Below are 70,501 nucleotides of genomic sequence, written 5' to 3' on the forward strand. Positions count from 1 at the left end.
GCTCGCTCGTTTACATTCTTTCGTTATAAAATTAATCCACACAAAAGATATCATTAAGCTCCAGATAATTTATATTATTAAGCAGTTGACAACAACCATCGTTTACCACTTCTCTTTAAAAAAAAAAAAAGAAAAGAAAAGAAAAGAAAAAATCCCAACGTTTGTTGGGGACTATCTTTTGTGCGGTGAGATTTTGAAGAAAAGGTTGTTTGTCTCTATCTACACGTATAAAATGTAACCAAGAAGAAAAAGAAAACACAGTGGCACGCACGTAATCAAAGGGGTGGAATTGTTAAATGTGGGGTGTCATTTTTGTAGTGGATAGAAATAGAGAGAGAGAGAGAGGACTAGGAGCCGGGCTTGCTTGAAGAAAATGGAGCATCTATACCCCCGCAATAGCAACATGTGAATAAAATAATAATTAAAGAATAATTAACAATTAGTTGTTCAAAGCCATTATGATTACATGATGTGCGGGTTTGAAACATTTTGGGTGGTGGTGAAAGCAGTCGTGCGGAATCATCGAACAACATTATTCTAAGACAATATTATGTGTTTGCCCTTTGTTCGGATTGGGATCTTCTTCTCTCTCTGTTTTTTTTTTTTCTCTGAGTGTGAATGGTGCCTGTGGCGATCGCCATGGCCTTCATTCTTCGTCTGTTTTGGAGATGCAGAACCAAGGCCATACATCGTTTTCATTGTTTAACAATATTTAGATCTCTTTCACAGATTTCTCCGCCGCCATGCCTATAAGCTGAATCTGAAAAGGGTGCAAGGCTGGGGGAATCTTTCTCGATTGTCGCTCTTTTGTTATGATATACTAGTAATGCCGATCATCAATACTTTAATTCATGCTTGGCTGTGATGGCACCAGGAGGCACAATAAACCTTTCTTATACCCACGGCTATCATTCTATTGAAAGTCAGCTGCTAACTAAATACTCCTTCAGTCTTTAATATAGGACCTAATTGTTGAGTTGGTTTTGGTCCTAAATATAAGACCCATTATTATATTTATTAATTTTCTCTAAATTATCCCTATGGATACTCCTTCAACCATAATCAAGTAAAAAAGGGAGAATGGGTATTAAGAAAGATAATTATAGTGTTTTAGGAAAATTGTGTCAAATTTTTTATAATCAACTAACTTACCTAACTTCCTTAATCTAATCAAATTAGTTAAATGGGTCTTGTATCAAGGATTAAAGGAATATAAATACTCCTCCGGTCCTAATTATAAGACCCAATTGACTTATTTGAGGAAATTAAGGAAGTAAGTTAAGTTGGTTATTTATAATAAATAAGTGTTGTCATTCCTAAAATATCCTTACTAATTAAGTATATTGGCTAAAACTATCATTATTAGAAGGATTATCTTGGAAAAAAATGCATAAATATAAGAGACAAAATGGATTGGGTCTTATAATTAGAACCAAATAAAAAGTCAAATTGGGTCTTATAATAAGGACCGGAGGAGTATTTCTTTCAGTCAGTATTGAAATCTTGTCTTGACGCGTTATGGGATTCACCCATTCGGCTAGTCATTGGAATTATTAACAAGAAATTCACTTTAAAAAAAAGGAGTAATACTTTCGGTCTGTGTTGGTTGTCTTCATAGACCTAATGAATAAGTAAAGCAGGAAAGAAACAACTAGGAACCTCATAATTGTACCCAAAAAAACCCCGAGGAACCTCATAAAAATTAACATCAAATGAAGAGTGCCGAACGGGGTTAGCCCAACAATGTACTTCCCCTGAACAGTGCCGAACGCCTCTGGGTTTTTTGAGCCCAATGTGATAGTTAGTGGCCCAATATAGGCTGGGCTTTCAAACCTCCGGTGATCCGTTGAAACCCTAACCTCATATTTGATCTCGCGGGGCCGATGTGCCCCCCCGTATCGACTATAAATTCCACCCCCGAACCCTAATCAGCCATCTTGCATCCCCAGCTCCCAGTTTTATGGCTGTATCGCGTCTGGAGCGGCCGAGTCGTAGCTGTGGCGGTGTGCTACACGTTGAGGAGTCTTCTCTCCCCATTTATTTGTTTGTTATATTCAGTCATTCGCGGTAGTCGTTTAGCGAGTTAGGTTTTCTGATGAACAAAAGAATGAATCCCCATGAGGAAGATCACCCAAATTGATAGGAAGTGCCGTATGACACTCCAAACAGCAGCGATTGCATCCCGATTCCCAATTTTCTCATCCGCCGATTTCATTCCCCATCCTGACTCCTTCCCCTCCGGGAACGGCGTCTTTTTGGGGTTTTTGAACGGCCGGGATCATTGTGACTTCGGTGACTCGCTGTGTGTGTGATTTGAAGCGGGACTCTGAGGGTTTTCTCGGTTAATTTTTTAGACATTTGATTTTATCTAAGTTAGGTCCAATGCCACGTCTCCGATAGCCATCTGAGCTGTGACCGGCGATGCTATGATTGGACCAAGAACAAGATTTTCGTTTCGCATGTTGATAGGAACCTGTGGATCCCCTTTTCAATGGATCCATGGAGCCGGTTTCTGCGATTACATATATTCCTTCGGGTTCTTTTTAATTTAATGGTCATTTTGGATATGAATGTCTTGAAGCCGATGAGGACCAAGTCAAATTTGGAATTACCGTCTGAACAATTTACCCTGATGTGAAATTTCTGGCTGACTGAGGCTTCGCACTGCAATCGTATTTTTCTGCTGGTCAAACATGTATTTTGATGGCGTCTCTCTCTCTCTCTCTATCTCGTATCATTTGCTGTCATCTTGGTTCGCTCCTCACCCCTATAATTATCATTTCTTCTTTTTCGAACATCGACGTTCCAATGTTTGCAATAGACTCTCCTTCCTGGCTCAGGGATCATCATACTCGGGGCATCTCATCTGCCTCTTCGGCCTTGCGTGGGTTCGGGAGCAGGCAGCAACTAAAATCTCAAAATCCAAAGAACAAAAAGCGATTGCAGAGGATTTATATGGTATCTATTTTTATGACCTTGAAAATAAAAAAAATAAAAAAACGCAGAACAAAACGGTACATACATAGAGTAATATACTAAAAACCTATCAATTAATTCACAAGTACCTATAAAACTGAAGTAATAAATGTGCCATAAATTTTAATATCATTTTAATTTGTATCCTCTTGTTATCCTCATTAAATGGACATGTACAGAAAAATATTTAATTTAATATATGCCATGATTTTATAAAAAGGACTAAATTTGTTCTTTAGAAGGACTTCTATCAAAAGGACTATAGGGAGTACATAACTACAGTGTAGATAATAAGCTGATTAATAGTTCTAATACTGGTCAGAATTTTTTTCTTTTAAAAAGAAGAAAAGTGAAATTGTGATGATAGGAGAACAATCGAAATATTTGTAATATAAAGTAACGAAATAGATTTTTCGCCCACTCAGGCATGTTAATTGGTATTGTTAATAGCTTATCATAAATCGATTATTATGAGACTTGTTAAACTAAAGAACATTCTTACGTTGTCGCATAATGCTATTCATCACTTTTATGATGAAAAATGTTAATTTCCCAATCGTTGCATCCATTTCTTTGAGATGGCAAAAGGTTAAAAGACACTTGGGGAATCAGTTTTGGTACTTATCACTTTGATAAACATAATAAATTTATCAGATATGTATATGGTTCATATTTTATTTAGATAGTCTGGATCTTCAAAATAATTATTTTAATATATATAGATCTAAAATAAGAACAATATCTTAATTATCATTCTTTCAAAAAATAATTTTTTTATTTAAAAATAATTAATTAAAAATTTTAAATATGAATTATTTAAATCAGATATAAACAGTTCAGACGTGATAAACTGCTAATTAAATCAAATAATCAAACCATGTTCATTTTCATAGCAATAGATCTGGGAAATGATTATTTAATATTCCAAAAGACACAGGGCGGTCGCGTCCGCAGAAGCGGAACACTTGACTCACTATTCTTCGGTATTTCAACTCTGTCGAAACTCGAACGTGCCTGCCAGTCTTTTCCTTCCCTTTCTATCTCGAGGCCTCATTTGACTGGTGAAATGAAACACGGGGGAACAAAATAGAAAGAAATTGAATGAAAAGAAAATGAGGGGTTAAACTGCAAAAAGTTAGATAAAAAAGATTAATAATACGAAGTAGTTATTATTAAGTACTCATTCGATTCTTAATATATGACCTAATTATTGAGTTGATTTTGATCTTAAATATAATACCCATTTTTCTTATTTATTAATTTTCTCTAAATTATCCCTATAAATACTTCCTTACCCATAATCAAGTAGAAGAAGGAGAGCAAGACCTAACTTACCTAATTTTCTTAATTTAATCAAATTAGTTAAATGAGTCTTATATTAAGTAATGATTATAACAGCATAATGAACATTTCACGTTTCAATTGTTGTATGCTGGGAAGGAATTCCGCTGAGTTGTATCTAAACGGGTTGTTAATCTTTCCCTTGATGCTGTACTCAGCGCACATCAGTAGCTAGGAAAAATGAAATTTACTAAAGTTATGGATTTGGACAAGCAAAAAAGATAAAAAAGATTATATAATAATATTTCAATTATTTGAATTTGATTAAGTAATGACATAAAATGATTAAAAAAACTGAAGATATTACCAACAATTGACAAATAAAATAAACAAATTTATAACATGTTATATTATCTATAAAATATCATTACTATGATTTTTTAAAAATTCACATAATATAATTTTGAAATTAAAAAAACGTTACTGTAAATAAATGAGATTGGTTGTTGGCAAAAAAGAAAAAAAGACGATTGTTTTTGGGTTTTGGAGTAGAGCTGCAAGCAAATACTACCTCCGGTCCTTAATATAAGACTCCGTTTGACTTTTTGTTTGGTCCTAATTATAAGACCCCAATCCATTTTGTCTTTCAAATTTATGCATTTTTTTCCAAGATAGTCCTTCTAATAATGATAGTTCTAGCCAATACACTTAATTAGCAAGGATATTTTAGGAATGAAAATACTTATTTATTACAAATAACTAACTTAACTTACTTCCTTAATCTCCTCAAATAAGTCAACTGGGTCTTATAATTAGGACTGGAGGTAGTATTAGGTAAAATGACTTTGGTTTCGAACATATGCTGCGGAAGCCCAATAGTGTTGGATCTCTATATAAGTTTTATTGCCCTCGTTGGCCCAAAAAAGAAAACAGAGAGAGGTTTTATTGCGCGCTCCTGGAACCTCCTAAACTGTTCAGCGTCCTATTATATCTCTATTCTGCAGATTTTTTTTGGACCTGACCTTTCCAGGTTCAGGCTTCTCTACTTTAATTGTTTTGGGTACGGATATGATAATAGATGAAACTCGAGACGTTGGCCCAAAAAAGGGGTGTGACTACTGACTACAGACAAAGGCCCGATGACGAGGCCCAAATATATAGTGGTTGTCGCTCTCGCGGGACTCGTCGACCCGGTGCCGCCAAACTCGTTATTCGGCCTGGAGATTGTAGTTGGAGCTGCGTAACCGGTGTACTAACTTGCTGTAGAGTACGGCTATTTTCGAGATCCGATATTGTCTTCTTCACTGGCAAACGTACTCGCAGTGCAGCAGTTCTAGCTCGGTTTTCCCTTTTGATTTCTAGGGTTCTTTTTTTCTTGAAGTTCTTGCCATGTCTTCCCCTGCGCATTTCGATGATGTAAGTTCTTGATTTTTCTAGCCATTACTCTTTCTTGACCTTATTCGCTGTAGAACCTAAATTGTGTTTTTGCCAACACTAGGAATTTGATTTTGAAGGCGGATTATCTGGAAGGCATTCGGGTTAACTTTCTTTCTCTATCAATTGCTACTGTATTGCATGTTATTGAATAGCCTGAGTTTATCACTGTTCGGAAATATAGGTAATAAGAGGTCTTCGCCAGACTATGACGATGAAGATTATGACGGTGATCCTTTTTCATCGAAGAAGGTATTCCTTGGTCCTTCCTCCTCTATCCGAGTTTACTAATTTATGTAGTGTTGAATCTGTAATGCATTGCTTGGAGGTTGCTACTGTGTGTGTGTGTGTTTTTTTTAATTCGAATTTGAGCCATTTTTATTTCACATTTAGGCATGTGTAGTGGTGATATCGGTTCAATTTGGGAGTCATACTTACTCCTTTTTTGCACACACATGTGCGTTCATATGTGATATATATATATATATATATATATATATATGTATATATAACCAACTCGTAGATGCGCTATCTAGATGGTTGGGTTTCTTTATTTGCTTATGTATGGGTGAGGTGCATCGATAACATGTATATGATGAGCACAGCTTTTTATTTTTGTCCAGTTTAAGCTTAAAGGTTTGTTGTTCCCTATGCAGATTAAATCTAAAGCTGAAGAAGCTGCTCCTGGTGTAACAACAGGAATGATTTTGTCCCTTCGTGAGAGGTATTTCACATTATAATTGGTGTGAAATTCATGTTTCACTAACATTTCAGTGGTTAAGTTTATTCTGGGACTTATTTTTTGGCAGTCTTCAGAACTGTAAGGATACGCTTGCAACATGCCAAGTACGTTTTCCTTTTAAGAAGTGAGGCAATATGTTTTTCATTTTCTTGTTTTCTTGATTACCCCCTTTCATTTCCCCGCTTTTGTACGATTTAGTTTTTGTTGTTAAGAGAAGTGAACTTTAGTCATTTGATCTTTTTGTTGGATTTATGATCACTATTTGATACTCAATGTCTGTAGTCTTTGAATGGTAACACTAACCTTCCTTTAATAGGCTTGACTGACTTGCATTGCTGGTTCTCACCTTGGTTGAAGTTTGATGCATCATAATCATTTCTTAGGTTTCATTGTATCTTTTCCTTCTAACTTTTTCCCGACCTTTGTGATGTTTTACAGAATGATCTTGAGGCTGCAAAAGCTGAGATTCAAAAGTGGCGTTCTTCTTTTGAAAATGAACCTTTTATACCTGGTGGGACCACTCCTGGTGAGTTTGTATTGGGTGCTTACTAAATGAGACGTGATTGCATTTCACATGCCCTTCAAAGCTTTGGCATACGGGACAATCTCTTTTTGGTATTTGTTTACTCCTTTTAATTGTGAACCTGAACAATCATTTCATCTTTTTTTCCTGCTTTAGAACCCAAATTGGTGATTAATTATCTTCAAACCTTAAAATCGTCTGAAGAGTCATTTAGAGAGCAGGTTAGGAGTCCAATCTTCCGATTTTTGCTTTGAAGAGATCTTCATTCATTGACATGGTTTCATCGAGACCCCTTACGTTTTGTTATCAGCTTGAGAAAGCAAAGAAAAAGGAAGCTGCATTCATCGTAACATTTGCAAAACGTGAACAAGAGATAGCAGAGTTGAAGGTAAAGTTTAGAAAAGGATTCGATTCTGCATGCTATTGACATTAGTCTTATCTAGATATTAATGCTCTTTTCTGCTTGCATTTGACCTATGTTGATAATTCATGTTCCTAATTTGTTTTTTTTCCTCCTTCTTGTTATACCTATCTAAACTTTGAACTTTTACAGTCTGCTGTCCGGGATCTAAAAGCTCAACTCAAGCCACCATCAATGCAGGTTGTATATGATTTGTACAGACACATTTACGTATATCTATGTCAATTTGTCTGCTGATTAGTCATCTTTGTGAATTGATATGAGGAGTAAATTGTTATTGCTCTTTTCATGGATAATTTCGTGAGTGAAGTTAATCCTCAAACTTTTATTTCTTTTATAGTGGTTTTATTTTGCCTGGTATTTAACTTGCAGGCGAGAAGGTTGTTGCTAGATCCTGCTGTTCATGAAGAGTTCACACGTTTAAAGGTTTGTGATTTTAGTTGATACTACGTTGCCTCAAATTATGTCTGCTATCTCTCTGTCTCTGGAAAGGGGCAGAGGAAGTTTGAAGAGAACAATTTGTTCAAATATTTGATTGTTGATATAGCATAATGGTGCTGAGCACTCCATATAGCTGACCTCACTTAGTGAAATAAGTCTTTTTATTGTTGTTGTTGATGTTGTTGTTGTTTGTCTCTGTCTCTCCTCCCTTGGATGTGGACACGCCTAAAAATGCCTAAAATTTAAATCTCAAAAAACATTTTGTCCTTGAAACATATTTTTCAAGTTCTACTACACAATTATCTCGTTGGCGTGCGGTGTTCTTCTGTTTACATGGTAGCATTTGTTAATCCCTTGCTATTAATGGTAAATTGTCAAGCTTCGTGGGCGTTATTATAAGAATACAATGTTTTGAACTTTTATTACATGTTCAATTGTTTCAAAAGATAAACTGTTTTCACTTCTTACATATTTGAACAATTTTTTGCTTTTGATGACAGAATTTAGTTGAGGAGAAGGACAAAAAGGTGAAGGAATTGCAAGATAACATAGCCGCTGTAAATTTTACTCCCCAGAGCAAGATGGGGAAGATGCTGATGGCTAAATGTAGAACGCTGCAGGAGGAAAATGAGGAAATTGGGAATCAGGCTTCTGAAGGAAAGGTGATGCTTCTTCTTGTCTCTATGTTTTTTTTTTGGCCAATTATATTTGAATCTTGGACTTCCTTTTCCTGTTTCTTCCCATTCATTTATGTGTTCATTCGGTTCCAAAGATTTGGCTTTGGATAGGGCTCAATAGCGTCGTGGGATCCATGTAGCCGACTCCACTTAGTGGGATAAGGCTTTGTTATTGTAGTTGTTTTCTTTTCATTCGGTTGTTAGATGTGGTGGGAATAAAATACACCGTAGGTTATTTTCTGAAATGAGATATATCTGAACTGCCTGGGTGCTATCACCAGTGCACGTTCAGCTTATTAGAATGTTGAGCGCATAATATTCTATTCCTAGAAGTAATGTGGCACAGAAGCTATGGGGACGCCATTATGCTATGTTGATTGTCTAATGCATCTTACTGTATTGATAAATTGACTGATATGATATCTTTTTCTCTCTTTGGGTCTCCAGATGCATGAATTAGCTCTGAAACTCGCATTGCAGAAATCCCAGAATGCTGAGCTCAGAAGTCAATTTGAAGGTGGGTTTGAACAAAATCTTGAACGACCATCTCAATGACAACTAATTTGCTGCCTCACTCACCTCATGTTTATGCATTTAATGCTTGAGTGCTTTTATAATCACTTGATTCTTTCCCTGTATAATGCATGGAATAAATATCATAGATATTTTTTTTTACTAAAAAAATATTGATTTGAACAAATTTTGGGTGAAAAATTCGAATAGTAAAAAGTGGGGATAGGATATGGCGATGACAATGGAATAGAGGTACAACATCCATTATGAGATACATTTTTACGGCTTATGAATAGTGTAGTTTGTTATACTTTTATATTTCAAGTTGACCATGTGATTATATTTATTTTGCGACTTGGATGTATATAATCAATTCTATCATTGTGTGCGCATAATCAAGCATTTGATGTTGTCATGCCTAAGAAAAAAGCATTTGATGCAGTACCATACTCGATGACTTTCAGGTTGGAAGTTTTCCTATATATTGTTTTCCCATATGTTGACAGTTTTAAATAACAATGATGCTTTTAACGTGATTACAGGGTTGCAGAAGCATATGGAGGTGCTGACAAACGATGTAGAAAGATCCAATGAAATGGTGCTCACTGATCCTATTCCTCTCCATCAAGCTTTATGTTATTCTTACGAATTAGGTCTAGGCATAGTTTCTTATATTTTTAACATAAAGTATTCTAATAAAATTATGACTGTGTAAATATTATTTTAAATCTAATTATACGGTGTTGGGTTGAAAAATTATGAACTCACCTATACAAATTATATATATCATATTACTCTACTATTAAAAAGATTCTATGTCTAATATCTTAATTGTGAAACTTGATAGTAAAATACGAGGAAACACTGTTATATTCTATGCCTATACTGGTAATAGTGTTCTTGTTCTTTGAAAATACAGCGGGATGGGAAAGATTTATCTCGACTCTTGATCCAGGAAAAAAAAATTGGAATGGTTCTCAAAGGTCTTTTTATAATATTTATATTACATTACTCTCCTGAGGGAGCATTTGGGAGTGGCTTAATTACTCTCATTGTAATATGGGTTAAATAAAGTATTGCTAAATCTAGTCATATTTTTGGAAAATTATTGTGAATATATCCTTTACTTTTTAAAATTTTTTTTATTAAATTAAAATATCATTTTTCAAAATTGATGGTATGTTTTTTGGCTCAAATAACTTAATTATATTTCTATAAGGAAACGCGGTTACATTATTGGAGTTATGTAAGTGAGGAGGGGAACTCACCCGAATAATCTATGTTCTGGGGTTTTGGTTTGCTGATGAATGCGTTGAAATGCAGGTGCATATGTTGCAAGATAAAATGGAGGAGAAGGATGCGGAAATTCGGAGGATGGAACAAGAGCTACAAGAGAAGAGCTTAACGGTAGAAGAGGATCATAGAAGAGATGCCCCACCTCAAGAGGTGAACGTATCTGGAGAAGCTATTGTCAATTAATCAGCTGTCAAACTTTGAGTACTCTGTAAAAACTTGTATTTTTAAATGAAAACATTCATTTATCTCTAATCATTAACATAACTCGTTATTAACATAATATATACAATTTACTACTAATAAAAAAAATCTATAATAAGTTGTGATCTTTACACGTGAATAATATGATTTCTTTAAGGCCTCATCTTGTGGGGAAAAATATATATAATTATGATTATAAACAAGTCGATTAATGGTCCACATGGGTGCATAATATGAGATTTTGGAAACTGACGATGGATTGAAGGCCTCAAAGATTGGAATTTTTTTTTTTTTTGGGTGCGGTGATTTTCAAAGTTTGCATGCTCTAGCTTCTTGTGAAATCTCTTGCAAATTATCGTGGGTATTGATGATTACTATATGATATAGGGTCTATTTAGATAGTTCATAAATAGTTTTTTAATTAGTGAAAAGAATTTTATCTCAATTTATTTTTAAACGTTTTTACAAACAGATCCATGATTTGGTTAGTAGGGAATGGGCTTACTTGGGTGCGATGCCCTGCACCGGGGGTGTATGCAGAGAGTGACACAAGTGGAAGTGGGAGGAAGTCACACGTAGGGTGGGGCCGATGTTTCCAGAGTCCTTTTTTTTTTTTTTTGACCAGCGATGTTTCCAGAGTCCTTTGGAACTTGGACTCCTCTCTCTCTTCCCTCTGACATAATTAATGGCCACCGCACCCTATTCGGACTTGGTCGTGTTGGGTTTATCCTCCCCCACGCCACGCACACCTGATACCACCGCGTTTAACGTCATTATAATTCACTTCATATATTTATTATACATGTGACTCAAACAAACATTTATTATTATCCATGCTCGTACACCTTTGCTTCTCTGGCTCTCTCACCTTTTCCCCCTTTAATTTGCTCATTATTTTACTATTCTCCCTCTCTTATTCGACAACAAGTTTGGAAAAAAAATAGTAATATAGTAAACCAAAAAAAAAAGTAATATTTTTGTTCCGAAATTATCTGAGCAAATTAAATATGTTGCGGGAATTATATATAAACGTTTTATTTGCCATTTATCATGAGCATGGTATTTTTGTAAACCCCAATTAAAGTACACGTAACTACTCATTCGGGAATTTTATTTTTTCATCTACAAAATATTCGGCCCGGAGTTTGAACCATTCAATTACTGGATCGCTTTTGATATTCATAAATTAATTAACGAATCCATCCCCTAGCACGTGATGAATAAATATTTGATCCTATAATATAAGATATTCATGTCTTTCTAATCAGCGATCAGGCTGATCTCCGTTTTCTTTCCTCTAAAGACAGACAGACAAACAAACACAAGTGTTATAAAAAAAATAATTGAAATTATTTATAATTCTAAACTACGATTCATTTTTTATCATACAAATATACCTTCATAAAATAATTGATGCCAGACATTAATACGAATAATTCATAATTAATTCAGGTTATTACCGGCTAATGCGGAATACGTAATTAAGTACAGAATACTGTAGCTCTCTCTCTCTCTCTCTCTCTCTCTCTCTCTGAAGCTAGTAGTTTCTCTAATCGCCTGGCCTACTTATTCATGTAAACTCTCCCTTTACCCATCCTTAAATCCAGAGCTACAGGGAGCTTCCCAAGACTCTCTCCATGGCGCCTATCATCCGCAAGAACGGTGGCCTACAAGAAAAGGGCCTCTTCCATGAAAGTTCATCATCCTCCATAAAGCTCGAAGCATCAACCTTCCTCGCCAATGGCCACCCTATTCTTAACCAAGTCCCGCCAAACATCACAGCAACCCCGGCCAACGACGTTGCCAACGTCGGTTGCTTTGTTGGCTTCGACGCCGACCAGCCCACCCACCGCCACGTGGTTCCCATCGGAAAACTCAGTGGGATCAGGTTCATGAGCATTTTCAAATTCAAGTTATGGTGGAGCACCCATTGGGCCGGAACTAAGGGGAGCGATGTGGAAAACGAAACCCAAATGATGATGCTGGAGAATTGTAATCACTTGGGTCGTCCCTATGTCCTCCTCCTTCCCCTCATCGAAGGGCCCTTCAGAGCTTCTCTGCAACCTGGTCTCGACGATTACGTGGACATTTGCCTGGAGAGTGGCTCCACGCGGGTCTCTGGTTCTACCTTCAGAAGCTGTCTGTACATCCACGCGGGAGATGATCCTTATAACTTAATGAAGGAAGCCATGAAAGTGATAAGAGACCATCTGGGAACATTCAAGCTTCTGGAAGAGAAAAGCCCTCCAGGAATAGTGGAGAAGTTCGGATGGTGCACTTGGGACGCGTTTTATCTGAAGGTGGATCCAAAAGGAGTCCGGGAAGGTGTGAGAGGCCTGGCGGACGGTGGGTGCCCTCCAGGTTTCGTCATAATCGACGACGGCTGGCAAAGCTTCTGCCACGACAACGAAGCCGTCGGCGATAGCGGAAGCTTGGATTGTTCAATACCAGGAGAGCAAATGCTTAATAGGCTTACGAGTTTCGAAGAGAATAGCAAGTTTAAGGAGTACCGTAGCAGGAAGGGTCCTTCGGAGAGAGGGCTGGGGGCCCTTGTGAGAGACCTGAAGGAGGAGTTTAAGAGCTTGGGGGACGTGTATGTTTGGCACGCGTTTTGTGGATATTGGGGTGGGCTTAGGCCCAATGTGCCAGGGCTGCCGGAGGCCCGGGTGGTGGTGCCGAAGCTGTCGGAGGGAGCGGAGAAGCTGATGAGGGATCTGGCGGTGGACAAGATATTGGAAGTCGGGGTAGGATTGGTGCCGCCGGAAGATGCTCACAAATTGTATGACGGACTCCATTCTCACCTGCAGTCTGTGGGTATTGACGGCGTCAAGATTGATGTCACCCAGGTAAGTTTTCTCCAAAATTCCTCCTCCGGTTAGATTTATTATTATTTTTATTTTTATTTATTAATATATGAAAATGCATTACTGTTTAATTTTAGTTGAAAGTCAAATCTATAGTTATAGCTAGTTCTAAACTTACAAGTAATCAATCAACAGTCAATTACGTAACCGGGGCGGAATAGTACTCCCGGGCCAGTTTTGAAGTTTATGATGGAAGTTAATGGCTAATTACGAAATTATTAGATAATTCAAAATAATCGAGTTGTATTCTCCCCCCCCCCTTTATCTCTCGATTTTTGTTAAAATAAATGTTGTTGGCGGTGGAAGATGGATAATTTTATTTCTGACGTACATTTTAAGGAGGCTTTTGGATTGTGCCTGTGGAATGAGTATGCAGAGAGCCAGAGACCAAGGACGCCGTCAGATTGAGGGGGTGAAGAGTGAGCTAAATAAATCATAATTAGCGTGTAAGGGAATTTTTTTCCACAAGGATAACAATATTAAACAATTGAAGATCTAAGGATAAACACTAGGTTTAACAATGCACAGTGACGTGAGATAGAGCGAGAGGGGAGGGTAAAAATATACCCTGCACACAGCGGTCAATCATTCTTTATTATAACTTTAACTTCCAACGAATACCCTGGCAGTATAACTATACTGCAATTCCAAGTAATTTGATTTTGATCCAAAGCTGGTTTCTTGTCACTTGTCATTCTCAAGTGCCTCGTCGAGAGTGATTAAAAATAAAAATTCGGCTACTTCATATCGGGTAGATCATAGATGAAATGGGATTATATATGAGTGTTTTATTTTTCCTTAAATGTAGTAACGAAGCAGAAACCACAAATTAAAGTATTCAAACAGTAACCATCCTTGCAAGGGAATTGAAGAATGATTCAGTAGTTCACTTATGGACATAAGTGAACAAGAATCGAGGAAAAAAAAGTTTAGAAAAACGGAAGCATAATGATTCTTCTGATCCTTGTTGGTCATATGCCAATCTCATCGATGTATCATAGCTCTGCTAATTTAGCTTTGATTGTTGATGATGCGGCAGATTCTGGAGATGCTATCAGAGGAATATGGGGGTCGCGTAGAACTCTCCAAAGCTTATTACAAAGCCCTCTCTGATTCAGTGAAGAAGCACTTCAAAGGCAACGGCGTCATCTCCAGCATGCAGCAATGCAACGACTTCATGTTCCTTGGCACCCAAACCATCTCTCTCGGCCGAGTCGGTACGTCCTTCCCAACGACCTCAACTCGCCATTCCCTATCTCTTTTCAACCCAACATTAAAATCGAGCTACCCCATTGTGTTTGCAGGTGATGATTTTTGGTGCACCGACCCTGCGGGAGATCCAAACGGCACGTTCTGGCTTCAAGGATGTCACATGGTGCACTGTGCCTATAACAGCTTGTGGATGGGAAATTTCATCCACCCTGATTGGGACATGTTCCAGTCCGATCACCCTTGTGCTGAATTCCATGCCGCTTCACGAGCCATCTCCGGCGGTCCTGTTTATGTCAGCGACTCTGTTGGCAGACACAACTTCAAGCTCCTCCACAAGCTCGTCCTCCCTGACGGCTCCATTCTCCGGTGCCAACACTACGCCCTCCCCACTAGAGACTGCTTGTTTCAGGACCCTCTTCATGATGGAAAAACCATGCTCAAAATCTGGAACCTCAACAAAGTAAGCACATTTACATCTCCATGCATTATAACTCTCTCTGTTTTCAGTGTAAATCTTGCATTAATACTTGGTTTTTTGGGTTCTGTGATCACAGTATACTGGGGTTTTGGGGGCGTTTAATTGCCAAGGAGGAGGATGGTGCCGTGTTACTAGGAGGAACAGAAGCGCGAGCGAGTGTTCAAAGAGGGTGAGTTGCTTTGCGAGTCCTGAGGAGGTTGAATGGAGCAAGGGGATGAGTCCGATATGCGTAACAGAGGAGGATGTGTTTGCTGTGTACATGATTAAGGACCACAGCTTGAAGCTGTTGAAGTGGTGGGAAAGTGTGGAGATTTCCCTCGATCCCTTCAATTATGAGCTCTTGACAGTTTCTCCGGTGACGGTGTTGCCGAAGGGGTCAATCCATTTCGCTCCGATTGGGTTGGTGAATATGCTAAACTCGGGCGGGGCAATTCAGAGTATGGAGTTTGGAAAGCAGGGGAATGAGGTGAGAATTGGAGTGAGAGGACAGGGAGAGATGAGGGTGTTTGCTTCAGAGAAGCCTGTGAGCTGTAAAGTTGATGGAGTGGCTGTTGAATTTGGTTATGAGGACAACATGGCACGCGTTCATGTTCCCTGGACTGCTTCTTCAACGTTGTCCACGGTGGAGTACTTGTTCTGAGTCAAAGCTAGCTAGCTTTGGTGGCTTCTTTTCCTCAACGATTTCAAAAATAAGAATTCATTGGCAAATACTGATGACATGCCTTGGTTGGGTAAGCGTCAACGAATTTTAGGAGTTTAGATAGTCAAACGAAAGATTATTAATAAGTTAGATTTCAAACATGATGCCTGTTTTGGGATTTCTTTAGCAAAATTTAGTTATACTTTCCTTCTCGCTATGGTTAAGGTTACTTGGGAATTAGAAGTTGTAGTCGTGAGTTTCCTGACTATAAATTCAATTTATGCTGTGCATCTGGTCAAGTCTTTGGTGAGTTGTGCTTATTCAGGCATCCTAGGCTCGCTTCCATGATAACTATCTTGCTAGAGATTAGTATTTAGGCCTTGATCCTTACCTTCCTTTGTCCTTTATGCGTGCTCATCTCGACCACTTCTACCCTTTCTTTTGTGCTGACTTGTTTGGTTTGTACGGCGTTGAGTTCTGCTCTCCAACGAGTTAACGTTGTATCACGGGTTCATATTAGTAATGTCACCTCATAAAATCTACTAATACCTAATCTGTGATAGTACGTTGACTTTGCGCTAAAATATGGTTTTAAAAGAAGCAACCTTTAAGTTGCGTTTGGCAGAAACACGTACGACTTCAAGTCTTTAACCCATCCAACATAATTGTGAACATGCTCCTCGTTGAATGGGTTTTTGGTCATCACCTTAACAGCATTTATTCATATCTAACTTTTTTTTTTTTTTACTATGCAAGCACCACGCTGCATATATAAAGGAAAAGAAACGTACGAGAAAGTTTCTTAAGATCCTTTTACTAAATGAAAGGAATGCCTCTAAGCACAGTTCTGCACTTTCCAACCATTTTACTTTCGTTACGTATCTAAATTTACAGTGACTGTGAAGTTAGGTGAATGTATGACTTCCATAGATACATTTAATTACGATATAAAATCCTCTAAAATATTCCGAGTTTCAACACATGTTCATTGCAAAATTAAACAAGTATTATCCGGAGGGGTAATAAAATAGAAGCATTGACAAATTTAAACCCACAAATTAAAAATGAAGGCCAGTACATTCATGGTTTTCACAATTACACACTTTATAAATGTCCTTATCTCACCACCGTTTACCGGCGAAGGGAAGACCGACAAAACTTTTGCCTCCAAATTCATGTTCTGATACCTAACCCAAATACAAGAAGTTATAGGCCTTCCTTTTTTTTTTTTTTAATTTTATTTTACAATTAATTATATATTTATTTATTATATTTTTTTTTTTGGGCAACCATCATATACTTGTTAGTTGTTAGGAAGGAAGCGGTTTTTTCAACTTAGATTTATGGTAGATATTTTTTTCGTTTTAACTCGTCACCCATCTGTTTCTCATGATGCCTTTTAATTTCGTAACATAGTTTAATACCATCTCTTGTACTTTCGCTTTTAATTATAAGACCTGATTTGATTTGTAGATTATAAATAAAGTCTTATAATTAGGATTGGAGGTAATATAAAACTTAGTTCTTTGAAGTTTAAGCATAATCATGTAAGAAGGAGCACAGAGGTCCTTCACTTGAGTACAAGTCCCGTCTCTCCAAGACTTTACTCTGTTTCAGTGGCCTGGTTGCTTGGTGCTCTGTTTTCTCCGGTGGTGATGGCGAATCTGAAGACTATATTATCTGGGAAGCACTTGTTGGCGCTGTCGTTGGCTTTGAATGCGAGTTTGGTGCTGAGAATGGGGTATGATCGTGGAAACAAAGAAGGGTCTTGTTTGAAGAAGACAGAGCACGAGGTTGATTCTGACACTGATAAACGTGTTAACTCTAGATCTGCACGTTTGGCCGTACCTTCCTATTCTAGTCGCACCAATCATCCCCAAGACAGGGACAGAGTCATCAATCTTGACTAGTAAGTGCTACCTTCAACCATTCTTGTTTCCATACTTTCAACTCTGTTCTCTGCTTTCTAAGTTAGTGTTATTAATGTCACTTGTTTCAATAGTTCAAGGCCATGAAGGCTGGCAGGGACTTGATTATCGTCTTTATATTTTTTTGTTTCCTTGGGGAAGAAACATTAAATCCGATCACATTAGTTTTTCCGAGATTTACTCCCAAGAGCGTCGGAGTTTCTGAAAACGACACAGATCAATCTTTCCAAGATGTTACTACACTATTTTTTTTTTTCCTTTTGCTTTTGGTTTCTTCATGCATGTCGCGTCTTTGTTCAAATGATTCCTTGATTTACTTTTTAGCAGTCTAAACAAATCACAAGTTTAATGGTTCAACCAATAATATCCTGCGCTAAACCGATGGGCTCGTAGCACCGCACGCTACACTTGTTCTCGCGTTAATCGTCGTCTTCTTCTTCTTATTTTGGTGCAACAGTTTCATCTTCTACTTGTACGGCATCCATTATTTGTCTTTTTCAAGAAAACAAAGATGGCACTTTTAAGGTTTCGATACCGAGGCCGAATATGCTAGTGTCGTGCCATAGTTCGATGACCCTCAGAAATCGTCGTTATGCATGTTAAATTAAGCCCTTTCCTTAAACTACCAAAATTCTGCATACATAAAAGCAGAGTAACAGTCCCCCAAAAAAAAAAATCTTGTTTACACTTTATCTTTGTACAGAACTGTTTGCATGGATGCTCAGACTTAAATCACACAAATTCAATTTTTATCATGTGACGTGCAAATGGAGTATTTGTCACGTAATCTTCACAAGTAACAGACTAACCTAATTTTTACATAAATTTCACATGTGTAGCTATATTTTTCTTCAACGTCGTGCGCGCGCGCGTGTATATATATGTGTGTGTATGGCGATTTTGATCTAGACAACTTTTCTTAAGACTTATGCAATGAAAAAAAATATGCAAATTAAGAAAACAAAGAAAGAAAAGATTTTTTTTTGGGGGGGGGGGGACATGTTCTCCCAACACCAGAAAGAAATCCTCGAGTTTTGAAAGCTATTCAATTGTTTGTTTGTTGTTGTTTTTTCCCCCATTATACAATGCAAAAATGAAAAATAAAGATGCTGAAAAATGTAATATTCTAAATTAGGTATTTAAGAGTTGAAAATGATAGAGAAAAAAGTGATGCGTGTTTTGGTGTTTTGTAAATGAAGTTAAATTACTAAAATGCTATTATATCAAAAAGTTTATTAACAAGTTTTGAACTGATAATGACAAAAAATGTATTGATAATGACAAGTTATTTATTAACAAGTTATGAACTGATAATGACAAGTGTAAAACAATCAATAATAAAAAATATACTAATAATAACAAGTTAGATAGTTTTTTTTAAAAATCTAATACAAAGACATTTTAGTCATATAACTGCATTTGTAAAATATCATGTCACACACCACTTTATGTCATTTTTAACTCTTAAGTGTCTAATTTAAAAAATGTTAATTTTAGAGTTTTTTTCCCTAAAATTTTGCCTTATACAATTACTTCCTCTTAAAAGTCAAAGGTTAGTTCAACGGGAAAAATAAAATTCTCTGGATTAAGACGGTCCGACTCAGAATTCATTTTGTCTTATGATCTAATTTTTATGTCTTTCATGGTCCACACCAAAAGAAATACTTCTCTGGTCTTTAATATAAGACCTATTTAATTAATTTGATTAGATTAAAGAAGTTAGATAAGTTAGTTAATTATAAGAAACGTGACACGTTTTTCCTAAAATACCATAATCATCTTTCTTAATACTCCATATTCCTCTTCTATTTGATTATGGTTGAGAAAGTATCCATAAGAATAATTTAGAAAAAATTAATAAATATAAAAAATGAGTATTATATTAAGTGCTATACAAAGTAGCGGAGGAGTATATTTTTTGAAGTATCTTCTCTGGCGAATTGCACATGGATCGGCAGGATCTGCCACATCGTGGTGTCCAGGGATATTGAGACATTGAACTGATGTGAAGCCACTGCATGAATCAATCTAATCGGTGTTTGCCTGATTCACAGATTCAATCCTCACTTGACATTTTCATTCTTCGTCCCTCACCCAATCCACTGTACTTGTACAGTTCCCACAATACCAGCTAATGTCGACACAAATTCAGCAGACTACACCCGAAGAAATAGAAATCTAATCATGAAAAATGCATGCTTCTTTACATTTGCTTTGCTTTTTTAATTTCTAACATCATGATGAAGATGCTAACACATTAATTATTAATTTGTGAACGAAAAATTACAAGCGCAGCGGAGATCCAAGTATGTATGAAAGATACTGGCGAGAAATGGGGGAGAAGACGACGATCACAATCCCGGGGTGGCAATCGATGAGCTATTTTTCGGGTTGGAGCGACGTGTGCTGGTTTCTGGAGGCAGAGTTTGCGACGGAGGTGGTCAGACTGCACAATGCGGTGGGAAACGCCGTCACACATGGCACCCACATCGTCGTCGGTACTGGCTCCTCTCACCTCATTATGGCCGCTCTTTATGCTCTCTCTCCTCCTCATCCTCCCCATCAACCTATCCCCGTCGTCTCTGCCACACCCTATTACTCGGTCTGTCACTTCTATTCAATCTAATCCAAATGAATTTCATCTCCTTTAACAAGGCTGTTGATAGATTTCTTTCTTTTTGTCCTCCTGGGAAATGAGCTTGCAGTCGTACCCAGCGATGGTTGATTTGCAGAGATCAGGTCTGTACAAATGGGGTGGTAGTGCTGAGAGTTTTGAGGAGGAAGGTCCCTACATAGAGCTAGTTACTTCTCCCAACAACCCCGACGGCTCTGAAAGACGATCCCTGATCAACCGTAGCCATGGCCTGCAGATTCACGACCTTGCTTATTATTGGCCGCAATATACTCCCATATCATCCCCTGCTCATCATCACGTAACCCTCTTCTCTCTTTCGAAATGCACCGGCCATGCCGGTACTCGCATTGGGTACAATTCCTACACTGAACTAGTTATTTATCTATTTCTCTGTGGGTGGTTTACATAGGCATAATGATGCTGTGCAGGTGGGCTCTTGTGAGAGACAGAGAGGTTGCGATGAAGATGAGCAAGTTTATAGAGGTCAGTACAATAGGTGTGTCGAAGGACTCACAGCTGAGGGCTGCTAGGATTCTAAGGGCAGTGTCCGAGAGCTGCCAAGGGCAACGAGGCGAATCATTCTTCGGGTTCAGCCACAATGTGATGGACCGGAGGTGGAAGCAACTCAGAGCAGTGGTTGCTCGCAGCGGCATGTTCAGTTTGCCCCGCTTCTCTCCCTCATTCTGCAACTTCTCGCGCCGAGTGGTGGAGCCTCGACCCGGTAATAAATCAATCAATTTGACTGATCATATAATAAGCTAAGTAGTTTTGTGTTATGTAGAGAATGCCACCAAGGGTACCTGCTTACTAATTTTATGGCTTTGGGTGCAGCTTTTGCTTGGTTGAAGTGTGAGGGAGACGTAGAGGACTGCGAAACATTCCTCAGGGAACACAAGATCAAGGGCCGAAGTGGAAGGCACTTTGGGGCCAGCCCAAAATATGTGAGGCTTAGCATGCTGGACTCCGATGAAAATTTCACGCTGTTTTTAGACCGACTCTGCTCGATACAGTCATGAACAAGGGGAATTACGGTGCTGATGAGCAAGACGCTGCCCCTAAATACTCTCTATTTCTGTTGACCCCTCTATTTATAGAAAAGGGAGCCTTCTCCAAATTATATGCGCTCAGTCTCACTGACTGCTTCCGAGCACGCTCTTCCTGGTCTTCCATCTATAATTCACTTAGATTGGAAATAAATAAACTGACTATTCTCCCTTTTTTTATTCTCATCTTCTTACGAACTGATAATATTTATTTTATAATTGAATAAGTGTTGATTTTGAATCTATTTGGATAAATCTATAAATAATTTACTGGATATACTTTTATCTCTTTGGCAAATTACAGGATAAAAATAGATTTTGTTATAAATTCTATTCATGTCTTATTTTATTTTATTAAATAATTAGGGAATCCAGGAGGGAGGGAAATAATAAAGAAAGTATAATATATATATATATATATATATATATATATAACACGTACAAGGAAAGCTGATGCATATAGCACGGGTTCATGGATTATCATTATATAATACTCTATCTAAATTTAAAATAGGTCTTAAATTTAGATTGGAGTATAATATATATAGACATCACAAACAAATGAAAGATGACATTGGTATGGCATTATTGGCATATGGATCCCTTGTATACTCACCATTATTCGGATGGATGCGAGGCATTTAATGTGATTCTGCGAACCTCTTGAAACAAGAAACTGTGTGTATTCCTCTTTTGATTCATTTTTTTTTTTTAATTAGCCCGATTTGGATTTAATTATATTGTCCTTTTAGCTTTGGGGATCTCACGGGTGGTTGAGAATTACGAATGAAATCGACCTGCGTACAAATAAACCATGAAGCTTGGAAATTTTACTGCAAAAGCAGACTACAGAGCACAATGGCACTACCGATTACTGAAACACACTCCGACACTTCCCGCGGTTTGTACCAAGAATACAAGAAGTCTTCACGGAGAACCAAAGCAGAGGGACCCACCAGAAATGATATCGAGATTCATTTAAGAGAATCTTTTCTCTTCTTGGGCCTTCCCACTTTGGGTCCTCTGTCGTGACTCCTTGCTCTTAGTCTGGGCCTCCTGCCCTGCTTCCTGCGCCTTGCTCAGCACAGTCTCACCGGCCTCCTTCACACTCTGGGCCGCGTGGCCTATCGTCTCCTCAGCGCGATGCTTTGCATATTCAAGCTGCTCCGACAGCCGCGAGCGGCGGAGAAAGTTGGCCAGCCACGTGAACGAGGAGAACGCGGTGACTCCGAAGGCCCCAGACGTCAAGAATCCGGCGACCGCCAAACCAATGAGGAACGCAGCGGGCAGCAGGACTGGGCTGAAAATGACGAACAGCGGGGTTGAGAGCGCGATGCCCACGACAGTTCCGGTTCCGGTGATGGCAGCGACGAAGAGTAGAAAAGCGCCGAGAGGGAGGAGGAAGGAGAGGGCCAAAACCTGAGAAGAGGAAGGAGCCTTCTCCGGGAAGACGGTGCTGGTTTGCGTTGGGTTGTGTTGGTAACGGTAGTAGTAGTCTTGGCGGATTTCGGCCATGGAAGACGCAGATGAGTTGTTTAAGTGTGATACTGATAGGAGCGTGATGAAGAGATGAGGGGGGGGGGAGTGGGAAGAGAGTTATAAGAGAAGAAAGGGAAGAGAGAAGGGAGAGAAGGACACGTGGAGAGGGAGGTGCACACTTGTTAAGGAAAGAGGGAGTGCATGTGCATGAGAGACATGTCGTGGTTTGACGGTGGACGGAGGGAATCAAATTAATGATGAATTATGGTTTGTGCAGAGTAATGCGTGGAGCCTTCTCTGCTTCTGCCACATGATTTAGCTTCGTGTTCATTCAGTTGTATGTGAGTTTGTGACTATCACAGCTACCAAATATCAACTTGCCTTCCATATAATTCCATTGCACGCATTTCCTACAGCTTTTATATGTATTATTGCATTTTTTATTTTAATGATTTAATTCATCATAGAAAGAGGCAAGCCACGTAATTCTTTTAAAGTACACCATCAATTATGGATATCAATTTTAAAAGATTAGATTTATCTGTACATCTTTATATCTTCATCAGCATTTTATTTTAAATTCTAATATCGCAATTTTCTTTTTCTGAATATTCAATTGCGAGTTTCATCAATTCAGTTCGCGGCGAAGGGAGGATGGGCCCAGTTCCATTCTGTCCAGCACAGAATAGCGAAGCAGTTTTGGCCCAAAACTTGGCCCAAAACTATTGGCCCAATCATCCTATGCTCACGAACATGTCTGAGCTGATCCCCAATTCGTGTTAGTTTGCGATCATTATTGTCATGTTTCATTTGCTCACTTGAGTGACGGGGATTCATTAAAGGATGCTTCTCTCTGGTCAAAAAATTAAAAAAAAAAAAAAAATTAAAGGATGCTTCTTGTGCGTATTGGTATTTCACCAACCTCATCAAGGTCGTTTATATCACGCCTGTCTCATCACCAGCGCAATAATTCTGTAACTCCATCTGTTTTGGAACAGTAATCATTTTGTGGTTTTTGGTTTTGTTTCAAATTATTATCATTTTAAATTTTTAGTCCAGAATTAATTCTTATAATGATAAAATATTGACAAAAATTATTTACCTACAAATAAATGGGGCTATTTTAATCTGATAAGACACTAATAACTTTAAATTCTTGGTATAATTTACCCTATTCATCAGTAGCTTTCTTAATCTGTGCGTCTTACTTCAAGGCGACTATTGATCAGGCTCCAAAAATAAAATTTCAACTTTCAAGGCTTGTTTTTCCGAAAATGTTGATTCAGTTTTTAACTTTAGTGTTATTAATGAATTAGTCGCATAGTATGGGGGAAAAAAAAAGACAAACCTTAGTTAAGATTACTCCTCTAGTCTTATTTATAGGGCAGAAAGATAAGATATTTTTTGGTCTTATTTATAAGAAATTGGGAGAAATTTTTTACATAGATGTACAATTTTACGCTTCATTTATTTTTGTATTGACTTTGTTACATGAGGTGTAATGTATATTAAACATAGATAAAATTAAAAAGTTAAATTTTAAATGAGAGTTAATAAATTTTAAGATTTTTTTTTGTTTTATATGAAACATGTTGGAAGTGATTTAAACTAGAGAAGCAGACGGGAAAAATTTTCCAATAAGCTAAAACACGGTTTTCCACAATCCAATTTCTTATTTATGAAATGTGCTCGGGACGTGAATACATATTTGTTATTATTGAGATTCTAAATTTAATAAATCTCTTATTTTGGGGACGGCTCTTCCGAATGAGAAACAAATGAAGCATAATCCGCTGACCCAGGATGCATGACGACAATTAAATTCTAAAAGGAAAGCCACTGACCCATAGAATTCTGCTTTGTACCATATCCATATCATTATTATTACTATTAATGAAAGGACCGGGGAGCATTATGACTAATCAGTGCTGTCTTCACAAAGTCAAAATTAGGCCCAGACACATCACTATTATATTCAAGACCCACCACCTTTTCCAAATTTGTTTGGTATTCCTAAGTACTAATAATTCCTGGCCCTCTCATAAACAATTCTCCTCCCAAGTCTTTTTCAGAATAAAATCTCCCCGTTGGCACAACTCAGGCATATCTTATATATACATTCTTCATTTCTTGATTCCTCTGTATTTTCACACCTCTTTTAAACGGCCGCAGAAAGCTTCAGATGAACAAAGCCAAAAGAATATATTTCTGAAAAAGAAAATCAAGGAAGAGAGAAAAGAGATAAAAGAAGGAATCTGTATGATTCGTCTCTAGGGGGAAGAAGAAGAAGAGGCTGAGAAGAGCATCTCTAATTTGACCCATAATTATAGGTATGCTCCGAACCGCAGTAGTGGCTACCATCATACTCATCATCATTGGAAATCTTATAGACCAACCACTTTAAGCATAAAGAATCCTAGTTTAGGGTCATAAAGAATAGGTAAAATCAAAAGTGAGCAATGGGCTCTCAACACATTAGCCTTTTTCTAGAGCTCATGCATGTGGTAGCATTGCTTTTAACTCTCCATCACTTGGATCTGTACTGTGTTATAATATTAATTAAGCTTATCAACCAAAGAAATTAAATATGCGCCTGTATGTATATATATATGTTGTGTACGCGGCATCTATATCTTTCTGCGATATCTTGAACAACTTTATATATTATTATCATAAGCTTCACTGGAAAAAGAAAAGCAAATTAAAGCTCTCTTTAGATATGAGTAATGATGACTTAGTCGGCGTCAAAATGGTTTGGTGCAAATGATCGATTCCTATAATCAATCAATAACCAAAATCATAATCCCATTTTCTGTATGATTCGTTCCCACTGACACAGGCATATGTCTGCTTGATTCTTCGAGGCAGCCCACTCCGCTCTTGTTCATATTATCTTCTTCCACTATATAAATTTATATTGATTGTTATTTGGAGAAGTGATCGGAGATCGGATGAATTATAAAAACAGACAATCATAACAGTCTATGAATCTGGTTGGAGTTCTGATTTTCTATTAATCATTAAAAGGCCGGCCCAATTTTTTAAATTTCAATAAATAAATACATATATAGTGTAATAAGGAATTATTATGAGCTATAATACAAGCACAGTTTTCATGTTTTTATTCCTAGATATGCTTCTTATATCTCTCAAACCATAATGGCCCAAATCCAGGAGACAAGTGTAATGAACATACCCTTGATAAAAGTAGTCAAAGTTGGAGCATAAATAAATCGAAAGAAAGAATTAGAACGGTGCTTGGACAGTATCCATCAGTATTGAAGAAAGCCAAATATCGAGGTAACGGAAGCTTTTAGATGATGAATGACTTTAGATAATTGATGATTCGTGTTCAGTTAATTGTTCCCCCACCAAAAGGAACTTGGTTTATTTACACGTATACATTTATACTCAAGTGAGTACTAGCATACTACCCCGTCTCTAATTATAAGAACATTTTGACTAAATTACGTTTTTTAAGAAAATAGTTAAAATTAATTAAAAGCAATTAATATGTAAAAAATGTAAGTTTTTTTTTATAAATACCCCTAATAAATGTAAGAGAGTAATAATGAGATAAATAGAGAGAAAATGTAATATATGAAATTTATTAGGGTAAAATAGATAACAATACATTAAATGTTCAGACAAACTCAAAAGGGACCTTATAAAAAGGACAAATCCATTCAAAAAAGAGGATCTTATAATTAGGGACAGAGGGAGTATAATCTTCAGAGACTTAAAACTGAATTAATGATAATCTCCATCATTGTGGAACCACTAATTAATTATTAATTGCTTTCTCTATAAGCTTGGATGTTATGTGAATCTAAAGTCCAAATCAAATTCGAAGCACCGACGATGAGCCCAGCGCACTGCCCATTCAAGAAATAAAGGCTTTGAAGGAGGAAGATGTGCGTAAGGGAAGTTATATTTTTTATTTGAGTATATATTCAGGATTTCATTAATTTTAGCAATAGCAGTTGAGCTATACTTGTCAAAGTCGGAATATTTGTCGTACACATAATTGAAATTAGTGGACACATCACAAATGCACAATTATGCTTGTGTCAATGACTGTCTGTAAATACGATTAGAATGACGAGACTTTTTTGTCTGTTTGACCACAATGAGACGAAGAACATGAGTACTATGTCATCATATGTACATTAGTACATGTCTGGGTCTGTGAATATCTATGAGGGGGGAAGAGAGAGAGAGAGCTTGAACATGGAAATCATACACAGCGAAAGATACAAGTCCTGGTCGTGTGGTGGCCAGTTCACAAGTGTAAGAGGACATAAAGAATTTCTTGTGGGGCTTTAAATAGGATAGGACCCCCCATCCTTCCCACCCCCCCACACACACACTTGCTGTTCTCTCGTTTGTCCTTTCTAATAACCTCACACTGCTAAATTTCACCCGTTCTTTTGCTTCTTTTCCACGTCTTTGGCGCAGAGTGATGAAGCTTGATGAGCTTGATAGATTCTGAAATTATGATTATATATTATTACTATTACATTCATTGATCAGAGGAACAACGATTTCAGAATGCCATGCTTACTTTTTACCTATCTCTCTCTCTCTGAGCCTCAAACAGTAGACTTATCTCATTGCACACTACTGCACCCTCCTTTCCCTTTCCCTTCTTGCTTATTAGCAACAAAATTATAAAATTGTATGTTCCAACTGTCAAAGTGTGCACTACTATAATATTATTATACCAGCTAAAAAGGACTTGACGTAGATGAGGGAGATATTCTGAGGGAAAGTTGATCAGGGATTAGATTTGATTCAACAAAAATTCGAAGAAAGAAAAAGCTGAGTCTTTTGGTGATCTCGAGGAAAGCACAGGGAGAGAAGAGAGAGAGAGAAGGTTGTGAATTGGAGGACTATGGACGTGATGACTCTCGCTGTAGCTATTATAAGAGCCTCTGCCAGGCCCTCGTGTCTCTTATCTTTCATATCCATATTGATATTCTTTGTGTGTATTTAAGAGAGGGAAAGAGGCGGAGAGAGGACGGTTCTGACTTCCTTTTTTTATTTTATGGGTGTAAGTTTTGTAACAGTGTCTGTGCTGAGATGGAGAAAAGAGACTGACAAAAGTGAACTCACAAACAGAACTCTCAAGCCCTGTGCCCATATGTTGATGACATTGCCAAGAGAGACATTAATGTTTTTATTAAATAAGAGAGAGAAAGATATATATCATCGAAGAAAATAAGGATGTAATTCCATCCGCCATCTATCAGGGTTTTTCTTTTTATTCTTGATGTTTGAATGATTTTTTTTTTTTGTAGGATGAAATGACGGCCAGCTTTATTCTGGGAGATGAAAGATTTCACCACATACTTTAGGGAACAAGAGGAGGTAATGCGGCTGAACTTGTAAGTTAGAAGACTGCTCTTTTCTTTCATCTGTGTTCTCTATTTTCTAATTCACGGGGGAAAAAAACCCTAACCCTTTATTTCTTTGTTTTTTCTCGGATCTCGAAACGGTATGTATTTGCTGCCACTTCTGGATTCTGATCTCACCAGGATCGGATCAGAATTTCGCCTGTCAAATTGAAAACTACCCAGGAAACCTCTTTCAAGACAAAACATGCAGTATGTAAATTAAGTCGTTTTCTTCTCGTTTCTTTAATTAATAATCAATGAAGCTAGCCGCACAAAGTTTTTCATTTTCATGGCCACAGCTAGCAATTTAAGGAGCCGGGTAAAACTATTTTCTCTTTATCCGTATGTGCATGCAAGTTGTCGTCGTCAATGTAGCTGCAGTCCATGAGAGAGTTGTGTTGTGACTTTCTGTTCATTGTCTCACTGTTTCACTGTATTTATCTGGGGCCAAGTGTTGCTGATAGTAACAGTTTCGAAGTGTTAGGGTGCTTCTCTTGGACAATTGGGGGGAAAATAAAATAAAACGAAAAAAGAAAAGCTGAAAACATAACCCTAAGTTTGAGCTACTACCACTGCTTTATGCATGGATCCAAAGAGGAAAGCGACTGTGGCTCACTATTTCAGATTCACATATATATATTTATTTATTTTTTAACAAAATTTTCAAACATGGTGGGGGTGGAGCTCAGCCTCAGCCTCAGCCTCACGGGGGAGACTCTGTGTTTGAAGCCAAGATATTCATCAACCACCTTTTTCTCAGTACATGATGAAAACTACAATTCAAAATGAGCTTCGATTGCATCAGAGACAAGTTCAGAAAAACACTGCTCGTTTTCCTTCTAGTTGTGTTCATCCAACACACTGTAGCTATAATAATTAACCAATGCGTACGTTTCCCAATAAATCTAGAGAGATATCACTAGCTATTAGATGATGCTGAGATATAGCAGTAAGACAGAGACTTTTATATGAGAAGTCTATAACTCTACATGAGACTACCTATACTGTGAACTTAAGCTTAATACTATATTATATCATTTTTCTGCGTCAGTGTTTGTTCTCTTGCTATCCATGCGTACTCTCAGTAAATTTGACCGACTTAAACTTTTGGTCATGCCTTTATTTTAGGGACACCTATATTGAACTAAGGCAACATAAAAAAAAAAAAAGTACAAACCTGTGGTTATAAATTAGCCTGAGAGAAATTGTGGTTAAAAAAGGTTAAAGAATGGTCCATAGCTACATAAACACACATATATGCAGGAGCAAAGTGGAAAACAATAAGAGAGAAGAATATATATAGGATAGAAAGTAGGAGTAAGGCGTCTAAGCCATAGACTTAGGCTTCAGAATCCTCTTTTTTAGATGAAGAAAATGTTATTACTTCATATTTATTATTCTGAAAGATCAACAATGACAGAATGTCAACTTCGGCGCATGCACATATTGCACATGCCTAGATAGTTGCACTGAAAAACAAAGAGGTCTAGCAGCCTTACATTAGTATGAATGTTTCCGACCAGACTTATTATTTAGGTCCTAAACCCACAGTCCTACTTAAAATTACTTCTGGCAATGAAGTTCCAACAAATACAATTCATCATCGTCTTGAACTTAGCCTTACACAATAAAAATTAAGAATTAAAAAGGAAATTAAACAGTAGACCGTCACGGTCGCCTAGATATAGCGTTATAGCTAGCAGAAAGGTCCAAGTAAGGCTACATGGCTAGAGACCAATTCATGACTAGTTCATCACTGCTTCACAAACTAGATATATATAATAGTAACACTTGCATCAGAATGCTGCAGGGAAGGCCATGCCTCAAAAGGGTAGAAATAAAAACCCTAGACGAGTTTTTTTTTTCCCTCTCTGCAAACTTAAAAATCTACAAATTACCTCCACCACCTCCTGCAGCTCCCTCATCGATGCCATCAGAAGCTGTATCAGCCCATGGAATAGTATACGGAAGAGAGTAATTATAAGAAGCAGGAAATTGCCTGTACAACCCACCACCTCCTCCCCCTAGTCCTCCTTCATTATTGCCGATCCTTCCATTAATATACTCCATAGTCGTCGACCTTGGCCGCTGAGGAAGTTGTTGAACTTGAAGTGATGAAGGTGTGATTCCTAAACCAGGTGGCACCATAGAGAGAGAATTAGCCGGAGGGATCTCGTTGCAGGCATAACGGAGAAGATCGGCATTTGCAGCATCGAGCTCCTTCTGAAGCCTCTGAACCTGTCTCTGAAGGAAGGAGATGGCTCCGACGCAACCATAAACTGGGTCTCTCACGCGCGCCTCTGCTTCGTAGGCGAGAGAGTTGACGGCGTCTTCTCTCTGGTGAGGAAGGAGCTCGTTGAGAAGCTTGGTGACGTTGCTGGCACCGAAGATTTTGTGCACGTGGGCGAATTTTTGAGGCTCCTCGGGTGGGAAGTAGGGCGCGAAGATGCAACCTGGCATGCATTTTCTTCTCAGGAATTTGCAGGCAGCGCAAGGAGATGAGTAAGAGCTTGATGATGCCATTTTTCTCTTCTCTCTCGATGGATCTCTGCAACAGAATAAATTAATGGCACATATAAAAACCGCATGAGAAGCTTTTTATTCTTAATTCCACGATCTCTATATGTCCAGTCTCTCTGGTAAGAAATAGTTTTACTTTTAATTATAAGGAAAGGTGAAACCAGTACAGCTAATGGGATCTGATGCTATATATATAGTATATACATATATATATCAGTTGCACCTTTGCACCTCTTTTTATCTATCCTTTGATTTCCGCCTATCTCATGTTTTCTGTGTGCTCTTTGATGTAGTCATCAACAGCAGGTGAAGTTCATGAGGTTGGTTGATATAGAAATTATCAGCTTACTTCTATAAAAATTAGAAACACCTGTCTCATGACATCAATTTTTGGATAATTGTATCATCGTTTACCTTACCTTTCCCTTCTAGACTCCATATATAAACCACTCTCTCTTTCTCCCTCTTACTTCGTCCTGTGAATTGTGAGGGGAAACAAGAAAAGAAGTGTTGTTTTTAAACTTCGAACTCCCAGACCCGGTGTTAATTCTGTAGATTTCTTTCGTTTAAATTTAGTTCCTGGGTTTGTCGTCTTCTCCTTTTATGAACGCAATTCTCTCTCCCCCTGACACTTGCTCTCAGCGAAGAAATGTTCGAGAACACTTCATATCGTTCTTCTGCTGGTAGAATTCAGCTGCATGATCAAGTAGAGAGTCAAAGAATTCCTCCTGAATATAAGGTGAATTAGGGATCTGGGCTGCTGGAACAATTGCCATTACATATATTTCATACAAGGCTGCATCAAAAGATGCATCGAGTGGGAAAGCCCTGAACAGTGACTTCTTAAAAGGATTTCAATATGTCTATGAATTGTTACTTTACTAAAAAAAACAAAACAAAACAAAAACAGAGAAAAAGAACTATAAACATAGAAAAAGAACAAGCAGTCTAGCTATTACATGAACATGAACTTACCTGTTTATGATATAGGTTTCTTTGATCAGATGAAGGAAAAGGGAACTACCTTTCCCTTGTGGGAGGTCCTTCGGAAGCTGCTTTTAATTTTCCTCCCCTCCAGACAAAGTCATAGCCTTAGCCAATGAGAGGTATATAATAGTCACAGATTTCTTATAGGAAGAGAGAGCACACCCTAGAGAGGAAACCCTAATTGGAGGAGAGAGACACGCACAGAGAGATAAAGAGAGAGAAAGAAAGGACGCTGATAATTTAGTAGTGGGAAAAAGTGACAGTAGAGAGAAGGCAGAGAGAGCAGTGAGTGAGTGGATGGAGAAGGAATGGATGCAAAAGACAAAGGTAATAAATGGAGGTACACTAAAAAAGAATGACTATGACCCTGCATCTAATAATAATATCTGGAATGTGAGCATGTTTCCCATTCTCATTCCCCCTCCATCTCATGCACTCACACTCCCTGTCAATTATCAAAACGCATTAGGTTCAATCAGTGTTTAATTATAGGGAACAATGTTTCCTTGGGATCACTGGTTAGGCACATAAAATTTGAAATCAGTCCACTATGAGACAGACTTTGCAAAATAATTTAGATAACATATATCAGAAAAAGAAAAAGCGCGTCGCATAACATGGGTAAGATCAAAGTGATCATTATTAGGACTCGGGCCTAAACATTTGGATGCCTAGGAGACGCTTAGAGGGATTGCTTTACTGTCTAGTTGTACCATGACATACAGATGAGACTCATAGGTACGGTCATATTTTGCTTCAGAGATAGTTGGACTTTTGTGTCTATATCAATTGACTGTCCGTCTTCTTGGACTCTAAACAATGATGTCAGAGTGAGTTAACATAATGCTTAATACTTGCTTTTTATTGCCCTGCATTGGGACGCGAAATCCATATTATTTAAGTTACATGCATGAATATGACAGAATAAAAGTGGAATGATCCTTAGAAAAAAAGAGAGAAGAGAAAGGAGAAAGAGTTTCTGATTACCCAAGATCTGAAAGATCTGCCGTAGTTATTGTATTCACAAAAACATCAGCATACTATGCGGTGAAATTTCGTGTACTTATTTGACCCACATTATTCAATAATTACGGAATTATGGTTCCTCATCACAAAAGGAGGGAGGGAGGGAGGGAGAGAGAGAGAGAGAGAGAATAAGAATAATGATTGTATTCATCCAGCGCCAACGATTGACTACATGAGGATATTGGCTTTAGCAATATACCTGCAGGTAGTTAATTTCCTTCCTTTATTAGTTTATTACCTTTCGGTTGTGCAGTCAAAAGGGGGAAATATATATTACTTCATATAATAAAATACTAACAAAAAAGAGAAAGAAGATGCATGATAGTGATTAGGAACGGGACATGTTTTGAAAATCCGGACAAAAGAAAATTACACCTTTCCTCGTACATATTTAACTAAATAAAGCATGTTTCGAGTCTGCACCACCGTCTGATTAACATTAAATCGTTAATCTGCCGAAATAAAGGGTTTTGACTATAGTTCATATCTCTATCAATCGCAGAGAAAAGTAGGATCAACCCATAATACAATCTACAGACAATAGAATTAATTATGGACATGTCTAGTACACATCAGTGTGATCGCTTGAACTTCATATTCAACTGGCTATGGCACATACTGTAACTTGCTGGTCGACACTTGAGAGAACAAGACCCTCAAGAATTAGGCCCTCCTGTCAATTTTAAGGCACAGTAGCTAGGCTCTAGTAAAGCCAGAAAATCTCTTTTGATATCTAAATGATATGAATCATTGGCTCATATATATATATGTGCTTGTGTGTGTGTGTGTATGAAATCTAATGGAGTTAGATTTAGAGCTCGAAAGGTCAAATTTTGTTGCTGCAGGCTACTCCTTTCCATATCATGTCTCTGCACACGCGCAGCATTTAAAGCTTTCTGTTGTGTGCCTATAAATGTTGGCTCCCTACATTTGTTTTCAGCTCCATCCACATCAAAGTCTCGGTAATTTAAAATCAAAAGTGATAGATGTATGTTTCCCGCGCGTTTTAAGTAATTTGTAGTAATGGGTAAAATCAAGCGGCTTTTCACATGGCAAAGTATCCTGTATCATAATTACGTACGTACAACTGTTTTACACATATGTTCATGTGGCCACGGCACGCATCATTTTTCTGAGCTGTACATTCATTGTTAAATACTCTGAAAAAGTATAGGAATACTGTTAAAGATACATAATCTTACCAGATAATTATGAAAAGCAAAGAAATAATATATTATAATAGCGAAAAGGAGATTTCTCTTATTTTACGCGTGATTAAATTTCGATAATTCTCATGAATATGCATATAGATGAAAAATCAAACTTGTTTTATCCAATTTATTCATTTGTTTGTGAGGGATATAGCCTTTACCACTTCGGTGACAAGGTGATAGCGCCACATGTTTTCCCATTAGCAGATTTCAATAGGTTCCCCTAGCTCCCTAGCTAGAGTAGCGATCACTCGTCACTTGACTTCTATATAGATATTAATTATAACATAATATCTTTGATGATCGGTTTAGGGGTAAAATCCAAAGGGAAAAGTGAAGAGGTTAGAAGGTTAATTATGCTGGTTAAGCAATTCCTATTGAATTAAATTATTGGTATATATAGATAATAGTAGAAAGTTTATTGCTTGGCCTTGAGTCTGGAACCGGTAGGAGTGCAGTATATAATGTGTGTGTGTGTGTGTGTAGGTTTAGTATCTTTGCTAAAAAAGCAGGGTTTAGTATCATATGCTCTTCCATGAGGAATTCAAGATTATTCCCATCGGTTCGCGTAAGAGTTGTTTAATCGAGTCATGGAAGAAGGGAAGCAAAGCATTTTTCATTTGGGATTTTCCTTTTCTCTAATTTCTTCTCCTCGCCAACTCCTTTCCCATGGCCTTCCCAAATTATCCCTACACTTAATGCGAAATTTATGTTACTCTATAGATATATATATATATATATGTATATTTATATAGTTGTTGTTAGGAGTATATTAACCGATCAACATGTTGCATTTAATTTGGATGATAAATTCTATAGGCGGCTTTTGATTTATCTTAAACAAGCACCAAGGAAAAAAGAAATTTGAAATTTACGGTAAGCCACACACACGCTCACTCTCATCTGAAGACTCATAACGTATTTCTATTTAATTAATATGTTATTACTAGAAAATATTTTTACAGAAAAATTAATTCTAACTTGGAAAGGAAGTGTGATTGTGTCAATGTAAATTAATGCAATAGTCTGCATAAACACCACTTGTGTTTAGGTCAGGTGGCTTTTTTTTTTTTTTGTGTTAGTTGCAAAACAAAACTTAAATATATGATGTTTTTCAGAGTCGGCATTAATGAACTTTGTTTATGTTATTAATTTCTCACAGAATGTGGTATAGCGTCTCCATTTCTTTATTAAGTAATGAATGCTTTGCTAATAATTAACATTATTATCTCATTGTTTGATGCTTACTTTTATCCAAACCCTATCGATAATTTGTAAAAGAAGAAGCATGTATCAAAAAAAAATTGTAAAAGAAGAAGCAACGTAACTGGAAGCAGTAAAAAAAAAAAAAAAGAGTATAGCAATTTGACAAACGAGATGCACGTACTAAACTAATGATAAAAGATTGGATATACATTACGTTTATTATTTGAAACATATGTTTCTCGAGTTGTCTATTTTGTTGAATTCTGTGCCCGATATTAATTTGAAACTCTCTTAACTTTCTCCAAAGAGAACACGAAAGAAGACAGTTGAAAGAGAGGGACCAGATTGATGAACACAATGAATATATATATATATGTATATAATACTCTATCTATATACGTATAAACTGAAGGCCTGGATCGGACATTATAGAAGATGAAAAAGAGAGAAAAGGGTGGAAGAAGACAGTGGTCCACAACTGTGGTAGCCGCACTTAGTCCTTATCACTTTCCCAATCCTTTCTTATCATCATTTTCTAGTCTTCCGTCTCCCCCATCCACAATTTCTTCACAGACCCCATCTCTCTTTCTCTCTCTCTCTCTCAACCTTCCCATTATTTCTCATTAGCCCTTTGATTTTGACACCACTCTCACTCTTCTGATACCCTTGTCCCTCCCTTTCCATTATTTCCCCACAAAACAAACACAGTATTATTACAGCCCCCACTACTCTCTATCCTCCATCTTCGATACTACGTCCACCATCCTAGCCTTTCTCATCTTATAACAGTAGTACATATCGCAAGAGAAACAGAAAAAATGATAATGCATGATGAGAATATAAATGGCTAGGTAATAATTCATATTATTTTTTCTTACATTGCAAGCGTGGATTACAGTATACATACAGTAGTATTGAAGATTCAACTTGAATTTTGCTGTAGCGAAAAAGGTTTGACGACAAAAAACGTAATCGATTTTAAGTGATTTGAGGAAGGTAATTGGGGAATGAGATTGTGCGACACGACGTGTCGTGGTAGCACTTTCTATATATTCCTGGGAAGGGAGAATGAATTTGAGACGTGAGAGGAAGTATTAGATGATGGGATGTAACAAAATAGAGAGAAATATAGGGCTTTTGATATTAGGGTACACGTGGGAAAGAGTCATCTTTATTTGTTGGAATAGTGAGATTCCTTTTCACTAACTTACCAAACCCTAACTATACAAACAGCTCTTGCACACATGTGACCTCATACGGAAATTCAACAGCAAACCTGTTCTATCTATGTTCATACGCCATACCCCTATTTTACTGCCTCTTATTGTTCCTATTTATACAGCTCTCCACTTAATAAAGAAAAACAGTCACTGTACTTTCTTTTTTGTAAAAAAAAAATGGTTGACATGAAACCAAACACCAAAAAAACATTCGACCTGGCTACTCTACATATAGTCTCTACCAAACACAAACCTCCCCACCTGCCACTGATGATCAGTACTTGCTTTCTTCATTTTTTTGGAGGGGTTTGGTTTTTAGTTCCTAATTATAACCATTTTCTTATTAAATACAAAGACGTCCCTACTTTGCTTGGTGAGTGTGCACTTTCCATGTTGGTATGTGATATGACTGCAGTAACTGTGATTAATATCGCAACTGAAATTATCACCTACGGGCAAGCATCTAATATAAAGCAAACATTCAACTAAAAGTTTATACTATTCTATTCTGTGTGTTTTTTTAAATATAACTCGTCAAGATTCTGATTCCTACTTGACACAAAAGAATCTCATGCGTCTCTTTCGCTCTCATAATTACCATTACTAGTAGCTCCTTTCCAAATGGCCATTGGAAACGAAATTCAGTTAATTAGGATTAACGAAGAAGAGGGCTCTTCACTACCTCTCAATTCTATAATCATTTAGGGCAAACCTAGTGCCACATTTTTTTATTTATTACAAACGCCTTGTCAGAAATGCAAGTCTATTGTAAATGCTTATTTGGCAAGAAATTAGAGAATCAGAGAGACTCTTCTTTGCTGGTTTTCTGTTTTGTTTGCGTTCTGCACTGCTATTTCTCTCGTTCTCAGCCATTTATGATGAGGCAATAGAAATAAAAACGAGTAGAGAAGCAAAGCTTTAATGAGTTCGGATTATTGCCATCTGCAAGGTTTAACCAATCATACAGATGTCCGGGTAATGCAGAGAATTGTTCTATATGTTACAGTAAATTGTGAAACAAGTAGGAAGGGTCATCATAGAAACTCATAAATGGAATTACACTCTCAGAAAAAGGATGTGAGCACCTAGCTTTAGTTATCCTGCAGCACCCTGTTTTTGGCATCAAAATCAGATTCCATATATCAAGTAACGGCAGATGATTAGCACAATCATAAGTAGTGCAAGAAAGGTTTGCACATAGTGGATTAGAGCCAAGAAAGAGAGGAGATCGAAGAATGAATTGACTCAATAAGTGGGTTCTCGCGCAGAGCCAAAGAATCGTTATACTTTCTTTTCTTTTCAGGGCGATGAAAAGTTTGGCATCTGAATTGTTTACTCTGATGTGGACTTCTTGATGGTGACTCTGTGCTCAACATGCCAAAATTATATTATTATCACTTGCCATGGTACGAATCACGTATAATTAAAAGGGAAGGCATCCATCGTGGGTAGGCATATATCAAATGTGGGCATTAGTTCTTCTTATCTTACAATTATGATCATATCATGAACTTCTATTCCAGCAATCCACTCAAGTAAGAAAATTCCTTAGGTGCTTTTGGTGGCCACGCAAAATTTTATATTAAGTGAATTAATAAAAGAAGAAAAGTATATCATCAAAATGACAGCAAAATAGTACTGCCAAAAAAAAGGCAAAAAAGAAACGAGGAAAAAGAAGAAAAGGAAAAAAGAGAAGAAAACAAAAAGGCAAAGTAAAGCTTGATATTTTTGCAACCTTATCAATGATATTACCTTGAACCCTTGTCAACGGACGCAGGAAGCATCAGCTAATTAAATCACTATGTAGTGTGTAACCTACAGTAATGTATATTACAGTACATCTTAAATACGTCCTTCAAGATTCACAAATCACTTTTGAGAATGCAATGCAAACTTCTGTACTTGAAGAATAGCACAAGAAATAAAACAAAATTTAGTATTTAAGAAAAAAACATGATACAGAAGTACTAGCACAATTTTTTAGTAAGCTCGGTAATCACTAGGAAGTCATGACCAACACTTTTTTAAGAATGCAGCTCTATTTGGCACGATATGACTTTCAGTTAGCTATCTATATAGCTAAGTTTACGATAATGGTAGTCATTATTGTTAAATTATAATCCGGAAAACCAGGTAGCCTTGTCTGTGGTCACATATCTCAATTCGCCAATGAAACCTCATTTACATACCAGCTAATTAATGGTTAGCTTCCAAGGAAACTTTACTGTGATTGAAGGGAAGGTCCCCCCGAGGTGGCTCATGGGAGCAGTAATACTCAAGAGAGTCACAATTATTCATGTATATGGATCAATGATCAAACATGGCAGCAGTAACTAAAGAAAACAAAGGGAAATTACCACTTGAAGAATTGAGTACTAACCTGGTGAACTGGTGGTCCACAGATTTTCTGCCGCTTGCAAGTATAACTCAGCTCCCGCATTCAGCACTTCATGACACGTGAAGACCCTGGAAAATAGCAGATTAGGAATGCGATGTTGCTTCTGACAGATAAACGCACAAATGATAGAAAAGTTTGGCTAAATTTTAGCCACTGAATGCTTCAAGTGTAGTCACTTTCTCAGTGCATTTTCAGCTCAGAAGCCAATTTTTGAAAATACATGCATGCTGAAACTGACCATCAGGAATTGAAAATGATGACAAGCAAATCTCTCTGCAGGCCTTAATTATTGTGCTCAGTGCGATCCAGTCAATAGTGAGTCACGTTCATGTTTCTTTAGACATTAGATCTATCAGAGAGATAAGATATCAGTCCAAACAAAAATGAGACAGCGATCAATCATATTTAACAAGTGAAACCCTGCAGACATGATGAGGTTGTACTTTATAGGATTGACTAATGCAAACAAATGGACCAATCAAACTCTAGGTATTATTTAACTTTTCTACTAACTCCATAGTCACATATAAGCTGCGCCTCTCAGTCTCTACGCTCTACGTGTTTATTATCTGATAAGAATACAAATTTCCCTCCTCAAAAACTGAGTCTTCCATATATTTGTATAATTTACGTTCAGCTTTCAGTTTTGCACGTAGTTAACTATACAGACAAAACGTGGGGTTCTACCCCTTGTGAAAACCCAAAAAAATTCGGACAAATTGTTGGGCATCTCAATACTAATACAAGGAAGCTTTTAAATAGTAAGAGACTTCTCTATAACTGACAAGAGTACTTCCTGTATAAAGAGAACTAACAGAGGACTAACCGGGTTTCTGCCTTGTTAATTTTCAGAATTAGCCAAAAAAACTGCCTCCAGTTAAGGCATCTTTGTCCGATCACCTGTTATTATTCCCTGCAATATACTGAGAAGTTACGCCTCGTGAACATAGTGCTCAGGTCTAGCTTTAATGTTAAACTCATCTTTCGTTATCCTCAAAATCTACACATCATCTTTTGATTAGGTCAGCTTCGTAACAAGCACAAAGAAGAGCAGAGAAAGTGGACTTGTACTAACCTTTAATCACTTATCCAGAATCCTATCAAAAATCCTGAAAGCCTAAAAAAACACAGCTTTGCAAGCTATAAGAGCTGAAATAACCGAATGACAAAGAAATGATATTCAGTTTTGGACTTAGCACAACCCTGGGTCTCACTTTCAGGTTTTACATTTGTTGACTGGGATGCAGAAGATCGAAACAGAATCCGCCATCTTACCTTCCCAGTTTAATTTTTGGAAAATTACGGCTTCTTCTCGTAATCTGCACGTCATGCATTTACATTTCGAGTAGTACCAGCAAACTACCCACAAGAATATTAGAATCAAATTCACTTTTCATTCCCAAGCCACGCATTTCTTGGGAAATGAGTAAAACGTCGCCGTCTTGGACATAAGGATGAAGGCCTGAGAATTTCAGAGGCTGAAGTGAAAACAGATTCTGAGAGAGACGCGTCTTACACTTACTGCAAAATCACCATATCATGCAATTACTATAAATAACGAAAGCGCTTTTGTGATGCAGAAAGAAACTCACTGAAAAGGAACAACGATCAGTGGTGAACAAGACAAACTTGTTACAAGTTATAATGTGATTCCATAAATGCTCTGCATCAGTTTTCCCCCTTTTGTAGGCTACAGAGCCTTGCACAGCCAAATTTTTTGTTCCATTTTTTCCCCCAAGACATTATATTTTAAGCAAAAGATTTATGTTTTCTGTGAAGGATATTTAGGAAGTCTCTCAAACAAAATGTCCTCGCCCTCGGCCATGACTAATTTATATTTGAATTAAAAAGTCCTGCTAATTAATACTATCTCCGGTCCTAATTATAAGAGTTAGTTGACTAATTTGAAAAGATTAAGGAAAGAAATTAAGTTAGTTATTTGTCATAAATAGGTGTTGTTTTTCCTAAAATATCCTTGCTAATCAAGTGTATTAACTAGAATTACCATTGTTAGAAGAACTGTTTTAGAAAAAAAAATGTATAAATATTAAGACAACGTGGATTAGAATCTTCTATTTAAGATTAAAATAAAAGTCAAACGAAGTCCTGTATAAAGACCGAGGTAGTATGTAAAGTGGTCTTTTTCAAATAAATATAAACTAGATTGGAAGCACACATATTTTGTATGAAGTTTAAAGCAAGTCGCATTATTTACATAATCTTAATAGTGTTTTTTTTTTTCATATATAAGACCTAACAAAACATATGTGCTTATAATTATATATTCATATTTATTGTTCAATTGATGAACTTCTAATCCCAATTATTTATGATAATTTTCGTGTGTTTTATTTAATCGTAAAATTAGCATTTAGATTCCTACTAGCGTTCCGCGACCCAAAGTAAACTAAGGTTATAAATAAGACAAAACTGCAATTTGCAATTCAGAAGCAAATATGGACCATTTGTGGAGGCATATTAGTAACTATATTTGCCTTATACTCTTTTTTTTTTTCCTGACCAAAATTTGCCTTATACTCTAGCTTTTCAACTGTTTTATCTAATAATTTGCATCTCTGTAGGAAACATGTAATTTATTTAGTTAATCACTCAAACTCGTATAGGATGAAGGTTCTATCTCAGCTTCACAAATTATTTACATATTTATAGCTACTTTTTAACTAATATTTTTAGTCTACCTAAAATGTTAAACCAAACTTATGTAGTAGACTTGAGTAATAGGGTTATATTTTAAACTTATTATTAGGAAGCTGATCACATACAGAATAAATGTAATTTATCATTGAATTTATTAAAACATTTGCATTTATAAAATATGAAAACTTCAACCTAATTATTTTATATTATAACTTAACATTCCGTGAATTTCCAACTTATTGTTCATGTTTTCAGTTTGGTTAGTTGCCTGTTTTTTCAACTAACCTTCTATCTATTTTTAATTTGTTAAAAAAGTTAAAGATAATCAAATTAAAAATTTGGAGCATATGAAGTTTAAGGATAAGGTTCTGGTAATTTATTTTACTTTCAATCAAAATTTAAATATAACAGAGTAAATGTACTTTTATGATTGAATTTTACAAACGTTTTAGAGGCGTTAGCTTCAAAATATGCTAACACATTTTCATCAGCCACTGCAATCTATGGGTCTTAATCATACGGTTTAATCTGTTTCGTGACATGTCATCTAGAAAGGAAAACAAAAAGAAAAATGTCAAAAAAAATAATTATTGAATTTTAAAATTCTAAATAAGAAATATTACAAAAATATGTTGCCATTTCCTTTTTAAATGTAATTATTTTGTTTATGAATATAATAATTAATACTGATTTAAAATTTTAAAATTTAATATCTGTGGGATTTTCTCAAAACAAAATCCACACTTCTTGTCGGAAGTCAGAACCAAACCAATGTAGTTTCTCTATCATGCTTCTCAATTTTGGAGCAGTACAATTCTGGGTCAAAACAATGCATAATCTTCATTAGGGCCCTCGTAAGAACTTGCCACGAGAGCGCGAGTCATATGGCAACAATGACAACTCAGAAGCATGTTAGAGTGAGAAGTGAGAACAAGGAGTAAATCTTCACAGCTTCAATGAAAGACCAAAATCTGCATTCTCGTCGCATGCTTTGATCTAGATTCATGCTGATTGAAAAAATATAATTCGTTAGACTGGAACAAGCTTGCACGAGAGATACAATTGGAAAGCGACGGAAACGGGACAAAAAGAGGAAATTTCCGACAAAGTGATTTCACAGAGGAATAAATACAAACACGGAAAGAGCGTCATCTTGCCGCCCCGAGATTCACCAACACTAACCTGAATACGGCGTCCATAAATCAACGTAGTCTCCCAAAGAACGAGGAAGCGCCTTCTCCACGCTTCAGGTTCAGGAAAATCCCCGGTAAGAGCAAGGGAGCTATCGTCCTTCCGATTCCCAAGATTCAGGACATGAAGCTTCTTACCAAACACTTGTTCCATCGCCTTCAAGCTTTCTTCCATTACAATCTTTCCATCTCTCAGCTTATTCTCCGCCTCTACACAACTTCCTCCAACATTCACCATGATTCTCCCGCCTTTCCTCAAGCTCTTGCTCATTTTCTCCCACGAGGCCGGATCCTGAAGCTCTGGTAGCAAGCTACCTTTGGAGAACAAATCAACCAAAATCCCCGCGAACCCGTCTTTCCAGCTAGCAGTCAAGGCGTTGCCGATATATATGAAAAGCCTCTGTGGGTGTTCTCTTTCAAGCTTCGCGAGGGAGAAATACTTTCTGCCAACGTCAATTACAGATGGGTCGAGCTCCCACCCATGGATGACCACTTCTGGGTACAATTCAAGCATGAGACGGGCCGCGGAGCCTGCACCGAAGCCGAGAATTCCGATGGGTCCGGGGGGCAAAATGGGAGGCAATGTAGCGAAGACGTCGAAGTAAGTGTTGGTGAGTAGTCTGAAAAGGAAGGATATGCTGTGGATGTTTCCAGGGCCATCGAGAAGGAGGAGCCTCGAACCGGCGAAAGGGTGATCGGCTTTTCGCGAAACTTCTAGCACCCGGATGTAGTTATACCTGGACTTGAACCTCGCCAAAATGGTGACGTCCTCAATGGGAATACCGTCGTCTTGGGTTTTTGTTAGCGCGGTGGACTGTCGATTTTGCTCGCATTTCACGGCCAGTGAAGCTGGAGGAGTTATGTGAAGGAAAGAGAGTTTCCTTGGGATGTGTTGGACAGGATGGCCTGAAATGCGAATAGGTAGGTACATTTGGGACGAAGCAAGAACCATTGACATCTTCTGCGCTCTTTCGCAGATTGCATTTAATTTTACTTAAAGAATTGGATGAACAGCAATACACGTTGAGCGGACCGCTTTATCGGCGTTTCTACGTTGGAGACTTTCCATAACCGGCTTTTACTCAGTTTTAAAGGCTGTTCGAGAAACGTTGAGGTTATGGGAATTGGAATCTGGCAGTACTCCGGTTACCTCACCGTATTCCCGGATGTTAATTCTTTCCGATGAGGGTTTAACGTCTAAAATTAAATTGAGATCTTTGAAATATCCGGCTCAAGCATGACCTGAGAAAAAGTGAGAAATCTTATATTACTAGGTTGATTTTTAGGCTAAGATTTTTCTTTTTTAGTATTATTAGTCTGATACATGAATCGTACATTTGTACTGTAGAGCACGCGACCATGATATATATGAATGTGATTTCACATAACTTGTCTTGACGTTGGGGGCTGGGGGACGAATATGCAAGACAATAAGAAAAACCCGATTCATCACTATTACCTAGTGTCTATACATAAAAATATTCAAAACCCCAAAACGTTCCTCCACCGTGCGAAGACCAAGTATACATTAGCACAAGGCACTGCACTTCCCACCGACCGGAACATCCGCAATACGGACTGGCTGTGCAAGAACTTGCTCTGTTTTCGTACGAGTCAGGATGATGGTTGCCTTTCTGGCTTCTCTTCTTCCATCTCATCAGGAACATCCCTGAAACACAGCATATTTCTCACCTTTAAATGAAATGCGACAGTATTTCTTCTAAGAAAGGGGGAAAGGGTGTCATCATTGGCACGTGAACAGATTTGAGCTTTAATATGAATTGAAGCTGTCGTAAAGGTTTTCATGTAAATTTATAAAATCATGCGGACCTCTCGCGTATTGCACATAGTTTGAGAAGTGAACCATGCTATTCACAACTCGTGAAAAGTATGGCTTTTATAGATTTTATATTTTATATTGATTATTGATATTTATTTTGGAAAATGTATAATCTTGTAATAGCAGAAATTATAAAAATGAAAGAATTTACAATAGGAACTATAAGTGTATGAAAGAAAAAGAGTGCTTAGTTGGAAAAATTATATACACATGTTATGTTTCCAATGAAGAATCTTATGATACGAGGAACTTCAGCTTAGTCTTGCCCGTTAATAAAATTGATTCATTGATGGTCAATCAAACATCTACCTTCCAATGAGACGATGCCTATGCATATTAAGATGGCACACAGTCTCAGCCCAACGGCCCGACCACTAAATGGAGTTTGCTAAAAGATGCATTGGCATGGCAGCCATCAATATCAATAATCAATATCTTTGTGTGAGCATGGATGCATGTGTGTAAAGTGCATAGGAAGCCAAGTCAAGAGCAGTGTTCCAATCAATGCACAGAACACACATCTACTTGGCATATAATCTTCTAAAGAAATTAGAGATGCATGAGGATAGCGCCTTGACTTTTGATAAATGGCTAAACAGAAAATCATATAAAAGTTTAAGGAGTACTGCAGAATCCACGCTCCCGCCAAACATGAGGCTAAAATCTTTTGCAGAAACCATATGCATTTACTAGTGTTACAACAAAATATGATATTTACCTTATATTTGAGTATTTTGGACTAGGCCTCACATCTTCATCATGATCAGAATCATAATCTTCACCACTCCATATGCGACGTTTTGGTCTTCGATCCATGTCCTCTTCCACCTAAATCCATTTACTGAATAAAGTCAAACCAGCAGAAGAAAAAGGTGAGGAGGCAACATCCATAACTAGGTATTAAGGACAAACCTCTTCTGGAACTTCAATTGTAGATGGTGTTGTCTGAAAAGGCGCACTGGGTGCATGAGGAAGTCTGGAGAGCTGTTCTAATAGTGTGGCCCTGAAAAAACAGCTCATCAATGTTAGTCATTGTTTGCTCTATGCAAAGTCTAACAGCAACAAAGGTAATAGGAGTCTCAGAAAACTCAAGCTCTTGTCGCCTAATGATGTAAATGCAACCAACATGAAAATGACAAAGAAAAAGGCCGTCATCCGGGCATGAACTATATCTCGTGTGTTTATACAACTAGCCAGAAGATTCTTAGATCATTATTGCAGAAAGGATGAAAAAATTTAATAAATTTGAGTAACTGAATTCAGAATCTGAAATCAGAATCTTCCATTTTAGTTCAACGATAAAGTTACTAATGTTTAAGATTACCTTATTTTTTCCATATCCTTGGGCGAGTTAAGGTTCTCCATGTTACACGGATCAACATGAAGAGTGTAGTCCGGGCCAAAATACTCGAAATATTCGTTGTAGGGCAACTTATTATCAGGTTCAACACCTACAGCCACCGCTGTCTAAAACAGAGAATGGAAATGTAATCAATTAGCGTCACCAAATTAACAACAAAAAGAATTATGCATAATTCAGTCAGAGGGAAGGGACCTCATAACACCAGCAACGAGCAACATTCCTAATTGTATATCCTCCCCCACCCAAGACCATCAAAGGAACATTGAAAGATCTAAGAAAACGAAGGCAATCTGCATGGCCCTTAACAGACAAATTGAAGCAACCTAGCCTGTCACCAGACAATGAATCAGCGCCGCATTGAAGAACAACTGCATCAGGTTGATACAACTCCATGACTTTCTGAATGATGGGGCGAAACAACCCACAGAAATTCTCATCATCCATCCCATCATTCAACGGGACATTTAAAGCATAATTCTTCCCCGAGCCAGCCCCTACATCTTTAATGTGCCCAGTGCCTGGGAAAAAATCCCCAAACTTATGAAAAGACACTGTCATCACTCTATCAGTTGTATAGAAAGCTTCCTCAACGCCATCTCCATGGTGAACATCAATGTCAACATATAATACACGCTGCCCAGAAACATAGAATGGACAGTAAGAACAGTATACTGATGGAAAAAGGGGAATAATAAACATATGGCATAAATTTGCATTTGCTCTTATGTTTCAAATGTGAAATAATAATGGAATAGAATCACTGTTATGACAAATCTAAATGGCTATTTGGTTGCTAGTTTGTGGATTCAATGTAATTTCCCGTGAAAGATTGCCTTCGAACAAGCGAAGAAGCTATAAATATAAGCACAATTGGTGGGGGGATTGTGATTGCTGCCAAACATAAAAAGCATCAGTCCTGGAGAACGAAGACATGAACGTAAACGCCATTACTCTGTGCTTAACGGTACTTTCTTGTGTCGGGCTGATATCTTGGTTGCACCCGCTATATGGGTACCTTGATTTAATAATTTTCCACAAGCTCGTAAGTTTTTACATCAAAACACCATATAGATAGTTCCCATGCACTTGCAAATTAAATTATCCATGCACCATGTCACCAAGCTGGTTTCAAATTCAATGCCATGAAGTTCAATAGGAAAATTTTACATGTTATGTAACAGCAACCGAGGATTGATCGAGGAAAAAACCCAGAAACACGCAGCAAATTGAGCCTAGGGTTATTAGAACAAGCTATGGAAGCATATATAGCAATAAGTGTCCCAAACCAACAAATGATCGAACATGAACATAAGGATCATAAACCAAGAAAGGCGCAACAAAAAAAATGGAAAGGGGAATTCAGACAGTGGATAGAAATAGAATTTACCCTGTGAACCTTGAGCAGCTCCAGAATGCCGAGGACAATATCGTTGACATAACAAAACCCAGAAGCCTCAGACTTCTTAGCATGGTGCAGACCGCCAGCCCAGTTGATGGCAATATCAGCATCGCCACGGTTCAACTTGACGGCGGCGCCAATGGAACCACCAGCAGAGGCCTGACAGAAATTGAACAAGCCGTCAAAGACGGGACAGTCCTCGCCAACATTGAAGCGCTTGAGCTGACGAGAGAATGTGTTCTCAGCGAGGGTCTCCGGCGTGACAGTGGAGAGGAAGTCAACGTATTCGTCGGTGTGAAAACGGCGGATGTCTTCGGGGGCGGCGGGGAAAGGACGATTGATTTCCATGCGGCGATGGAGGTAGTAATGAACGATGAGGTTATGGGCCATGCGAATCCGATGGGGTTTCATGGGATGGCCTTGGCCGTAGTAGTAATCGCCGATGGTGGGTTCGTAGAAATAGGTGACCCTCCTCTTCTTGGCGTCCGGACCCGAAGGTAAAGAAACACCACCACCCTCCGTACCCTCTCCCATTCTCTCTCACTACGCTGCACGGCTTCTGCTAGATCCAATATACCCAAACCCTTCTCGCCGTGTCGCTCCCTCTCTCTCTCCCGCCGTCGGTTTGTCTCTGGCGCTAGTGCTCACTGCTCACAGCATTTGACTGAAGGTGCTTCTCTCATACAGCACTGAGAGTCTGAGACTCCCCAAAAAGGGTTAAATCCTCGTAACGCGCCCGATTGACGCGCACACAAATGTAAATGATCTTTGAGTTTGTAGCTGTGATACCGGGAATGCCTTTACCAATAACTTCCTTAACTTCCTTTTTTTTTTTTTGGCCAACCTATTTACCAATAATATTTGAAATTGCAAAATATTTATACTTAATTGAACCAAACACAGCCTCATTGCCGTCAAATGTCCAACACTGAGCCATAACTAGAGTTGTAATAGATCAGCAAACGGAGGGAGAGGATCTGGATGCAGTAACCATAGAGGACTCAACATTACAGATCGGCTTGCGTTTGGATGCCGAAGTTGGACTTGTACGAGGATCAACCTGTCTCCTCAAAGAAAATTGAAATTGAAAATTTCACTTAAATTCTGAATTTTTATTGTAAATTATAATTACCAAGAATACTTCATTTGCCCAATATAGCCCAATTACGAGGCCCAACTTTTTTTATTTAGGCTTTAACAGGCCCAACCATAGGCGGCACATGGGTCATTTAAGCCCATTTCCATGTGCATTGACCTCGATCTGGTGCTGGGAGATGAAAAATGTTGGGTGATCAGCATCCAGCATCGTATTTGAGATAGGTTGTTCAGATCTCACCATGTCATTAGCCGGAGCCAGAATACAAAGCACTGCCTTTATTCCTTTTTCTCCCATTTTGTCAATTTGCATTGCTGTCGGAATTTCCTTTATTCACATCACTGGCTCTGGATATTGATCTCTTCTTGTGATTATTTGGCAAGAACTCAGTACAAGATCATAAAATTCGAGTGGCTAAACTTTGAAAACAAAATATTGAATAGGTTGGATAGCTACTATTTGTGAAGGAGAATAGTATTTGATGAGCAGGAATGCCAGCAGATGAACAAGTCTTGGACTTTTCTGTTGAAGCGCTCCATAATATGACACGACAAATATTCCAACTATTCCAGGATTGGGAGGAGTTCAATTCACGCACGGATGACTACATTGTCAAACTAGGACTGTGTCCCTCTCATGCATCCTTTCATATAATACATATAAAAGTTTCTTAATTAATTTAGGTAGATTAATAAACATAATTTGATCTCCCTAAAATATTTTTACAAAACATTAGATTATATATTAATTTACAAGTGACACAAATAATTAATTTGAAACAAAATAATAAATAAAATTAGTTAAAATATTATATTTGGGATCAAATTCAAGAGCATTATTATTGTCGAACTAATTAAAGCAATGGCTATGAAAAAAAACATCAATTATTTGATACTAAGGGGAATATATAGCTAGAGGATTTCAAAGTTAATTGGCGGTTTTTTTCTTATCCAGTTCAATCCAGCCTAACATCCGGGATTGCTGCCACCTGGAGGAATTAAGGGATAAGGTATTGTGTTTTTTTTTTTAAAACAATAGAGACTAACGACTAAGCAAACAAAAAGACAAGCACAGGGAATGATCCGTGTATATATTATATATAGCAGTATAGGGACTAACTACAAAAGGATGTAAATTATGAAGACAATATTGATAATTAGAACATTATTTTTGGCTAAGATTAGATATGATTTGCATTGTCTTCTTAACACAAATGGGAATATGTAAAAGAGAGAATAAAGAAAGGCTCGTTTTCTCTTATTCGTTTGCCGCCACCAAAATTCACAAGCCGACGGAAAATATCGTCCCCTGACACATTTTCTTAAGAAATAAACTTGTGCCTGTAAGTGACGTTTACGTTAAACGCAAAATGTCCTCAAAAAATAATAAATTTTCAGAGCAATCAAAAGAGAAAAAAGAAAAGAGCATGAAGGTGGTGTCAAGTCTTGGACCCCAGGAGAAAAGAGAGCCGTGTAGGCAGTCATATATATTATTCGTTGAAAGTCAAAAGATAATAATAAAAAATGAAAAAGAAGAAGAAGCATGTGGACCAGATTAATGTTAATTAGGGCCCTTTATAATGCAGTCTAATCACGTAATTTTTTCTTCTGCGATGGGGTGGGGACAAGCAACTTTAATTAGTAGAAGAAGAGGTTGTGGGGGTGTTATCGTCTTGCCTCTTTTTGATATATTGATTGGGGACATGTGAGATTGTATTTTCTTCTCAAGGCATTTTAATTACAACTTTTGACTTATTTACATGTGGCTTGTCTACGTTGATTGTCTCCTGAGGGACCAAGGAATCTTCAAACTCTCCCTCTTAATCACACCATGTACTACTGCACTTTAATTATCCTAAATAACCCCTGTTCTAAGTTAATGATGTAATCACTGTAATTATATCTCTCTCTTTTTTATTATCTTATGACAAACATTTTCTTCTTTGTCCGGCCACACTTTCTTAATTTAATCTATGTTGGCTTTTCTATAAACATATAAATTATTCTGCAGTCTTTCATATATAGTTAATATTCTGATTTATTTTGTTATTTATATTCTCTTCAGTCCTTTATTACAAGACATTTAAAGAAAAGATTTGTGGTCTTTTTTCTTTAAAGACATCATATGAGATGTTTATTAGATTTTCTTGCATTATCCTTATTTAATGTTTGTTTATGTTTTTAAGACCTGGCTATTCAGCCTTTCAAAGAGTGCGTTTGCAAATTTTGTTGGTTTCCATATAGAGTTTATAGGTTTTAATCCTTTCCATAATAATTTAGATAAAAATGTAAAAAAAAATAACTTCTAAAATTGACTAGATGGATATTTACCAACAATAGTTCTTTTGCAATGCATCCAAACTTCTTCATGGACCCATGTGTTCCCCTTTCATCTTTAATTTATCAAATTAAGTCCTCTCCAAGTCGAATACACTTAGTGACAATAATATCGAATAAATGATATACTATGAATGCAAAGTCGCATCTTTTAATGGTTAATATGCACTGCAAGTTGTACATTCCAAACACGAGCTTCACATTTTTTTTTTTTATCGATCTATGTATATGTGTCAAATTTTGCTAATGGCATTAGTTGAACAAGAGTGATTACATTACATCAACGTGGGGCTGCATTATTATATATAACATCAAAAATCAAAAAGAAAATGACATAAAATCTAATGTAATAATTATCGTAGAAAAGAGAAACCCAATTAAGAGCAAGAGCATTGAAATCACACTACGCCCATGGAATTAAGTCTTGTTTGGTGATTGCGTATAACAACAGTTATCACCAACTACATATTAGAATTGCTAGATGGGTATATCAGTATATGATGACTTCATTGCTCTTTGCCACTAGCTTTTCTCCCACAAATATACGTAACGTATATATATGATTTAGCGTTGTCTTCCATTAAGTTAATGAGAAATTTCTGCTGGCAAAGAAAAAGTGTTATGAGACATTAGATTCACGACAATAAAATAATTGTCTTACAGTGATCGAATTTATTTTACACACTTATAAATGAAGAAAATGAACTCTCCCTAGGTAATAAGTACTTGAAGTGTAGCTTGAACCTAACAAGGATTGATGAAGAGCCTATGAGATGAGGTGACTTAGCTTGAGAAGAAGGGAAATGAGTGAATTAATCATCACTTATAGAAATCAGGTGTATCAATTGGAGAAATAATATTAAATGATATAGTGTGAAGAAGATCGATGGAGTTAATATATATATATATATATATATATATATAGTGTAGAGGTTATTAAATAATTGATAATTGATGGAGAAGGAAATAAGAAAAGGTAGGGAGGGGGATCTGGAAATCTTGGGAGGGTGTGGAAGGTAGTAAGAAAGGAGAGAGGCAAAAGATTGAAGGAGAGGCAAAGAGGGCTAATCATTTGGGGGAAGGATGAAGGAAAAGGAATGGTTTTCCAACGCCTTTACTTTCATTCTCATCATTCTCTTATCATCATCACTTGAAAAGGAAGCTTTATCGTTTGTCCCCCCACTTTCTCCCTCCTTGATTTTGACCCTTCCCTATGCCCCCCCCCCCCTCAAAAAAAAATTCCTTCTCTTTTCCTCATCACTGTATATTTCCACATTTTATCCACACATGCCGTAAAATATATATTATTTAATAAGTGTTGTAATTTATTGTAATTTGTCCATGTCTATTTCTATGCACATGCACAAGTTTAATTATAGAGTACTGGCATATAGGCTGGGTAAGAGAACTTTTTATTTTCTAAACCGTATTTCACTTATGAGACTTGCAGATGATGGGACTCATGACATAGCATATTTAATAGAAAAATAAAATAAAATAGTAAAATTTTCTTAACATTAAGTCTTACTAAGAGTGTTCATGAGATAACTCCGTCCTGATGAATAATGACAAGACGAGATTTTCGTCTCATGTCCCATTCCATCCCGTCACCTTTTTCTTTTTGAAAAAATCATTGCAAATTGGGTTAGAATTTTTGGCTTTTTATATTTTATTATTTATTTTTATCAGGCATTTAAAAGATAAAAACACTTCAAAAAAAATTATTATGTAAAAAGCTCAAATTACAAATAAAAAAAACCATGCCTTTGATAGTAAAAAATCACTGGAAAAAAAGCACTAATATTAATTTAATAAGTGAATCTTTTAAAATAAATAAATAAATATCTTGGGACGGGACGACCCTTCCCCACGTCTCATCTTATTCCAATTACTATTTTTGTCCCATCCTATAGTTGTCTTGTCTCGAAGTTTTTTTTTGTCTCATCCATAATTGATCGAGATTGAGACGAGACGTTATGATGGACAAGTTGAGCACCTTTAAGTCTTATTATATTGCTCTCTCCCCCTCTCTCCATATATACAATCCTCCGATCCTTGATGTATGATCTAATTTGAGAGTTGATATTGATCTTATATATGAGACTTATTTGACATATTTATAATTTTTTTTAATTAATCTCATTGATATTCTTTCAACAATGATCAAGTAGAAAAGGAACAGAGAGAATTAAGAAAGATGATTAGGCTGTTTTAAACAAAAACATATCATATTAACTAGTTGAACTAATACTCTTAGTTTACTCAAATTAATTAATTAGTTTTAAGTATATATCAACCTAAATGCAATGAATGTAGCCTTGTCAGTCTTTATTTTTCACTACAAAACATGCAATTATTAGAGAGAGCTACATGGTAAATGAAGAGGCAGGTGGGCGTTTTGTTTTGTGCCATTCAAATCTCATATAACAGCGCCTACGCTGTGTCACGTCGATGGCTTCGCTCGGAGATTGTGTTTTATCTCCTGCATCTTCTTGATTTGATTGTGAAAATATTGTAGCTTACTTTCACATATACAGTTTAATTTATATGTAGTATAATGTTCATGCACCTTTCTGTTTCTCCGATCCTGTGAAAAATAAAAGAAACATTAACATTGATGAAACGAAAATAATTCTACATGTAGATACTCATTTTGTGTTTTTATCGCTGGGTGCTATGAGCATGGAGTTGATTTTTCTTCACGTGTCCTCTGAGATATACAGCTCATGTAACAGTATCACATATAGCGCATCTATTTATTTTTTTTCTTTTAATGTCTGAACCATGTTTCAAAGCAATCCAACTAAAAGAGAGGCCACATAAAATAACTTCGTCTCAATATGTTAGTTATCTCACCGGCCATGTGTCGACCGACCTCTCACGAATTTCAACACTTGGAGAATAATTATTCAACTTATTATTCATGCGAGTAGTGATATATACATATATAGGAAATGATTAATTCCCCAACAATGGTGAGACAACAAGAGAGAGAAGCGTGGTGATCTTTCTCATCAGAACTTGTGAGCATAGAAAACACTGAGGGAGACGAATTGAAGGTGTTGGGAGGCCGGATAAGGCAATCCACACATTAATTCTATTAATTTCTTCCTTTATATATGTGTGTGTATATACGTATGTGTATCATATGTATCCTTCCAAACCACCTCTTCATTTTCACTATCTTTCTAAGCGGCCCTACCGTCAGAATATAGCACGTTTCAATTTTTCTTTTGAAAAAATCGTATTATCATTGATATAAAATTCATTTTTTTAAACGAACATTTTTTAGAAATGTTACAGAAACAATATTTTTTATATTTGACATGGATAAATCTCTTGATGGAGATTTAAACTTTGATTTGTTACATTATGAGAAATTAGTCTTTTCTGCTAAATTTAACCTTCATTTGTCATCATTATTGCAATATACATATTAATTATTCGAATATTAAGTTCTGATTTGCAGGCAATATATATGTGATTAACAGTTAAGAATTTAAGAAACACTAATGCTTCTAAATTTAAAAAAACACACTTCGATGATGCCTCAAATTTTGTTTTGGTTTCTCATTTTACCATCATTTAATTACTTATATTATTCATATCATATTGTATTTAATTCTCATATATCCTCTCTCCCACACATATCTCTCTTCCACATGAATGAGGGTATTTTTGGCAAAAAGTCACATTTTTTACACATTATTACCATCAACTAATTTTAACTAACATTTTGAACAACGTAATTTGAGTAATTATCTCTTATAAAAAGGAGCGGTGGGACTATATATTAACATTTGAAAAGAGCGAGTTTTCACGAGTCATAATTATGAACCTGGTTTCCCTGTTTATGAGTTAAAGAAGGCCCAAATTCAGAGGATGTAGCTTGATTTTATTTGATAGCTAAAGTATATATGATGCTAGCGAGGGAAAAACACATAACTGAAAGATAGCAAAGCAACATCCAAGGGTGGAGCCAAAGACGCGCGAGGATGAAGGGATATGTGAAAAGAGGCAACTGCGCGCTAAACCCCACTGAGCCAACATGAACGAAGCAGATTGATATTGACCATTGTATAAATATATATACATATAACTATAGTGTCGTCAATCACTAACACGCCCCTCCTCAATTTCTGCAGTTTCCTAATTACTCCCCCGGTTGGTATTTCATTTTTTCCACGAATATACAAATTGAACACTTCCAAAAGACCCAACCCTTTTTAATTGAGTGTCAATTATTATTGCTCAACACTTCCAAAATATGTGCATTTGCGTGCGGACATACAACGCAACGAGCAAGATGCGAACGCTGCCCTATAACCACAAAACTGCGGAATGTGAGATGCACTCACACACGCATGTTAATATGCGTGTCTGTAATTTTAGCAGACAGTCTGTGTTCGCTCACACGGGAGAGGATTATAACGAAGTCTCAAAAAAAGAAAATAATTATCAGTAAATCCCAATAATAAATAAACAATTGCCATTTTCTACACTAAAACTTATTATTATAAGTTATTTTATTGTCACTGAAAACTTTCTAGTGATAACATAACTTTAAATTAATATTTTTATTTCTTTGTTATTTGATCCAACTTTTGGAGGAATGTAAGTTGTGTGAGATCGAGATTGCATTATTAGTGTCATTATAGCTAAGAAGTTGAATATAATTAATCAAGTAAAGAAAAGGTGATGTTGAGATTTACCTTCTGTTATTCTATTCTAGCTACTATAATAGAATAATTAAGTTTTTGAACCTCTATAAATTGGTTATCGGGATCCGATATTTAGGAATAAATGAAGTACTTGCGGGTTAATAAATGATCAGGAAGGACAAATTGAGGTGGGAGCAGAATGGAGGGGAAGCACGCGGTGGAAAATCATGCTGGCACGTTGTGAGAATTGCAGTAGTAATTAAGGAGTAAATGCAGAATTTGATTAGGGTTGCTCCCCTCCGGGGAGTGCCTAAGCTAGCTAGTTTGGGGCGATGCTAATAATAAAGACAAGCTTTGCAATTTCATGTACCATACGAGTCTCGTGTTTCTGATGATTTAGACTATGGACGGATTTTTCCTGCGCACTGAAAGTGATGTCACTAAAACTAACATTTATTATTAGGCCACGTAGTCATGGGACTATATATTTAGCTGCATCATCACCGCTAGCTTCTTTAATATGCCTTCCCGTGCCTTCACACCAAACTCATTCAATTAAATTCACCATCAATGTGTTTTAGGACCCCTTTCTACTTTTTATTGCCATTTATACAATTCCAGTTCATTTACTAACTCACTCTGCATTTCCTACATATATATACACACACACACTTTTGTAATCATATTTATAATATACCTTCAGCATATTTCATACAAATCAAGAAAAATCTTAAATTATATATTAACTTTTCATTAAAATACAGCAACTCTTAAGCTTTATTTTTATTTAATATATATATCTTAAAAAAATAACTATTAACACCATAATAAATGAATAACAAAATAGTAAATTCATGGAAAAAATTTAATGAAGTAGCTTATAAATGGACAAAAAAAAAACCTTCTTTCTCTGTTTTATAAATAGGACCAGAGATGCTCCTCTTTATTTTGTATAAATAATATTTTTCATTTCTTTTTCGATCTGATATATACAGTTGGGAAAAATAATTGTAGAGATTTCAAATTAAACTTGTATAGATGAAATTAAAATAAAATATACACAAATACTTCCTCCAGTCTTTTTCTCTTTTTTTTTACAATGCACTTTTATGAGAGGAAGCATCTATTACAACTTTTCTACATTGCCCGTTTCTAATATTTATTGCTCTCTTTTTATCTGGCTTTTATTCGCATTAAAATGTGAGTTTAAATATAAATAAATTTATGTTTTTATTTAATTTGTAGACAAAATTAAGCTTACAAGTGACAACATTGCGTAATTCTAACAAAATAAAAAATATTTTATAAAAAAATAAAGAGTCTCAATTCGCAGTTTCAGCCAACATTTCTAAATTAAAAAGTTAATTAGTCTTATCTCAAATTTTTTGGGGGTCGGGGAATACAATTACGAGAAAGAAACTACTCCATACTGTATTGTATGGATTCTGAATTGGGAGGCGTACGCAACTGTCGGCCATGGTTGCGCCTCTGAGAGATGATCTAACCACCGTGGGCTGATTTTAATTTTTCAACTCTAAGCTTATTATAAAATTAATACTTTTTTATTTATGAAACATCAGGGTATCCACCGGCGGACCCAGTGACTAATTCCTTCGCTGGCTTGTAGGCACCTCGATGGGTGGGACAGCTGGCCCGGGGTTTTAAAGCTTTTCCATACCCAAGGCAAGGATCGAACCTTCGACACTTGGTTAAGGGAAGATAAGCCCCCACCGCTCAACCACACCCCCCGGGTTATTATAAAATTAATACTACCTCCTGTCTTTAATACATAAAATATCATTTGATTTTTATTTTAATTCTAAATATAAAATTTTAATTTACTTTATCTCTCATATTTATTCATTTTTTCAATATAATTTTTCTAATAAGAGTAGTTCTAGCTAATAAATTTGATTAGTAAAGATATTTTAGAAAAGACAATACTTATTTATTATAAATAATTAATTTAACTTATTTTTTTAATATGTTCAAATTAGTCAACTAACTCTTCTATTTAGAAGCAGAGGTAATATTAAATGATTAATTTGTTACACAACTGTTTGCTTCCCATTTCCATTTCCCTTCCTTTCCTAACACTAAAAAAATCTCATAATTGTTTGGTTAGCCACTTTTCGCTTCCGACCTTAATCATGCAGTTACTTTTTATATTTCAAGTGATGTGAATTAAGATTATACATTTTAATGACTAAGTATAAAAATATTTTTCATCAAATATTCATGACACTTATTATATAGAATATTTAATGATTATAACCACAATATTTTATGTTTCAATGACATGACACGTGAACAAATTATGTTATATATTTAACAATATCCAGTAATGATTATGTTGTTATATTGTAAAATAAAACACATTTTATTATGTTATTGTGTTGTGCAGATTTTTTATAGTCATGAGTATTGAAATAAATATATGGATACAAAACAATCACAAATTTTCTCCTCATGTTTGGCAAGAAAATAAAATAAATTTCGTATACATCCATAAGTATGTTTTTTTGGGGTAAAATCAAGTGCAAGGAAAACTTCAAGACTAGAGCAAACATCAAGTTGACTCGAATAGGAATCACAATAATTCAATTCTCTCCTTATAAAAAACATCTTAAAATGAAAAACGTTTTTTTTTTTTTAAGTCATTCCATATTTTAAGGTAAAAGTGAAAATCGTGCTCTCACAAGTCATTTCTCTAGCTTAACTTTCAACATTTGTATACCCTTAATTAACTTAATTTCTTTTAATGAGTTGCATAAACCTTAATCCGGACTGGACTTTGTAAAATATGTCTCAAACATGAGGTTGGAACCAACAAAAAAAATCACTGGGGTTTTTATTGACATTGGAAACAAACTTAAAAAAAGAAAGTCCCTTTATGCAATTTTACATCAATATTGAAATCTGAGAATAACATTCCCCAGTTTAATTGAATGGTAAACGAATAGCGAATAAATAGTAGCAAGTATTCTTTATACAGTGAATATTGACTTTATTTTTTTAATATTAACATCATTTCGATTAAATTAAATTTCTTTAGGACAAACATACTAGAGGCGGGTCTTTATCAATGTACTTAAAATAAAATTAAATGCAATATTTTTTGAATAAAAAAATCATTTAAGATTGAATAGCTTAATGGTTTTTTGGTTGATAAGTATTATTAATAAGTAATATTCTCTGCATGGAAAGTCCTTGATGCTGCACGTTTAGTGACCGATCGAATTTGTCTCCCCGAAACAGGGACGCACTTACAATGCAAAGTAGTGCTCCTCCTAACCAGATCCTTAAATTAAATAAAAGTATTTTTAAAAAGTCATTTGTTAAGGATGGGTAATAAATTATTAAGCAGCCGTATTTTATAAAAAAATAATAATTTATTACTAATAAACGTGGGACTGCAATTTGAGTCTGACTCCGGGAAAAAAATTTCTTTGTTCATCTCGCGCCTAGTTTTTCAAAGTTATAGTACACATAGACGGTTGAAATGTGCTTGTCTAAGATTTTATTCTATGTTTAGTGAAAAAGAAATCTTGCTTGTGAAGTTGAACTCATGATACAATTTGCTGAAAGATCAATGATTTAATTTTTAAGCCAAATTCATGATTCAAAGAAAAAGGAACACGACTTTGCTAAATATACTTGTCATCCTAATTATATTTTTTTTTTTGGAGAAGAATTTCCCTTGTGATGACACCGTTAATAGCAGAACGCTTTAAAATATGCAGTGCCTTGATTATCTCTGAAAATCAAATGATAATATATAAAAGATGTTGTGATCTATGATTTAGAAATTTTGAGTTCTAATTAGATAGTTTTGTTGTTTTTATCAAATTTAAACGCTTTTGGCTATTTTTTTCCATTAAAATAATTAAGAGTCAAATTTTTAGTGGAGAGTGGAGACCACAAGTCCGTAATGTACTGGTGTCCGCTTGTTTTCAGTATTTTAGACGTTTAGATAAAGAAAAGCTTGCCCTCATGAGGGCATTGAAGTTTGTTTGATCCGTAGTATATTATTGATGGCAAAAAAAGATAATAATAACAAAGAAAAGCTTAATAATCAAATTAGGTATTCTTCAGACTAGCATGACCGATAATGCCTTAACCTGGTATTAAATATGCAGTTTGAAATAAATTAATGTGATTTGTTATAAACTGCCCTAAATCGTTCGTTGTTGGTCTCCTCTGCCGGTCACAAGAATTCTGAGATTTCTCCATTTTTTTCCCTATTAAACTTGTAATCCGTACCTTTTAAACGAATTCTACTTCATTTTTTCCTGCTATCTTCTTTTTACATAACTTCCGATAATTATGTCAGATTTAAGTCTTGTTGATGGAATTAGTTATCTCAACAGCTTTGCTATTTATATATAATTAAATTCAAGGCCTAATACTTAAACGGTCATAATCCTTTAAAACTGATGTTACTCCGATCAGCCTAAATGATAGAGATTTGATCTCATTTCTCCATTAATAAATAAAGATTTGATTTCTAATTTTCTTATACATAAATTAAATTTAAGATACTCCTACAATGTCTCATTGAGGGGAAAATAGGCAAAGCAATGTTGTAAAACTGACTCTCCGAGTTTAACGTTTTTATGTTTTCAGCTAACAAAATTGTATCGACTTGCTCTTAAACTCGTGATAATTATAAACTCGATTAAACTTATAAGTTCATTTACCGAGTTTACCGCTTTTACGTTTTTAACTTACAAAATCATATCAACTCGTTCTTAAACTCATGTTAAATTTTTGAATTTGTTTAGTGACTATATATATAAATTTTATTAAAATTTTTTTTGTTGAATGTGATAAGTTATGAACATTGATGGATATAATTTTAATTATTGAAATTAAAAATATATTTAAATGAAATTGTCCTTGTTTTTTTTATATTAATTATTTGATTATACACTTTTAATACCAGTTTCTTAATAAAAGTAAACTCTTACGAGTTTATTATTTGAGTTTACGGTCCGAGTTTATATCACTATCACGAGTTTGTTTAAACTCGTGAGTTTGACAATCTTGGGCAGAGGCAATAGTCTGTAGTAAATCTATTAATTTATCCTCGTTAGATACTTTTATAGTTGTTTGCAGGAAAAACAAAATATATTTTTATAGTTAATATACGGTGAGATCTATTAAAACTATTTAAAATGCTAAGTTTAAATTTGCGCAATAATCTCTGTGGTTAGACCTCACTAATAAAATCTGACGCCTCGCAAGAAGGATTGCGGGTGACCTCCCTTTAGTGAATATTATAATAGAGGTTGTAATAATTATTATTAAGATAATATTACATGCAACTTATTATTTTGGAACTATCTGTATTATTTATATGTATAGCCCTTAATTTCAATTTTGTTTTCCGCAGTTATTTTTTCCAAAAATCAAATGGAAAATAACTGAAATAATATATATACTTATACGTAAAATTGAGAGACTAGCTACGCTATTTTTAGGAGACCGAAGAGCGAGCCGATGTTTTTCAATAATAAAATAATTTAGTTGTGAAACAAATTATTTTAATAAGTCGACAGGTTCTCGTTTGGCTTGTGTTGTATTGAAATATTTTTCACATGGTATAAAATAATCAAAAAGTAATGTGAGAACGGAGAAAGAATATGTATCCAATTGTGTTAGTCCACCTAATTATAGAGCTTAAAGGCAAAGGAAAAGGTTTACAATATGAATAATATACATGTAGGTTGCAGCAAGATATTCAAAGGTTTCATTTCTATTAAATAACACACACATATATAACATATAGACCAATGGAGAAAAAAATAGAGCTAGTACAAATATGACTTTTTTTCCAATCTTTGTAAGTCAGGTTATATATGGGCACATTCACAAAGCTGTTCTGCTTTATATTAATTCTTTTAATAATAATAATAATAACAACAACAATAATAATACTTTTTTCCCTTGAAATAAGGATATCTTAAAAGCCAATCCAGTCCAATGCAAAAAGCAGCGTCGGATTTGCGTAAAACCCACTTGATTGCTTCACCTTCCTCCCCAGTCCTCCCCTCTCTCTCTCTCTCTCTCTCTCTCTGTGTGTGTCTCTCATAACTTCAATTCTAAGTATGATTTATCCATCTTCTTTTTAAATCAACACGATTAGTTCTTGGGTTTTCCCCTCCCCACAACATACATATATTCCCCACCCTGAAAACGTCTCTGTGACCCAAGCATTTTGCAGGTAACAGTTGCTTCTCCCTTTAGAGCTTGCCGCGATCCTCTTCTCACACAAATGGGTCGCCATTCCTGTTGTGCGAAGCAAAAGTTGAGGAAAGGCTTATGGTCCCCTGAAGAAGACGAGAAGCTTTTCAACCACATAACTAGATTTGGGGTTGGCTGCTGGAGCTCCGTCCCAAAACTAGCTGGTAATTCCCCACACATTCTCTCTTCTACCTGTTTTCGTTGATTATCTGCAGGTTAAATAAACAGAGTGTGAGTGTGTCTCATCGCTCTCTTTTTCGAGTTCCAGGACTTCAAAGATGTGGAAAGAGTTGTAGATTGAGATGGATAAACTATCTGAGGCCTGATTTGAAGAGAGGCATGTTCTCGCAACAAGAGGAGGATATTATTCTGAGTCTCCATGAAGTTCTGGGCAACAGGTAGATATGATCGATGACTATTGATATCATTCAAGAAAAAAGATGAGAAAAACGGAACTGTTTTGTTCTGCAGAGTTGTATAATTCTGAACTGAGATAATAAGTACTTTGGATTTTCAGGTGGGCTCAGATTGCAGCGCAGTTGCCAGGAAGAACAGATAACGAAATCAAGAACTTCTGGAATTCATGCTTGAAGAAGAAGCTGCTGAAACAAGGGATTGACCCAGCCACCCACAAACCCTTCACTCAAATCAAGCAGGAGAACAATAGCTTAGAAACACCAGCACCATTATCTCTGCAAAATATGCGTCATTTCTCAAACTTGCCTCCTCACATCAGTCACAGGGATCACCTTTTCTGATAAGCAATTCAAGCTATCACGATGCAGCTGTTTTAACAGAAGCCTCCTGCAGAGACGAAATCCTGATGAGCATGAGCAATAAGCCTCTTGAATGGGTCGACCCTTTGTCGTACTACGACCCATACACGAGTCAGTATCAGTATGGAACCAGTTCAAGCTACGGGATCTGTTCATTGCCGAGTTTGACAAGTTCGGATCAGAACAACTTGTCGGCGATAACGGAATTCTCAGAAAACAATAATTCGGCTTCAAAGATCAGTTCGAGCAATAACAGCTCAAATATGAGCAGTTATGTGATGGAGAATAATAATATTGGAGGAGGGGTGTTATCGTGGGAGGGAGAGAACAAGACGACGGAGGCTTCGTTTCAGTTTCAAATGAATGGTATAAAATCGGAGGAACTGATGAACACATGCTCGTGGCAAGAAGCGGTGCAGCTTCAGAATCACAGTTCCATGGATTTCAACAGCTATCCGTTAACGTCATTCTCACAAGATCTAACGGCAGCGACTTATGATGTATTCCGGCATATATGAACTGTAAATTTTTTATTTTTAATATTTTTTTAAAAAAAATTTGGGAGCTCTCTTTCTCTGGTGTTGAATGAAACAAGGTGACAAACGATGTTGATAGTACAGGAAATTTCTAGCGAGCAAATTAAAGATTTTGAGATGATCCCACCACCTTCCCCCTACTACCTCTATGTAATTTTCCTATTCTAGTATCTGTTTTCATCAGCACGAGTTTGAATGAAGACGATGACGACTTCTTTTCTTTTCTTTTTCATTAAAAAAAAATGATGGTGTCATGGTTCTTAGCTTTTGCTGTCTTCAAAGAGCAGGTGGTCAAATGAATACTCAAATTATATGAAAAGGAAAAAGAAGGCCCATGCAATACAACACAGCGAATGACACAGCTCCTGTTGTGTCTGAAAAGATGGTGATATATATATTATTTGAATATATATATATATAGGAGTATAATATGGGGAGAGGGAGAGAGAGAGAGAAGGAGGACGCTCGTGTGGGAGAGGGAGAGATATAGAGGAACAGACAAGAGAACAAATGAATTCAGAGGGGGTGGGTTAGAGATAGAGATGGTGGGGTGTGAGAGAGAAGTGTCAGAGGGATGAATAATAAGAGGGAGATAATGTGAGTCTGACCTATCGTAACATGAGGGATGCTGTTTTCGCTGCCTTCTGATTCATCTCTTTGTGGGGGGCCATCCTCCTTGGATTTACCCCTTTTTTTACCTTATACTGCTCTAGGGTTTCCCTCTTACTGCATCCCCTATTTACCTGCCTTTCTCTCTCTATTCCCCAATCCCCATCACCTCCTGCTCCTGTCAAATGTATGCCATCACAAAATTTACCTTCATTGCGTTTGTTGACACACTTTCTGTTACTCTTTTACTCGTCAATAGTAATATATTAGTCTTATCAATTTCACTGGTCAATAGGAAATCTCGTTGTCCTTTCCAAGTTTCCCGCCCCCCACCACATACACATGATTATATTGATGACCGTAGAAATTGGATCAAATCCCATCACTCTATATTCTTGGTATAGTTGGTAGTGTTCATTAATCACATGATGATGAAACACCAGAAATCCCATCACGTCTGCCTCTTGTTTCTATATTTATATATTTTAAATTAATCTAGTTAAAATTAGTATATTATGTATTATTATCTGAATTTGCTTGATGAAGTGGATGATCGCCGTGTTTGGGCGTGGCTGGCACAGCAGGATCAGTCAGCCCCATAACTCCATGTTTACTACTAGGCTTGCATGAAGATTCATTATATGTATGTGCGTGCATGGCGGTCAGCTTCCTTCTGACACAGTTTGATTACACAAGCAAAGCTGAAGAAGCTAAGCTGGGTAGCTGTGGGTTTTGCTGTCTATCTCTTGGGACTTCCCTTAACATCACAATAAATCAATATATAACGAAGGAATTAAGAGGGAAGAGAGAGAGATCAAATCAGACCATGGGTAACGATGAAAGAAAGAAGGAGTGATGAATAAAGCCGTAAAATACGAGAGTCATGTATGAATCAGAATAAAGCTGCTGCAGATTTGCACGCAAAGCCATACAACAAGTCAAAAGCGTCCTCTTCATTTGGAAAACCATCTTCCCTCAGAAATCTTCAGCCTCCGTGTCAGAACTCAGAACGCATGCATTTTTGTGATGACCATCCCATACATATCACCATCCAATCCATATACCTCTCTCTGCCTACAAAAATAAATAAATAAATAAAGAAAAGTGGTCCTGTGAAGTTAATTGAGCTTTACTATATAAATTAATTTGAAGTAGCCTAATTAGGTCTTGCTGCTCTCCTACATGATGAGCAAATTGAAAGCTGGAAATTATGACAGACATTGACAAAATGCTGCAACATGCTTAACCCGTAATCATTATGGTCGGTTCCACACAACATTATGAGCAAACTGCTAAACCTCCTTCCATTAAGCCATGATTACATTCCATTATACATGTAGATTTTCGGGCATACCTGGAGTCTGCAATAAAGTCAGGTTGCCACGCGGAGGTCCGATCACGGTCACGGAGTCGGATCTGGGAAACACAGCAAATGCACCGGAGGGAAAAGGTGAGCAATGGAGTCCAGAAAAATGAGTAGTTTTTTGAAGAGGAGGAGAAAACCGTAGTCTGTATACCAACTGATCATGCGACGGTTTTGTAACTACACGTCCCATTTTAAAAGGGAAAACTGCCTCCTCGTCCAACCGTTCCCGCTCTTAGGCAAAATATATGAAAGGGCAAAAATTACAGTTAGATACCCATAATTTTTGCTATTTCATCAGGACCCCAAATGATAATTGGGCTTGGGTCCAATCCACCAAGGGTGGACTGGCCCATTTTCTTACATCTCCCACTCACACTTGGTGGATTAGATGTCGCGGGTCTAGTCTCTTCACCTTCCCTCAATTTCATACTTAGTGCTTTGCCGTGACCGCGTGGGCATGACGTCTTCGCTTGGGTCCCTGTACTAGAAATCCCTTTTAAAGGATCAGCACAAGTCACCCTCTCCTTTGTGTAGCTTGAATTTTAAATTATGCCTCAGATGTCCCAGATTTACTTATATACACTTTTTCACGGTAAATCTAATCCCTCTCGAGTCAATGGTTGACTCAGATTACCTTTCTCGTATGTCTAGTATCCACACTTATGACCACAAAATGTCATAAGGGACATGTCACAGACACTAGCATAGGTGTGTATATCATAGTTAATCTTCCTTTCGCCCAAGTATCACTTTGAAATGAATCAGTCGCTTTCTCAGCATACTACCTTAGATCGCATCATCATGACCATAGGACATATGCCAAAGTAGCAGTCACTGAAACATATCTTCATGATATTGTCAAAGTCAAAGGACACCAATAGAGGATAATTCCTCCCTGGGACTCACACAGCAATGAAGCAGGGATCTTTCACTTGCTTCCCTTTTGCGGTTCTCTCAGCACATGTGGTATGAAACACATGCTACGGTGTTACTCTTTTACTATAAGAGCGTATGTCGATTTAGATTTATTATCAACACCGTACAGACTTGGTCCAGACACACTCAGTATCTAAACCCAAATTCTTCAACTCTGCTCATTGTTATGACGTCGACGTTGAAGAGTTTGTTGTCTGGCTACAGGTATTATGGAAGTGGGATTCCAAACTTCGATCCAGCTTTATCAACGTGGATCTCATCTTGACTTGCTACACTTTAGTCAAGGCGACATAAAGTTTGTGTTTCTTCTCTACCATATCAGCATTCATTGCTGCTTTACTGGTGAACACAAATGTCTCATCTTTGTTCACTCCACCTGAGTGTCAAAGGCGGTTGCCCGTGTGAGAGAGCAAACCTTTTTAACCTGTACGACATACTAGACATTGTATACTTTCGGACAGACACATAAAGTGATAACGAAATATAATTTCATTAATGAAGCATTCATATTACACTTTACGTATGCCAAGGGCTTGTACATGTTCTTTAAAAACTTTTTCGCCTATTGGCTTTGTCAGAGGATCTGCTACCATACATTTGGTTGAAATGTATTGTACAGTAACAATCTTTTGTGCTATGTAATCTCTAACAAAATTATACTTGATGTCAATGTGCTTGGTTTTGCTGTGATACTTAGGATCTTTAGTATAGGCTATGGCTGCAGTATTGTCACAGTATACCATCACCGGATTGGTACTCTCATTTCCAAATCCAAGGTGTTTTATAAATCTCTTCAGCCATAAAGCCTCTTGCACTGCTGCAGTGCATGCCACAAACTCAGCTTCCATTGAATGTAAGGCAATGCACGTTTGCTTCTTGCTACTCCAACATATGGCGCCATTGTTGAGCAAGAAGGTATAACCTGAAGTTGACCTTCGTTCTTCTTCATCTCCGCCTACATCAGCATCGGAGTACCCAACAAGACGCAGGTCACCTCCTTCGTAGCACAGTGCATAATTGGAAGTGCCCTTTAAGTATCTCAAGATCCTCTTCACTGCTTTCCAATGCTTTTCACCGGGGTTAGACTGGAATCTGCTCACCAGTCCCACTGCATAACAGATGTCTGGTCTTGTACACATCATTGCGTACATCAGACTACCAACAGCACTGGCATATGGAACTCTTTCCATCTTCTTTTTATCAGATTCGGTTTTGGGACACATGTCAGAACTCAAAGCCACTCCAGTGGCAACGGGTGTACTCATGGGATTGCAGTCTTTCATGTTAAATCGCTCAAGAATCTTGTTGATATAATTCTCTTGTGAAAGAGAGAGGATTCGTTTTGAACGATTTCTTTGGATCTTAACTCCAAGTATATACTCTGCTTCACCCATGTCTTTCATTTCAAAATTCGACGAAAGCCATTCTTTAATAGCCACCACGAATCTAGACTATTTCCGGCTAATAGTATATCGTCTACATATAAGGATAATATGACAAAATTACCCTCAAACCGCTTAATGTAGACGCAGTGGTCTTCCTCTATCATTTGGAAGTCATATGAGGTTATTGCTTTGTGAAACCTCAAATACCACTGTCTGGATGACTGTTTCAATCCATAAATGGACCTTTTTAGTTTACAAACTTTATTTTCTTTTCCTTTTTCAATGAAACCTAATGGTTGTTCCATATAGATTTCTTCATCCAGATCACCATTCAGAAATGCGGTTTTTACATCCATTTGATGTAATTCTAAGTCTAAACTGTTTACTATAGCCAGAATAAGTCTAATAGAATTGAAACGCACAACAGGTGAGAATGTATCTTCATAATCTATTCCTTCCTGTTGTGTGTACCCCTTTGCCACTAATCGAGCCTTGTATTTGTCAATTGATCCATCCACTTTTCTTTTAATTTTGAGAACCCACTTGTTCCCAATGGCTTTACGCCCTTTTGGAAGATCAACTAACACCCAAACTTGGTTCTTTTTCATTGAGTCCATTTCTTCTTCCATAGCTTTCATCCATTCATCTTTTGCAGACCTGACAAGGCTTCTCGTACAGAACGGGGCTCATCATCCCCTTCTGGAGTAACTAAGAGAGATTCGCTTTCTATTTGAAAGCGTCTTTTGGGAACACTTTCCCTGTTACTCCTTCTGACGGGAGCTATTTGCTTATCTTTCTTTCTTTGTTCAGGTCTTGGTGTTGACCTTTCTTGGCTCCCACTCAGATTGACAGACCTAGACGATTCTGGTCTGTCAATTTGTTCTGCACTGACTTGTTCCTGTGTCTCATAAAGAGATACAGTGCGGTCAACATCTCCTCTTTAGGAAATTCAGTCTCAATGAATGTGGCATCTCTTGATTCCATTTCAGTCACTGTTCCATCTTCGTTTTCACCTATGAAAACGTATCCTTTAGATTGTTCAGAGTACCTTATAAAAATACACTTCTTTCCTCTAGGACCCAATTTCCCATGCTTGTGGGAATCATCATGAACATATGCTGCTGACCCCCAGGGTCTTAGGACACTTAGATCCTGTTTGCGTTTTGTCCATAATTCATAGGGTGTGGAAGCGACTGATTTTGAGGGCACACGGTTAAGTATGAAGGTTGCCGTTAACAAAGCATCACCCCAATATGAAATTGGTAGGTTTGCTTGAGCCATCATAGACCTAACCATGTCTAGAAGAGTTCTATTCCTCCTCTCAGCCACTCCATTCTGTTGTGGAGTGCCAGGGATAGTCAGTTGTCTAATTATCCCTTTTTCTTCACAGAGCTGTTTAAATTGATCAGATAAATATTCACGACCTCGATCAGTACGTAATGCTTTAATTTTACTGTCCATTTGATTCTCTACCTCATTTATGTATCGTCTAAAGCACTCAGTGCTTCAGACTTATGCGAGATCAAATAGACATGACCATATCGTGAAAAATCGTCAATAAAGGTAATAAAATACCAAGCTCCGTGTCTCGCCCTCACACTCATCGGACCACAGATATCAGAATGGATTAATTGCAATGGATTTTCAGCTCTTGTTCCCTTACCGAAAGGTTTTCTAGTTGCCTTACCAGCTAGACAATTTTCACATAAGGACATTTCCATGTTAGGGATTGTGCCCAACATTCCTTCTTTTGCTAGTTTAATCATTCTATTTTGATTAATATGTCCTAGTCTAGCATGCCAGATATTCATATCAGGATTGCTTGAAGAAATAGCAAAACAATCATGAGCGTTAAAACCAAAAGCAAGATCCATAACAAAAAATTTCTGGAATCTGAATGCTGAACCATAAAATTCAGAGTTGAAGGAAATGTCTGCAACTTTATCATGAAAATAAACATTAAACCCAAAGTCTACTAAGCAAATAACAGAAATTAAATTCCGTCGGATGTCGGTAGCATGAAGCACATCATGGAGTATCAAGGTCTTTCCACCACGCAAAGCAAGCTTGCAGGTGCCAATCCCTCGAACCTCGATTCTCGCATTGTTCCCAACATAAAGCCACTTGCTTTGATACGGCAACCGACGGTATTCCACGAAGGATCCCCGATCCCTGCTTACGTGGTCTGTGGAGCCTGAGTCTATAATCCAAGAAGAAGAAACAGGTTCTGTTAGAAAAACAGTACTAGAAACATATGAAACATGTGAATTCACATAATTCACTAATACCTTTTCGCTTTCAGCCTGTTTGGAACAGTCACGTGCGAAATGGCCCATTTGTTGGCAGGCGAAGCATTTGACCTTCTTCAGGTCTAGCTTCTTCTTCCCGCCTTTCTTTCCCTTCTTCTTAAATTGTTTCTTGCCCTTTTTAAATTGAGGACCGCCCTTCTTCCCTTTCTTTTGGGGCTTCTTGCCCTTTTTGAAATTGGGCTTAGATTGGGAAGTACCAGCATCCTCAGTTAAATAAGTCTGTCCAGAGCTCTTGTAAGCCTCTAGACGTTCATCTTCCAGCTCCAGATGCTTAGCTACATCGTTAAAAGTGATGATGTTTTCATTGTGGGTTAGGTTGACTTTCATGTGCTCCCAACTTGCAGGGAGTGACCTGATGACAGCCTGCACTTGCTGCTCATCAGACAGATTATGTCCAGCTTCCTTCAGTTCCCGGATCATATTGGCCATCTCTCTCAGATGTTGCTTCATAGGATTGTTTGGCTTGAGCTTATAGGTATCAAACTTAATCGTCAACCTCCTAAGCTTGGTCGTAGAGACACCGCCAAACTTATCCTTTAATGCTATCCACATGGCCTGTGCAGTTTTGTGCGACTCAAACTCACACATCAGGTCATCAGCCATGGAGCTCAAAAGCGTGATTCTTGCTATGCTATTCTTCTTTTTCCAGGTTAGATATGCCTCTTGGTCTCTCCTGTGCTGGTTTGTGTTGCCAGCCTCAGGTTCAACCATAGCAGTGGTGAGAGGCTCTATCGCATCCTGTTCCTCTAGGATATACTGGACCTTTCGGTGCCAGATGTCCCAGTTGTCCCCGTTAAGCTTTTCTCCCTTGTTCAATTCAGCAATTATGTTCTTGGTTGCCATTCTTAGTTCTGTGACAAATCTATCCCACATTAATCTATGTTCTCTTTAAAGAGAACCGAACCAAAGAACATTTCAGTTATATAGCACAATGAAGTATACAATGTAATGTGCCTATATTATCCTCAATCAGTAAATAATGAAATTACTAGATCCATGATCAGGAGAATACGTTTGTACCTCCCATCACACAGATACTAACAACAA

The 70,501-nt window shown here is 36.9% G+C and overlaps 7 protein-coding genes, 3 non-coding genes and 1 pseudogene across 11 annotated transcripts; 7 read left to right on the forward strand and 4 right to left on the reverse strand.

Annotated features, from left to right (window-relative positions):
* Nucleotides 1-2,112: 2,112 nt before the first annotated feature.
* On the forward strand, nucleotides 2,113-2,179 carry LOC114737947 (small nucleolar RNA U49). Its single transcript, XR_003739480.1, has one exon. It is a non-coding gene; the product is annotated as a small nucleolar RNA U49 (small nucleolar RNA).
* A 197-nt stretch (nucleotides 2,180-2,376) lies between these two features.
* Nucleotides 2,377-2,526, forward strand: LOC114737946 (small nucleolar RNA snoR2/U65). The gene has a single exon (XR_003739479.1). It is a non-coding gene; the product is annotated as a small nucleolar RNA snoR2/U65 (small nucleolar RNA).
* Nucleotides 2,527-2,578: 52 nt separating this feature from the next.
* Nucleotides 2,579-2,663, forward strand: LOC114737945 (small nucleolar RNA snoR77Y). The gene has a single exon (XR_003739478.1). It is a non-coding gene; the product is annotated as a small nucleolar RNA snoR77Y (small nucleolar RNA).
* A 2,784-nt stretch (nucleotides 2,664-5,447) lies between these two features.
* LOC114737936 (FKBP12-interacting protein of 37 kDa-like) lies at nucleotides 5,448-10,563 on the forward strand. 2 transcript variants are annotated; one of them, XM_028925942.1, is made up of 14 exons: nucleotides 5,448-5,673; nucleotides 5,756-5,795; nucleotides 5,876-5,943; nucleotides 6,348-6,415; nucleotides 6,501-6,537; nucleotides 6,872-6,959; nucleotides 7,113-7,177; nucleotides 7,267-7,344; nucleotides 7,510-7,557; nucleotides 7,750-7,803; nucleotides 8,319-8,480; nucleotides 8,943-9,012; nucleotides 9,551-9,606; nucleotides 10,332-10,563. In XM_028925942.1, exons 1-14 carry the CDS (start codon nucleotides 5,647-5,649, stop codon nucleotides 10,485-10,487), a joined length of 1,017 nt encoding a protein of 338 aa, XP_028781775.1. In that variant the 5' UTR covers nucleotides 5,448-5,646; the 3' UTR covers nucleotides 10,488-10,563. The 2 variants fall into 2 exon arrangements, with proteins under 2 accessions (XP_028781775.1, XP_028781776.1); XM_028925943.1 differs by lacking the exon at nucleotides 7,113-7,177 and having other exon boundaries at nucleotides 6,501-6,557.
* A 1,489-nt stretch (nucleotides 10,564-12,052) lies between these two features.
* On the forward strand, nucleotides 12,053-16,009 carry LOC114737938 (galactinol--sucrose galactosyltransferase-like). The gene is made up of 4 exons (XM_028925946.1): nucleotides 12,053-13,351; nucleotides 14,409-14,586; nucleotides 14,674-15,041; nucleotides 15,136-16,009. Exons 1-4 carry the CDS (start codon nucleotides 12,143-12,145, stop codon nucleotides 15,697-15,699), a joined length of 2,319 nt encoding a protein of 772 aa, XP_028781779.1. The 5' UTR covers nucleotides 12,053-12,142; the 3' UTR covers nucleotides 15,700-16,009.
* A 1,345-nt stretch (nucleotides 16,010-17,354) lies between these two features.
* Nucleotides 17,355-21,278, forward strand: LOC114737933 (tryptophan aminotransferase-related protein 2-like). Its single transcript, XM_028925939.1, has 5 exons — nucleotides 17,355-17,608; nucleotides 19,923-20,229; nucleotides 20,333-20,613; nucleotides 20,691-20,983; nucleotides 21,094-21,278. Exons 1-5 carry the CDS (start codon nucleotides 17,355-17,357, stop codon nucleotides 21,276-21,278), a joined length of 1,320 nt encoding a protein of 439 aa, XP_028781772.1.
* An 835-nt stretch (nucleotides 21,279-22,113) lies between these two features.
* On the reverse strand, nucleotides 22,114-22,820 carry LOC114737935 (oleosin 16.4 kDa-like). The gene has a single exon (XM_028925941.1). The coding sequence runs from the start codon at nucleotides 22,818-22,820 to the stop codon at nucleotides 22,284-22,286; it is 537 nt and encodes a 178-aa protein (XP_028781774.1). The 3' UTR covers nucleotides 22,114-22,283.
* A 6,927-nt stretch (nucleotides 22,821-29,747) lies between these two features.
* Nucleotides 29,748-31,771, reverse strand: LOC114737944 (protein LATERAL ORGAN BOUNDARIES-like). The gene is made up of 2 exons (XM_028925949.1): nucleotides 31,676-31,771; nucleotides 29,748-30,728 (listed from the first exon to the last, which is right to left on the reverse strand). The coding sequence occupies exon 2, from the start codon at nucleotides 30,701-30,703 to the stop codon at nucleotides 30,068-30,070; it is 636 nt and encodes a 211-aa protein (XP_028781782.1). The 5' UTR covers nucleotides 30,704-30,728; nucleotides 31,676-31,771; the 3' UTR covers nucleotides 29,748-30,067.
* Nucleotides 31,772-42,167: 10,396 nt separating this feature from the next.
* LOC114737939 (uncharacterized) lies at nucleotides 42,168-43,746 on the reverse strand. Its single transcript, XM_028925947.1, has 2 exons — nucleotides 42,589-43,746; nucleotides 42,168-42,413 (listed from the first exon to the last, which is right to left on the reverse strand). The coding sequence occupies exons 1-2, from the start codon at nucleotides 43,552-43,554 to the stop codon at nucleotides 42,360-42,362; spliced, it is 1,020 nt and encodes a 339-aa protein (XP_028781780.1). The 5' UTR covers nucleotides 43,555-43,746; the 3' UTR covers nucleotides 42,168-42,359.
* Nucleotides 43,747-43,875: 129 nt separating this feature from the next.
* LOC114737942 (histone deacetylase 6) lies at nucleotides 43,876-47,901 on the reverse strand. Its single transcript, XM_028925948.1, has 6 exons — nucleotides 47,187-47,901; nucleotides 45,992-46,432; nucleotides 45,761-45,903; nucleotides 45,349-45,439; nucleotides 45,155-45,264; nucleotides 43,876-44,265 (listed from the first exon to the last, which is right to left on the reverse strand). The coding sequence occupies exons 1-6, from the start codon at nucleotides 47,730-47,732 to the stop codon at nucleotides 44,211-44,213; spliced, it is 1,386 nt and encodes a 461-aa protein (XP_028781781.1). The 5' UTR covers nucleotides 47,733-47,901; the 3' UTR covers nucleotides 43,876-44,210.
* A 13,553-nt stretch (nucleotides 47,902-61,454) lies between these two features.
* On the forward strand, nucleotides 61,455-63,049 carry LOC114737943 (transcription factor MYB86-like; annotated as a pseudogene).
* Nucleotides 63,050-70,501: the final 7,452 nt, after the last annotated feature.

The sequence above is a fragment of the Neltuma alba genome, unplaced genomic scaffold (genome assembly GCF_004799145.2).
Source record: "Neltuma alba isolate B1F8T4 unplaced genomic scaffold, ASM479914v2 tig00013510_pilon, whole genome shotgun sequence".
Lineage (NCBI taxonomy): Eukaryota > Viridiplantae > Streptophyta > Magnoliopsida > Fabales > Fabaceae > Neltuma > Neltuma alba.

Excerpts from the sequence above, each read along its gene's own strand:
- LOC114737935 (XM_028925941.1), bottom strand. The coding sequence starts at position 22,820 with ATGGCCGAAATCCGCCAAGACTACTACTACCGTTACCAACACAACCCA.
- LOC114737933 (XM_028925939.1), top strand. The coding sequence starts at position 17,355 with ATGGCGAATCTGAAGACTATATTATCTGGGAAGCACTTGTTGGCGCTG. Across the intron at positions 20,614-20,690 it reads CATGCCGGTACTCGCATTGG|GTGGGCTCTTGTGAGAGACA; the intron begins GTACAATTCCTA and ends GATGCTGTGCAG. Across the intron at positions 20,984-21,093 it reads AGTGGTGGAGCCTCGACCCG|CTTTTGCTTGGTTGAAGTGT; the intron begins GTAATAAATCAA and ends CTTTGGGTGCAG.
- LOC114737942 (XM_028925948.1), bottom strand. The coding sequence starts at position 47,732 with ATGGGAGAGGGTACGGAGGGTGGTGGTGTTTCTTTACCTTCGGGTCCG. Across the intron at positions 45,904-45,991 it reads CTCGTTGCTGGTGTTATGAG|ACAGCGGTGGCTGTAGGTGT; the intron begins GTCCCTTCCCTC and ends TCTCTGTTTTAG. Across the intron at positions 45,440-45,760 it reads AAGGATATGGAAAAAATAAG|GGCCACACTATTAGAACAGC; the intron begins GTAATCTTAAAC and ends CTGTTTTTTCAG.
- LOC114737938 (XM_028925946.1), top strand. The coding sequence starts at position 12,143 with ATGGCGCCTATCATCCGCAAGAACGGTGGCCTACAAGAAAAGGGCCTC. Across the intron at positions 14,587-14,673 it reads CATCTCTCTCGGCCGAGTCG|GTGATGATTTTTGGTGCACC; the intron begins GTACGTCCTTCC and ends TTGTGTTTGCAG. Across the intron at positions 15,042-15,135 it reads AAATCTGGAACCTCAACAAA|TATACTGGGGTTTTGGGGGC; the intron begins GTAAGCACATTT and ends CTGTGATCACAG.
- LOC114737944 (XM_028925949.1), bottom strand. The coding sequence starts at position 30,703 with ATGGCATCATCAAGCTCTTACTCATCTCCTTGCGCTGCCTGCAAATTC.
- LOC114737939 (XM_028925947.1), bottom strand. The coding sequence starts at position 43,554 with ATGTCAATGGTTCTTGCTTCGTCCCAAATGTACCTACCTATTCGCATT. Across the intron at positions 42,414-42,588 it reads TTTATGGACGCCGTATTCAG|CATGAATCTAGATCAAAGCA; the intron begins GTTAGTGTTGGT and ends TTTTTCAATCAG.
- LOC114737936 (XM_028925942.1), top strand. The coding sequence starts at position 5,647 with ATGTCTTCCCCTGCGCATTTCGATGAT. Across the intron at positions 5,944-6,347 it reads ATCCTTTTTCATCGAAGAAG|ATTAAATCTAAAGCTGAAGA; the intron begins GTATTCCTTGGT and ends TTCCCTATGCAG. Across the intron at positions 6,416-6,500 it reads ATTTTGTCCCTTCGTGAGAG|TCTTCAGAACTGTAAGGATA; the intron begins GTATTTCACATT and ends ATTTTTTGGCAG.